This window comes from Mytilus californianus, unplaced genomic scaffold (genome assembly GCF_021869535.1).
Source record: "Mytilus californianus isolate M0D057914Y unplaced genomic scaffold, xbMytCali1.0.p SCAF_1, whole genome shotgun sequence".
Classification (NCBI taxonomy): Eukaryota; Metazoa; Mollusca; class Bivalvia; order Mytilida; family Mytilidae; genus Mytilus; species Mytilus californianus.
The window spans coordinates 28600697-28672785 of record NW_026262581.1 but is presented as its reverse complement, the minus strand read 5'-3'; the positions used below and the strand labels follow the sequence as shown (position 1 = coordinate 28672785).

The 72089-nt window shown below is 32.1% G+C and overlaps 3 protein-coding genes across 3 annotated transcripts in view; all 3 read right to left on the bottom strand.

The window, feature by feature from the left end:
• LOC127701338 (inhibitor of apoptosis protein-like) overlaps positions 1–12534 on the bottom strand; it is a 72105-nt gene extending 59571 nt beyond the window's left edge. The window contains exon 1 of the mRNA XM_052205232.1: positions 12507–12534. The gene's annotated coding sequence lies outside the window, so the exon portion shown is untranslated. The remainder of the gene's footprint in view (positions 1–12506) is intronic.
• Positions 3420–10205, bottom strand: LOC127701155 (baculoviral IAP repeat-containing protein 3-like). Its single transcript, XM_052204975.1, has 5 exons — positions 8911–10205; positions 7487–7674; positions 6782–6917; positions 5416–5595; positions 3420–4359 (listed from the first exon to the last, which is right to left on the bottom strand). The coding sequence occupies exons 1-5, from the start codon at positions 9917–9919 to the stop codon at positions 4160–4162; spliced, it is 1713 nt and encodes a 570-aa protein (XP_052060935.1). The 5' UTR covers positions 9920–10205; the 3' UTR covers positions 3420–4159.
• A 25973-nt stretch (positions 12535–38507) lies between the features above and the next one.
• On the bottom strand, positions 38508–58157 carry LOC127701209 (baculoviral IAP repeat-containing protein 7-B-like). The gene is made up of 6 exons (XM_052205031.1): positions 58057–58157; positions 49453–50772; positions 48739–48923; positions 46925–47060; positions 41960–42133; positions 38508–38934 (listed from the first exon to the last, which is right to left on the bottom strand). The coding sequence occupies exons 2-6, from the start codon at positions 50396–50398 to the stop codon at positions 38735–38737; spliced, it is 1641 nt and encodes a 546-aa protein (XP_052060991.1). The 5' UTR covers positions 50399–50772; positions 58057–58157; the 3' UTR covers positions 38508–38734.
• Between the last annotated feature and the right edge of the window lie 13932 nt (positions 58158–72089).

The following is a 72089-nucleotide window of genomic DNA, read 5'->3' as shown; positions in this document are numbered from 1 at the left end:
TAGTGACCTGTACTTTCAGCGTGTCATCATTAAAGTTAGCACAAGATGTTTATATTTTAACTCAAAATGAATATTTTAAAAGAAGTTTGCAGTAATGGTAATGATAATGTACTGTACTGTTCCCCTAGTTTATTATAATTAACAGTTTAGGTAGTTAGTCAAAACATTCACTAACATTTTATCATCGGTAAAAGGACATCATTCGTAAATATAAGTCAACATGCAGACATCTTATATGTTCAGGTATTTCACATCAAATCTGTTATGGTAAAATTCTATACAAAGAACAGAAATGTCATCATTCACCTCAAAAGCTAACCAAACCTTCAAACAGACTTATCCAGAAGGGATATAGTTGCGATACTGTTGTCAGGTCATTGAAGATGGCATATTTTGGAAATAATATTGATTCGATCACCCATAGGGTGTTTCCATCGGAAATAAACGCATTTATTCTAAAACCAGTTGTTGGCATGATACAGGTTATGTTCTTCTCATATATTTTATGATGAAATGATACTAAATCCCTTACGGGAGGGATTGTGCTGCATTTTCAATTGAAGAAGACATAATCTATCAATCAGTTCAATTGAGGTCTGGAGCTGGCATGTCAGTAACTGTTTTGTTAATTTATGTATCATTGTCATTTTGCTTAGTTTCTTCTGTTATCTATTCTGGCATCGGATTCGGACTTCTTTAAAAATGAGTTTTACTGTTCGTATTGCTGCGTGTTTGTTTATTTTACATTGGCTAGAGGTAAAGATGGAGTGTTGAGATCTCACAAAACATGTTTTACTACATGTATGCGTGTTGCATTTTTGCGCCTGTCCCTAGTCAGGAGCCTCTGGCCTTTGTTAGTCTTGTATAATTTTCTTTTATTTTAGTTCATTTATATGTTTCGGAATTTAGTGTGACGTTCATTTTTACTGAACTAGTACATATTTTTGTTAAGAGTCCAGCTGAAGCCTGCCTCCGGTTGCGAGACGTCTTGCTGTTTTGAAGACCAATTGTGGCCTTGGTCTGTTTTATGCTCTTTGGTTGGGTTGTTGTCTCTTTGACACATTCCTCATTTCCATTCTCAATTTTATCTTGAATAAATTATCAAAATGACAATAATAAAATTAGGAAATGTAATTATTACGTTGAATTTCCTGTTTATAGTAACTTTAGACATAATTGTTAATCTACAAAACAGGAAATAACATACTTTTTTTTTTAAATTTGTCAACTAACGTCTTTTTAAAAAACTTAAAAAAAGAAAAACAAGAAAACGTGTTTGCTAAAATGCTAAAACTTACTGAAATCAAATTGCATATTTTTCAGTTTTGTTAAATTGTATAGCAAGTATTTAAGTCCTACATGTATATGTATTAATATCTGTTTAGTAATTGGTAAAAATTTCACTGTTACAAAGGGTGGAAAATATGTCCTCTGTCTAAAGTTTTGTATATTACTAAGATTACATATTCAATGTTTATGTACCAGCATCCTTCCTTAAATCTTGATCCATTTCGGTTTCTATCTTAAGGTGGTACCCAACACCTTGACTAATATTAATTTGGCTCGTTTAATTTTCATAAAATTTTGACAAAATGTTTACTTTGACCCTTTGACAAAAATATAAAAATTTAAAAAAATTTGAACCAACCACTTTATCAGAAAAATTTCATTGGTTATATAGCAGTTTGACAAACACTAATTTTGATCATTGAGAAGCTTAATATTTCCTTTACAATACAACGTTATTAAAACGTTTACCTGATTTTTACAGAGTTATCTCTGTAGTGTTAGGTACCACCTTAAAATGTATTTATTTGTAGAAAATCTGTCCGCTTTTCAAGTTTTGTACATTACTAAGATTACATATTCAATGTTTATGTATCAACATCCGTCCTTAGACATTGAAATGTTTCGGTTTCTACTTTTTAAAATTTCCTTATAGACATTACGTTTTGCCTCTACTGCTGCTCTATATTTGTCTTTTAAATCTTACTGTTTATCAATTCCTTAATTAGTTTTCAGTGTGTTTATATTTTTTTTAACACGGAAAAGTAGCTCTACATAGCAACACACGAAATGATCACTGCCGGATTGAAATACTTCTAGAAAGATAAGGTAATTGTCGATATTCCTTATGGTAGAAACGATGACGGGAAGCAACAATGAAGATGGTATAAACGACGAACGACAACCATTTTGATGATGGTTGTTGGGATGTATAGACACACATGGTTCCGTGTGATATGGTTTTATATTGAAGTGTACAAAAGAGGTTAAAATGCATAATTCAACGCGTGTTTTCAATATTTACTTTGTTGCCTGTAAACATCCTGTATTTGAAATTAACATGCGTATCTGAATAGCTATCTGAAAATTCCCACCAAAGTTTTGGAATATTAAGGTCACATCATGGAAGTATTATATTGACGTCAATATAATACTTCCATGGTCAAATGTACATGCATGCATCTATGGAAGTCGTTGTCTATGGAGAAATCAATCATCACTATGTACTTATATACTGTCCATATTTGCCTATTCTTTATTCATATTTTGAATTTTTTATATTGTATCATGTTTTGTTTTGCAAATCTTAGCAACAATCGTGATTTTAAAGTTCATGAAATCCATTTCGAGCACTTTGTTTATAATAAATGATAGGATGAATGAAAGATTAACTTGTATTGTTAATTTATATAATAAAATAATTTGTATCAAAAACATATATTAATCAAATAAAGAAGAAAAAAAGAAACGAAAAACAAACAAACAAACAAAATGTTTTAAAAGACAACATTACGCCAACAAAAATAGATTTTTATTAGTTTTTTTGAAATCATCAGATTCCAAATTTAGAATTTTAAACTCATTCTTTATTAATAATTATTCTAACAGACGTTGAGATCTATAATTGTTTGCAAAATCAGTCGACAGTAGTGTGAAATCGTAAGATAAATAATACGGATTTTCCGTCGTGCTTGTCAGATGTTAATTCGGAATGCTCTGTTTTTCAAATTCTGTCCTCTTAACCTTGATTTCTCTACATAATTTTAGAACATATATTTTAAAACGCCATATTGGAAATCTAGTTAAAATCCTTTGTTTTCATAGTTTTTGAAAGAAAAAAGGTTCCAATGTTAAATTTATAAAAATATAGAGAGAATCATTTCAAGCAACATTTTCAAAAGCTTATATCTCAAAAACAAGACGCGGACATTTCGTCATTCTGTGTTTCATGAAATGAGTTGTTATTGGTAAAAAAAACCAAGGCGTTTTCTTGGGTTTTTTTGGATAAACGTTCTGAAAATAACCTATAGTCTAAGATCATTCGATTTTTGGTTTGGAAACTATCACAAACTAAATAATCGTTCGATGTATCTTGTTGGAAATGGTCATTAAAAATAAGCAAACAATTGTAATTAGTAATAAGCAATATTCAATCTTTTCGTTTCAAATAGACAATTTTAAAATAAATACAATGTACATGATATATTAGTTTATTTTTGTCATAATATTTATGTATGTAGTCAACAATGATATCAAATAGAGGTATATTTAAATCTATTTCGGTTACTCTTATACCGAATATATATACAAACACATTCTACCAAAACTCATAAGGAATTCGATCTTTCGTGTTGAAATTGTCCTTTAATCAAATATAAAACAAGCTTCTGTTCTGAATTTTGGTTAGAGAAAATAATATATTCGGATTATACAAAACGACAACTCACTCAATGTCGATCTCAGCCGATGAAAAAACAATGACGGTCCAGACATTCACGTTTTATTCACCAAACAGTTTGGTTGATGCCCTTTATAATCACAAAATTTGGAAGTTGTATTTAACAAAATAGTGTCGAAAAAAGTATTATTGATTATAGTACTGGAACGACACGCGTGTTATTACCAGTAAACTAATATAGTATGCATCTCTCGTACGTTGCTTTGTATCGATCCATACTGCATAGCCAAACGGAAAATGCTCACCACACAGTCAAGTCGTTGCATCATATAGTCTAAGCGTCACGAAGAACTCGCAGAACTGGTCTTAAATTTGTTTACGTCGTGATCTTGCTAACTGTATAACTTACAGTATACATGTATATTGTAAGATTTATTTTGTGAATTTTTGTCATTTCTATACATTTTAAAGACATTAGCACATTATGGCTTTTACTGATCCTTTGATGAATGCTCTACATATTGGACATCTTCTCAGCGCAGGCGCACATCTACCACAAGCAGCTAAATGACCACAAGGAAGAAACACAATTGCAATTGGTTCGTCCAAGCATATTTTACAAGTCTGCTGATCTTTCAAGTTCTGATTTTCTTCTTCAAGACTTCTCACTGACACTGGAATTAATAAAATTTAATTTAAAATGTATTCATTCCATTTGTTTAAGCAACCCATTAAGTATCCTCTCGAAAAAAATACTTTAAATTTGAAACAAAACAGTTTTCGGTATGTTTGATTGTTGGAAAGTGGCTAAGCATTAAGTTATCATTTCGAGTTTTAGTTCGAGTGTTCAGTTTGAATTGAAGTTCGAATATAATATCGAGAATATTTCAAGTTAGTATACAAAAATCGTGTTTAAATATTCGAGTTCAGAGTTTAAGTTTATAGTCGGATTTGAAATTAGAGCGTGGTGAGAGTTACTAGTATAAATATTAAACAAACGTCAACGTTTAACTCGATATTAAACTGTAGATTGAACTTCAACTCGAACACAAGCTCGAACTCGAACTCAAACTTGTCTGTTAGTTCCAAATTTATAGCTCAAACTCGAATATGAACTCAAAAGTTTCACTTCAAAACTACCTTTCCCTCGAACTTCAACTTGCATATTAACGTGCACTCGAGTCTAACTCGATGATAAACGACATCGTTATTCCCGAATCAGTTTGGCCATATATGGGCAATACATTTATAATACTGTAATATCATACTTTGTTGATTGGTTCTGCTGCCGATTCCATACATAACATTTATATGAATCTAAAGGCCAGTTATACAACAAGTCTATATCACAAAACAAAACAAAACAAATTCTAAAGGAAAACACACGATCATTAATGTCTGAAATGGGTTAAAATTATCCATACAATATACATACGTGTATGGACATTTGTTTTTGTCTTTTGATTTATACATAAATCAGGACGTAGGTTTTCTCGTTTGAATTTTTACACAGTATTACATTTGTCAGTTCTAGGCTATTATAGCTTGCTATACGGAATGGGTTTGGTCATTGCTGAAGGCCGTACTGTGACCTAAAGTTGTTAACCTCTTTTGTCATTTGGTCGCTGGTGGAGAGTCGTCTCATTAACAATCATTAAACATCTTCTTAATTTTACATTGCAATTTTTCCATTAAAACAAATATTTGCATATAATAGTGGAAATACATACATTCTGGCTCTGAATCGCTTGTTGTTTCGTTTGTAATTTGCTTTGCTATACTTTTAGCAGATTCTATTGCTGATTGCGAGTTTTCCATTTGCTGTTGGTTATAATTTGAATTTTCTTGGGTATGTTTCGAATTTTCCTCTAAATTGAAAACAGCTTCAAGGAGCCCGGTAATCGTGATATCTACAAGACAGGTCATTAAAACATAGATTTGAGACTGGAATTATATTCATTATTATTATCAAAAAAAATAATGTTATCATCATTCAGTTAATCTGAATAAACGTGACACAGATCCACCATAGGACCCGGATAGGTGTATGCAGATTTTGGTGTAGAAAACTTATGAACATATAATACATAGAAACGATAAAGATAAGAATGAAACGATATACTTGTGTATTCGCTAAAGATGTTTGTAAATAAAATATAAAAAAGTTAGCTTTTTCGGAATCTAAAGTGCAACTGGTATTTCAATGCCCGTACCCCATTGTTTAGGGCACTGTAAATTGAATACTTGTTCGTTGGACTTTAATATATATTATATATAATATAAATTTCCGAAATTGAAGACAGCAGTTTTGTAAAAAAAACCTATGAATCGATTTGGAGTGGCCATATCACGTTTTTAACTAATCAAAACAGTTTGGTGTACGTTTTAGAATATTTTGTTACCCTAAATGCATTAGATTTTTGGAAAAGCGAAATGTTTTAAGTATACATCAACCCTTTGTCAATGACCGAGCTAACTGAAAATTAAATAAGACACTTAAAAAAGCTATTTATATACTTTTTAAGAGGCACACCGTTTGTGTATTTATAAATTTTGAAGTTGTGTTTTGCAATAACCTATAGCTACTTTACTCCCAATGACAACTTATTGAATGACAGTCAGTATGATCTATAACAATACAAACCTCAACATTCTAAGACTTTGACCATACTAACATTCGTACGAGATTAGCGTTTTCCGCGTTTATCAGTAAATTTTAGACTTTGTGACACTAGAACATTGTACCTTAAAGAATAGAACTGTACTTCCGAAACATGAAAAAAAATAAAAAAACAAACATTGACATTGATAACTAAACTTGTTCGTATTGAATTGATTATTTTGACCACTGAATCCATACTCTTTTAGAAGACTGCAATTAATTCCATGAGAAAGTATCACTTACAAACTAGCAGAGTAATTTTTGTGCCATCATGAACATATATATGAGAAAAAACTTGAGGAATAACAAATATTTCTTTACTCTGTATTCCTGCATTTTAATCTATTTTCTTATGATAACAAAACCGGAACTATATGAATTGAACATGTCAGTAAAACTGTCCTCTTTAAATTTCTATCAGTAGTAATACATACCTGATTTTCCTGCTTTTTGAAGGGTTTCGTAAGCTTCTTTAACTAACTTTTCATCATATCCAAACTCTGTTACAGATCTAACTGCAGGAATGTTCTTAAATTCACCCAATGGCCTTTTTGAACTTGGAAGCTTACTCTGTAATTTTACAAATAAATGTGGTACACATTGGTCAAATATCACAATGCACAATTATTAACTTGACTTGCCTACACTTGATTAAAGTGCTGTCTGTACCCGCTTGTGTAAAGTTGTATCTAATGTACTGCACATGTATTTGTGTGTGTTCTGTATAACCTGTCACAGCTTGAATAAAGTTGAACGTACAAATAAAACGCACCTCATCCTATAATTTTGATTTGCAGACATACAAAGTAGTATCATTGATATTGTAGTTTTCTTATGTCCAGTGGCAAATATTTCACGGATGTTCAGGACGAAAACAAGTCAACAATAAAAAACAATAGGTAGATTCTGTAATAAGGGCCGTCCGGGATGAAGGACGGGAAATTTGTATGTATACATCCCACACAGCCAAACGGACGCTTCACTTTGGCAAGGGTTTACTGCTGTTCGGAACAAGACGACACATGACCATATTGTATATTCTCCAGCGATATTTAGGGTACAGACATATACATTAATACTTTAAGAGAGTCGCTTAATTTACTTATTTGCGTTGTAACAAATAAAATTTGTAAAATTACCTTTTTCACAATTTCAGTCGGCATATATTTGTTTGTTTGAACATCTCCTATAAAACTATCGCCTTTACATTGTCGAACAAAATCACACTTCTGGTACCAGCGAGCATGTTCTACCCAAGGCTCATCTCCTGGTTCCCAGTTTTTTAATCCTCCTCCACAGAAAAAGCAGCGACAATGATCATCATTACCTTGAACATACAAATGTCAATGATATGAAAAAGAGAGGCGAAAGGTACCAATGGGACATTCAAACTCATTAGTCGAAAGTAAACTGACAACGCTAAATTCGTAACTTACTATGAATCCTGATTGTTTTATCATATGTGTTACAATTTATTCTTAAATTTCGATTGTGTGAGTTTTTTTCTCTTTTATAATCGCAAGCGACCCATTAATTTTTACCAACGGATTTTCCAGCTTTAATATAAATTACTTTATCTAGCGGTTAACGGAGACATAGTCCCTAGTGTTGACAGTGTATTACTTGGCATTTTTTTTTCATATCCTTTGCAAATTTATTTCTTTATGTTCAGTAATGTTCGAGGCCAAAATATTTGAAAATCAAAAGCTTATTAAAAAGAAGAAGAGCTAAAAAAGGTACAAAAAGTATAGCCAAAGCCGGACAAGGAATCCGAGCTTTGCATGAATCGAAGGAGATACATTCCTTAATTTAAAATAATTTCTAACATTTTGTAACAGAAATTTGTTTTAATGAAAACAATCGTATTTTCATGCCAGTACCGAAGTATTGAATACTGGGCTGGTATATACCCACGGGGACTAACAATCCAACAGCAGAGGCATCGACCAATCGGTAGTAACAGCATTCATGGTGTCAATTTTTCTGCACCAGATGCGCATTTCGACAATAAATGTCTCTTCAGTAATGGTCGAGGCCAAAATATTTGAAAATCAAAAGCTTATTAAAAAGATGAGAAGCTATAATCTAAAAAGATACACAAGGTATAGCCAAAGCCGGACAAGGAACCAGAGCTTTGCATGAGGGAGATACATTTCTTAATTTAAAATAATTTCTAATATTTTGTAACAGCAATAATAACAAACAAAATCCGTATTTTCCCCTAGCCAGTACTGGACTGAAGAAAGAATTCAAGACCCCTTAACATAAAATTGTACATATCTTGAGTTAGAACTGATAACATTGTCTATAATTTTGATATAATTTGTCCCAAAAGCAGTACACCACACTTTAAAATTATTATTGAAATCGCAGGTGTGTTTTTTTTTTTTTTTTTTATTATAGTTTTCATTTGTTGTCTTAAAGAAATGCAATACGAAATAACTGTGTTCTCGGGTCAAGATACTGTTAATTTTTTTAATCCATTTTGATATTCTATATTTATAAAACTCGAAAATGATACCGACATATTTTACTATTTTATTTAAAAAAAGAAGAGTTCTACCTGTGAAAAAGAATCCAGCGGTTGCCATTTCGTCTGGTGACTGTGTCAAATATGTTGGCCAATATTTAAACGAGTCCAGTCTAGATCCTCTGATCGCGTATTTTGGATACTTTGGGTTATCAACACATATCCCCATCATCGGTTGTTTAACTGGTGCTTTGCTAGATCTATCAGTGGTAGTTATTTGACCTGAATATTGGTTGTTTGGTGTGCTTGCATTTCTATTTAAAGTCTCTAAATCAGTGTGTGAAATTGGAATCAAGCTGTTAGTATCATTAGTTGAGTAATTGTTGGATATTTGGTAAGATTCTGTCCTGGTAATATCAGTGTTAGAAACATTGTCTGTAGTATTGTTTAGACTTTGATTTACAAGACAAGGATTAGTTGGAACACGTCCACCATAAGTATTTGGAACATTCCATCTGAAGTTATTTGAATTTTGATTAATTGAGTTTGCCTGAATTCTTTGAGAAACTGTTCCACCATTGAGTATATGTAAGCTCTGTTGAGGATTGTTACTATTAACCGGCAGTTTATTTTTGTCGTGCGATGTTTGATCACATTCAGTTCTTACGTAAGAAATATCACATGTACCATTGTTTGCTATACTTTCTGATATATGTTGTGAATGTTCAATGTATTTAGAGGCGACATGTTTGATAAAATCACAAAGCGGAGAAATTTGTTGGTGAATCTTTATAGGCGAATCATGCGGGTTCCAATTTTTATATGTAATTCTGCATTTAAAGCAGCAAACCTCGTCGTCTTTTTGTAAAAAATAGAAACCAGCTCCTGCAAGTTTGGTTGCATAAAGACCAGGAATATCTGGAAATGTTGCGAAAGTTGACAATCTTTTGCCTTCATATTCCATTGGATCTCTTAATGATTTTGTGTCATTTTTGCAAACTGAGCTGTCGTCTGGGGGAAAGAATGTACATTCCTGGAAGCCATGCTGTTGTAACATTCTTATAAATGGATAAGCAACGTCTTTAAAAGTCCAGATTTCCATATAATTTTGTTTTTGACATATCTTGACATTTAAATTTTGAATGCTTTAAAATCACTTCCAACCAATAATACGCCAAAAAGACTACAAATTGAGCACTTCTGAAGCAGCGTTATAAAGAATTGTACATGTACGTAGTGTTCGTCATTCCCATTCACTTCATCTTTCACGATCAGTCAAAAATAAACTTTTCCCATTGAGAAAAACATATATTTGCATTTTCATCCGTATACGGTGTATTCAAAAACATTCTACAATATACTCGATTTTCTTTAAAAGTAAACATGTTAAATTTAACTTACACAACGACAGCAACATATTTTATAGCGAAAAGGGAAATGAGTGACATCATACAAATGTAAAATATACTTTGACAAAAAGAAATACAATGTATGTTGACGTTTTTAATAATTGATTCACAAGATGTGAGAATCCCCTGTAAACTTATGCACGTGATACATTCTTAATAAAATACAAATTGGATACATTTGTTACTGATGCAATAGGTAAAAAAAAAACATTTGGAATCAGGGTTTATAACAATATAAAATGTATAAAAAAATACGATGGTATAATATTTTAAAGTGTCTGTAAGATGATCAAAAGTTATTCAGGACAACCTTCAGACAAGGTTAAATCATCATTGACAGTATCATATGAAAGTCATATATATCAAGAACAGTATTTTCCAACATTTAACTTTGTAAAATTGATCTTACTAAATTTTGTAGTTGGGAAAATAAAAAAATCACCTCTAATAATAAAAACAAGTAAATCTTATTTTTTTCTTTTTTTTTTTATTTAAATATAGTTGATTACAAGTTTCCATTGAGTGTTTATCACAAGCGATAGGGCATGTGTATTGTTCATATTTTGTATTTGTCACAAGTTACTGTATTAATTGTGTCCAATTATAAAATTATGACAATAAAAAAAACAATAATTTTTATCATTATTGAATGACTTAACTTTATATGTTTATACCACTAGAACTGATATTCCCTAATACAATTGAACTTTTTATTGTGTTAACAGTATACATGTATTATGAAATACATAGATGTTTAAGGTGCTGATAACACAGAAATATATTAACAATTGTCCTAGATTTGTGTATTGCAGTGGCGGATCCAAAAAGGGGGGGGGCGGGTTCCGGGTGTTGGAACCCCCTTTTTTGAACGATCAATGCATTTGAATGGGGACTTCTTTTGATTCCTTGCGTTGCGTGTTGCAAAATATTCATTTTCATCCTATCTTGTGTAAAGTTATTTATTTTCAGTTGTTTTCCTATTCACGTTATTAATTTTCAAAATCTTTCTCCCCCTTTTTTCCCAGCATATCAAAAGGTTGTTTCCTTAGTTCAGTTGTCATTTGATTTAATTATAGTTTGGTCATAAAGTTAAACACAAAAAAGTCATGTTGTAATTATTATATTTCCTTGCCTTTCAAATTTTTGGCCTTGAGCGATCCTGATAAAGGTAGATCTAGAAAAGCGCTTTTGATGCATACAATTTATAGTTTTTTTTTAATTATCAAGTACTGGGTCGATATTTAAGCTGCTGGACTATAACCTTTCAAAGTATCATCAGCTCATTATAGTCACTGATCCGGCACTGACATAATTTATAACATAAACCTTCCTTTAATTCCGTCGATAAATTTAGAACATAATTATAAACAACTACAGCCCTCATTGACGTTCGTTTGGTTATATCGGTTAAGGAGGTTTGTTGACCGATGACAACGGATAAGCTCCACTTGTCGCAACCACAATCTCTAAGACTTCCTCTTTTCCTCGATTGTAATATTACTGAATGAGACTTAACACCAGATATTTACTCGCATGTCATGAACAACCCTTCCGGAATACCTGAGTTCACGACTGATATATATACTTAATGGGATTCATAATGCTCAATCTTTACTTTTCTGTGTATTGTTTTGTTATTGTTGTCTTTATGCCATGGTGTTGTCATTTTCATGGGACTTAAAACTTTTGATTGCCCCCTTTGTGTCTTCTGTCTTAACCTTATACGTGGGAGGTAAATAAAAACACTACCATTTTAGCTATGATTAGATGCATCAAAGAAATGAAACGGGAGTGTTCAAGTCATTTTTATTTACAGTTTGTAAAGTCGTTCCAACCCAATAATGTAACAAAATCAGGCTTGTGACAATCAGTTGCATAAATATTTTATACGTCGTAAATTCTCTAAACAGATGGTAGTATGAGAACATTGATTTTGTTGAAAAATACCTTAGACTTCTTACATGATAGTTCATATCAAAGATATCCGACAAAAGATTAGTATGCATATCATTTTTGGCCATAATGCATAATAAGTTGAGTCATTCTAAATATCACAGAAATACGGAAATCATAATGTTATGCTCGGATTACGAATAAATACATGAACACCACGCATATATTTCAATTCAAATGTCATGTATGTATTCAAACTAAGTTACGGCAGATATATTAACAAATATATGAACAACCATACTAATGAAAAACCTAACCTCACTTTAAATATTTCCGATAGAAACGAATTTTAAAAAAGATAAATTGTTATTTAAAAAGGTAACTTACCTTGCTATGACAAATGAAAATATCCCTCTACAAAATTCATGAGATATTTAAAAGTCGCGCTCTGTTACATGACTGTAACGATTTAAATTAAATTTTAAATATAACTCGTCATATGATAAATATGCAAGGACGACAATTCTTTTGGAAATCGACTCTCGAGCTGCTACTTTGAAGATACAAATTAAATGCCCACTGCCAAAAAAAACTGCAAGTTTTGTCGAAATAGCCATTAGTTGAAAATACGTATGTCAATGTTCCAAATTAAGGAATCAAATATTAATTAAGTTCAAGATTGATTTCTTGTATACTCAAGTAGGATAGTTTTGATAGGCTTAGAGAATAGAAAAAAATATGATACCATGTCCGCAATATTTTTAATCATATATCAAAGTACAAAAAAGTCATGTACTATAAGATATATAATATATACATTTTCAAAATATTTTCCTTAGTTTTAATTGAAATTGATTACTCCCATCAAAATTGTCCTATGCCGGATGAAAACAATAATGTTGCTCTTACTCGGAAATGATATGGTTATGTATGTTATTAAATATAAAAGTAATCTGTTGGATTCCATTTACATTCAAAAGATATCAAACAAGGGAAACTCCCTATATGGGAACCATAATGCACTTTCATAAAGCTGTCCACGGAATTAAACAAATGACAAACAAACGAAAGGCGGAAAATATAAATCCTGATATAAAATTTTGATTTAGAATTCAGACTGAACATCCTCGCAGATAAAATTTATAAACATAGTTTTTTTAACATAAAGGAAGGTGAATTAGAGTTTTTATTTTCCTTTCGCGTTGTTATTTTGTCTTAATATTTTTATTTCCGTTAGAGGTATAAGACATATTGGATGCAAGTCCTTTTTTCAAAAATATTTTTTTGCCCCTGCCTCTAGGCGAAGAGGGCATTACGTGTTACACTTGTCCGTCCGGCCGTCCCTTGTCCCTTACTTTAACTTAAATTTGCTTCATCCAAATTTTGTGAAACTCACACACAATGCTTAGAAACAAAACACACAGACAGAGTTCAAATTTGGATAGTGAGTAACTTACTGTTCTAGAGCTATGTCTCTTTCCAACTTGGAAAATTGTAATTGTTTTCGTTAATACATTCTTAACTTTAGTTTGCCTCGTGCAACTTTTTATAAAACTCATGCACAATGATTAAAACCAAAACTCGCTCTACGAATTCGGATTTGGGTAGTGAGTCAATCACCGTTCTATACTTTTGCACCTTTAGATCTTGCAAATATTTTCGTTTCCGCATTGTAAACTCACAGACAGAGCTTGAATTTTGACTCTTCAAACTATTTTCAAGTATTTCAAGCAAGATTGAACATTTCTATTTTTTGATTGATCAATATATAACTTACAGTTTTAATTTTTGTATTTCAGCAAAATGAATATTTCGTACAGATGTATTGCAGTGTAATATGTCTGCCATGGATGGTTCAAGTACTATTAAAGATACTAAATGACTTCTGGATTTAATACATTTATACACGTAATGCCCCTCCATGTGATGGACTCCCTTTCCAATTTTCAACAACCGTTGTCTATTATAAGTCTAACTACTCACTTTGTCTTTTAGCCCATTTAGATCATTTCCAGCAGGCGAAGCAAGGAAAAACAAATGCATGACCACAAGTATTAATCCGTGATTCCTATTGACCTTTTCCAAGTGGTTTTTGCATTTAGGTTTCAAGCATTTTATGAAGTTTTTGTATTCAAAAGTGAAAACGCGGAAATAAACAGCTCGCCACTTATACAAATAAGGAAGCAAAGGCAAGGTCTATCTTATTTGTTGTCAGTAACCTAAAGTTTATCAACTTCCGTAAATCAAAAGAAAACAAATATAATGTACTTATTTTGTACACAATCTTGAACAATTTCTTCTTATTGTTATTTTGGTGACATTTTGTGTAGTATATCAGCTTGAAACGGCAATGCAAATAATAATTTTAAAATAGAAGTAACATAACCTGACAAAAAATATTCACGAATAGGATAGATGGCAATAATTAAGTAAAATAAGACAAATATTGAATACAAATGAGAAATGTTCTCTGTAAGAAATTGAAGGAGCCAAAGAAACATTATCCATAACCATAAAGAAAAAGAAAAGCAACAATAAGGAAGAAGGAATTCTCAATAATTTTGGGTCGGAGATTACCATAAAAAGTTGTAATATCTTTATCACTAAAAGGATTGGTGGATGGATTGCTGGCTGCTTAAAGTCCAATGGCAAATTAAAATGCGTATTCAGGACGAAAACATGTTAATGTAATATGAATATTTACCTTGCTTTGTACTAGACCGACACGCTTAGCCGGATTTTGAACGTGCTAGATCAAAAAGTAAAATTAACAAAAATACATGTTACCTACCCGGACACGTTATTCTGACTACCAGCCGACAAGTCTTTGCCTTTACTCCCTAATGCCGGATGCTTGGCGGAGAAGCAGCAAATACCAATTTTAAAGTCTCTGGTTTGACCCGGCCGGGTTTGAAACACCGACCTCCAGCACTCGGGGGGAACGCTACCATGAGACCACCGAGGCCGTTACATCTCTAAAAGGAACACATATATCATCAAGCATTTTAAAACTAATGGCTTACATCAGAATATGTTGTACGTATACATATAAACCATTGTTGAAGGCCGTACGGTGACGTATAGTTGTTAATATATATTTGTCATTTGGTCACTCGTGGAGAGTTGTCTCATTGACATTTGAATCACGACCTCTATTTATATATACTAGAAGATGCCCTCTAAATCGCGGTACAATTGGGCAAGTGTTGAAACAGAGAGTTTTTTTTTAATTTCGCGGGCTGTACGTCGACTGAGTATGCCCGAAAGCTTATAAGAAACGGATCGATAACGGTCTCCGAATTGAGTTATTTCTAAAAAAAAATCGCGTTTTCTGTGGAAAATAGATTGTTTCACAGACAAATTAAGGAAGTACAAAACACTACATTTATACGTCATATCACAAATATTTCCGACTTTGTATGGTTTCAGAGGAGATGCGGCTCAATGAAATCGGGGACTTCCTTTAGTAGTATAGAGGACATGGACATATTAATTTATTCTGATTATAATTCTATCAGTTTTAACTCTTATTTAAACATATCACGTGCTTAGCTGACAAATAGCAAACAGGCGGTTTGCTTGAAGTCATAACACCTATGTAACCTGAGCGCCATGCAAGCAAGCACAATGTTACACGAATTTCCCGATATCAAGAAATTTAAAGGGATATGAGATCCTTTTCGTTTCGATAATTGTCCGTACTGTTTTCCGAATGGTACATGTATGTAACGCCAGGGCAAATACACAGAAAATTAGAAGATATCTTACCTTCTACATCTGTTATATCATATATGCTTTTCAGAATCATGGGACTGATGTACTGTCAATATAACTGACTGAAGATCTTAGATATTGTAGAATAAATGGGTGTTTCTTAAACTTAGTTTACTAGTGACTAATTCACAAATTGAAAGTTTATGAGTTATGATTTTATATATTGCTTGGGTGTTCCTTTACAAGTAGTTGCAAAACTTCCTACGTCTTTGTTAAGTTGATTTGTTTGATTCAAAAATGATAAAGCGATTATATAGAAATAGTTTAGAAATTTCTTTCAAGTATAATATCATTTGCATATTGAAATACTTTAAAAAGAACATTGCTCGATTTCGTTACAGTATCATCAACTAGTGTGTATAACACCAATAAGATGGAATGCTTTATGAAACTCTAATTAATGTTAATTGTTTGACCACTATAATTGCGATTTAAGATCTCAGAAACACGTTTTGATATTTCGATTTGTTGATCATTGATCTAGATTGTAATTGACTCCGTGTATGTTCCTTTTGACATAGTGATCCATTATAGTCAACGAAATCATAATGGCATCCATACATAAAACTTTACAAGGGATGACTTTAACTTTACTATTGTAACCCTTCATGCAAAAGCTTCCTTGTAAACAAGTTCAACTATCATCGTTCATAGGAATCATGATAAATTCAATTTCGTATCAACTGGGAGATAAATACAAAAATAAGAGGATGTAGTATGATTGATCGTCTATGAGACAACTTTCAACAAGAGACCAAATGACACAGAAATTAACATTTATAGGTCACTGTACGGCCTTCAACAATGAGCAAAACCCATACCGCATATATAAAAAGAAAGAGAGAAAGCTAACGGGCTAATTAGATATAAGAAGATGCGGTATGAGTGCCAATGAGACAGCTCTCCATCAAAGTCACAATTTGTAAAAGTAAACCATTATACTATTAATAATATTGCAGGAATGCTGCTGCACAGAATGGAAACTCAAATACTCTTTTGTCTAGATTTTTCTCGATGTAAGTCAAAATACGAGGAACATTTAACAGTATATGTGATATCCTTAAGTTTATTTAAAGTTCATCTGGACAGATGCAGCTAGTCTATATAGTCATTATAATACCAGGCTGTTTCATTATTTCTAGAAGCTTCTTGTGACGTTTGCCTCATTAGTATAAAAGATACAAGTCGGCATAGCAGAGGGTCACAGTTGGTCTCCATATGAATGTCGGTTTTATGCTTATTTAAACGTCCTGAAACATAACACATATGTGGTCAATAAAAAATCCTGCATTTCTATGATGTCACTAATTTAAAGTTTGCTTTAATCAGAATGTTTTGTTTTACAAAGTATGATTTGCCCCCTCCAAAAATGAGATATTGTTTCTGCGTTGGTCATTTTCTTGTAACAATACAAAAAAGTACGACCAAATCGTTCAATCTGTCTCTAAGTTTAAAATGATAATACAAGTTTAGACAGAGAAGTCAAATGTTTTTTTTACACTTTTGCATACTAAATATATGGAGAGGGAATTTGTATAAAATCAATGTACAATAGATCTAAAAATAAAATTAATACGTTTCATAAACATTTTCCTTCGTATACTCAAATTTCATATGAATAAATATATATATATATAAGAATGTAAAAAACACTTATCGGTTTTGTATTGATAATCTCCACCAAGTAAGAAGATGTGAAATCAACCTACCACTCATCAAAATACATCTTTGACATACTGAATATGCCTGAAATATTTGCCACTAAACGTTTAACTTACAACGACAATTTTAAAATCATTGACAAATGATACAGATTTTTAATGAAGCAGAACCGTTTCTATTTAGAAAGGATCGAAAAATGATATATTCGATATATATATACAAATTATGAAATATATACTTATATATATGTCAGAGACAGCAACCAGAACACATCTTTCTATTCTCGAAAAACACGCTTTGCTATACAATTTTTGAATGTTTCCTTTGCATTGATTAACAGTTACTACTAAAGCATTGTAGATTCTATTGAAGATATTTTTTCAAACGATATAGCCATACAATCAATTATTACGTAATGACGGGGGAGTTATGGATGTGTTTGATAATAGACAGAGTGAATTATGACACAATCGTAACATGGGTGGGTAAAGTGCAATTGTACTTTTAGATAAATGACTGACGTACACATGAGAGCATTGTATTGACTTAAATTACAAAATATTGTTAAAAATGTAAAGGTTATATTAGATAAAATATGTACATTACATGTAAATATATTACACAGGGTGCGCAATAATTCATTGATAAATAGTTGATTTGATGATTAAGCAAGTAAACATTATGTGTACTCAAAATATATAATGAACATATACCTAATGACATGGGATAAAATATATTCTAAGAATTTTTATTTTTGTCCGACTAATCAATTCATAGTTATATTACTAGGGATGCTTTCTTTTATGTGATAAATTGAAGACACGATTCCTGTTTTTATGGCAAGCCGTTGTGGAATTTATTCCCTATTTATTAATATTAAAAAATCATTTATTAATATTAAATATTATTTTCTAATATTAATAAATCGATTTTTTAATATTAATAAATATTTTTTAATATTAATAAATATTTTTTAATATTAATAAATAGGTATTTTTTAATATTAATAAATCGATTTTTTAATATTAATAAATATTTTTTAATATTAATAAATATTTTTTAATATTAATAAATAGGTAATTTTTAATATTTATAAATGGGTTTTATTTATTAATATTAAATATTCAATTTTTAATATTAAATATTCGATTTATTAATATTAAAAAATAATTTGTAATATTAAAAAATAGATCCTATTTACCAAAAATTAAAAAATTATTTTTTAATATTAATAAATCATTTTTTTAATATTAAAAATTCATTTTCTAATATTAATAAATGGTCTTATTTTTTAATATTAAAAAATGAATATTTAATATTAAATATTCAGCTTGATTTTTTAATATTAAAAAATCGTTTTCTAATATTAATAAATACGCCGCCTATATATAAGAGTTGTTTGAACGCTTTTATATACGATGATCATACGTTACTGCAAGCATGTAGCTGAATTAGATCAGTGAAAAATATGAATAACAAAAATATCTACGAAACACCGGCTTTTATCCTGCTATCAACTAATTGTTGCATAAATAACAAGTTCAAAAATAATGTTTTGTTTATTTTTACTTGTACAAATAAAGCCTCTTGTACTCCACCTCCATATTGAGCAAACGGTAATGAGAATATTTCTGTTTCTGACGTGACAGTTCAATTTCGATCAACTTCGCGGTCAGCGGTTAAAACTATGTAGATTTCTTTAAAAAATGTAAAAATTCAGACTTGGATTTAAAAACTAACCATTAAAGCGTCAGTTATAAATTGTAGGATATAAACAATAAATGTACATTGTCGGAAATACTAAATGTATGTGTACTCGCTACTAAGAAAGAAGAGAAAACCTGGAAAAGAGTTGCTTTTCGTTCTTGAACAAAATAAGTTTGATTTTAACAGGTAAATGTAATTACAGGTGACAAGATTATCAAAGCTTTACCTGTTATATTCATGATATTGTTAATATTTGACATACGTTTAATTTCAATAACAACTACACCCAATAAGTGGCAAGCTGACATAACAGGAAAAAAGTAATAAAAGTTATTTTTATGACTATTCAAAACAATAAATTAATTCGGTTGCTGTTTTTTTTTTTTTTTTTATCTTTTTCTCTAATGTTTTATTCTAATAATCACTTTTTACATTGACTTGCATATTTTAACACACGACTAAAATCACAGTCCAGTGATAAGAAAACTGTTTTTTTTTATTAAATTTAAGAAAGGACTTATCTTTTTAGACAATCAGTTGGGTTTTTTTATTACAGAAATCTATAAAACATTTTTTTTTATAATATTTTATGAAAATACAAGTTAAAAACATTACTAAACATAAACATATTAATAAAAAGCTGCCCATTTAATAGAAAAACATGGTAATAAAAAAAAGGTCCCAGAAAATAAGCCTTCTACAATAATTGTTGTATATTACCTCTATGTGGTTAGGTGACGTCCCATAATTAATTTAGAGCTCTTCAAACTAGACGAAGAACATTCAGAAAAGAAAGTTCAGTGAAAATGGACTTCACACTAAACTCCAAAACATATGAATAAACTAAAGTTAAAAAGCATACAAGACTAACAAAGGCCAGAGGCTCCTGACTTGGGACAGTAGCAAAAATGCGGCGGGGTTAAACATATATTGTAGAATAAAGAATACGATATATGCAAAATATACAAGTGTTCTAAGTCTAGACCACACTAGCGGCGACCAAAGACACCGGTCATCGTTAATTGATGTAAAAAAGGGAGAAATAGAAACCATTTCATCCAAAAGGTATAAAATAAGAGAGTTTATCATAAATACATTTTTCAAGGCCATACATTTCACGGCATGATGATACACTTTTATTGCAATTACTTATCTGGGTTATCTAGACGGCAACAGGTATATTTTCATTTTCATCAAACAGCCCAACGAAACATATTCCCTGAAGACAGCTGTACAGTCCTTTTTTACTGCACCTTTTTTATTGCACCATGTGCACTTTTTGTTCCTCATAGCAATTCAAGATTCGTATAAAGTAAGAACATTTCTGTAGATGCTTTGTTTTTGTCCAAAATAAAATTTGATAAAGCAAAGCATATATTGACATTTCTGAAATAGAGATTTAAAAAAATATTATTTCCTTACAAAAAAATAATTTAAGGTCCTTTGTGGTCCTATGTGCTACATTGTGCTATTTTTGTGCTCAAAGGAGGTCCTTTGTGGTGTTTAAGAGACAACAAAAAACATGCTGTCATAGTGAATTGGAATGTAGAAAAATAAGTCTCAGGAAAAATAACTGTGTAAGATATTTTTTAATAAATTTGGTTTATAATTTTTAAATGTATAAATGATTTGGTCCATAATAGAGGTCATGCATAACCCGACCTCTACCTCTATAACATGGCCCATGTGGTGAATCACTTACTTTGGCCAGCAGGTGATAGTTCATGTGGTCTTTGTGACAAACCAGACACCTCCTACCATATGCTTCAAAACTTTTACAGGTCTAGTGCTATGGGTAATTTTAGAGACCATGCCTACCTCTACTTCTGGTAACCGTGGGCCACATGGAAAATATCTTAGTTTGGCCAGTGGGGAATAGGAAAGTTGGCATATTTGCCATACCAGGATACCCAAACTCCCATTCTTTGCTGACACACACGTATGGGTCTAAGCTTTAATTGCTTTGAGACATGCCAACCTCTACATCTATTCCCATGGCCCACGTAGAAAATCTCTTAGTTTGGTCAGCAGGCAATATAAAAGTTGGACTATGTAACATTCCGGGTCCCCATTAACCTTTGCTGACAAACTCGTTCAGTTGTAGGGTTTTAAATGCTATATTCCATTTTAGAGACCATTACCATTTTCAAGTACCATGGCCCCAATGGAGAATCTCTTAGTTTTCCCAGCGGGCAATAGTAGAGATAAAACAAGAATATGTCCATAGTACACGGATGCCCAACTCGCACTATCATTTCTATGTTCAGTGGACCGTGAAATTGGGGTAAAATCTCTAATTTGGCATTACAATTATAGATCATATCATAGGGAACATGTGTACTGAGTTTCAAGTTGATTGGACTTCACCTTCATCAAAAACTACCTTGACCAAAAACTTTAACCTGAAGCGGGACGGACGAACGGACGGACAAACGGACGAACGGACGCACAGACCAGAAAACATAATGCCCCAATACTATCGTAGGTGGGGCATAAAAATAAATTGAGGATGGAAATGGGGAAAATGTCAAAGAGACAACAGCCCGACCATACAGCAGAAAACAGACGAAGGCCACCAATGGGTCTTCAACACAGCGAGAAAATCCCCCTTCAGCTATGTGCCATACCAGAATACCCCAATCCCCTTCTCTTTCCTGACACACTCCTAAGGGTATAAGTGCTATGGAACATTTTAGAGGCCATACCTACCTTTATTTCTGGTACCTGCTATAACTATAGGACATTCAACAAGTACCTGCCATGACTATATGATATTCAACAATTACCTGCTATAACTTTAGGACATTCAATAAATACCTGCTATAACTATAGGACATTCAACAAGTACCTGCTATGACTATAAGACATTCAACAAGTACCTGCTATAGCAATAGGATATCCAACAAGTAACTGCTATAACTATAGGACATTCAACAAGTACCTGCCATGACTATATGATATTCAACAAGTACCCGCTATAACTTTAGGACATTCAATAAGTACCTGCTATAACTATAGGACATTCCACAAGCACCTGATATGACTATAAGACATTCAACAAGTACCTGCTATATATATAGGATATTCAACACGTAACTCCTAAATATATAGGCTATTCAACAACTACCTACTATATCAATATGATTTTCAACAAGTACTTGCTATAAATATAGGATATTCAACAAGTACCTTTTATAACTATAGGACATTCAACAAGTTCATACTATAAAAAAGCATATTCAACACGTAACTGATATATGTCTAGGACATTCAACAAGAGCCTACTATACCGATAGGATATTCAAAAAGTACCTACTATAGATATTGGAAATTCATCGAGTACCTGCTATAACTATAAGACATTCAACAAGTACCTGCTATATGTACAGGACATTCAAAAGGTTCCTACTATAACAATAAGAAATTCAACACGTACCTGCTATATCTATATGAAATTCAACAAGTATCTGCTATAGCTATAGTATAATGAACAGGTACCTGCTATATGTAAAGAAAATTCATCAACTACCTAGTAATAATATTAGACATTCATCAACTACCTAGTAATAATATTGGACATTCATCAATTACCGGCTTGAACTATGATATACAACAAGTTCCTACTATAACAAAAACAAATTCAACACGTACCTGCTATATCTATATGAAATTCAACAAGTACCTGCTATAGCTATAGTATAATCAACAGGTACCTGCTATATGTAAAGAACATTCATCAACTACCTAGTAATAATATTGGACATTCATCAACTACTTAGTAATAATATTGGACATTCATCAATTACCGGCTTGAACTATGATATACAACAAGTTCCTACTATAACAAAAAAAAAATTCAACACGTACCTGCTATATCTATATGAAATTCAACAAGTACCTGCTATAGCTATAGTATAATCAACAGGTACCTGCTATATGTAAAGAACATTCATCAACTACCTAGTAATAATATTGGACATTCAACAACTACCTAGTAATAATATTGGTTATTCATCAATTACCAGCTTGAACTATGATATACAACAAGTTCCTACTATAACAAAAGGAAATTCAACACGTACATGCTATATCTATATGAAATTCAACAAGTACCTGCTACAGCTATAGTATAATCAACAGGTACCTGCTATATGTAAAGAACATAAATCAACTACCTAGTAATAATATTGGATATTCATCAACTACCTAGTAATAATATTGGACATTCATCAATTACCGGCTTAAACTATGATATTCAACAAGTTCCTACTATAACAAAAGGAAATTCAACACGTACCTCTTATATAAATAGGACATTCTATGAGTACCTACTTTACCAATAGGATATTCAACAGGTACATGCTAAAGCTATAGGACATCCAACAAGTACCTGCTATAGCAATATGACATTCAACAAGTACCTGTTATAACTATAGGACATTCAACAAATACCTTCTACAACTGTAGGACATTCAACAAGAAGCTGCTATAACTATAAGACATTCAACAAGTACCTGCTATATCTATAGGATGTTCAACTACAACATACTATACCAAAAGGATATTCAACACGCCTATTATAGCTATTGAAAATTCAACAAGTATGTGCTATATCTATAGGACATTCAACAAGTACCTGCTATATTTATAGGACATTCAAATAGAACCTACTTTACCAATAGGATATTCAACAAGTACCTGTTATTAATACAGGACATTCAACAAATACCTGATATAACTATAGGGCATTCAACAAGTACCTACTATGTCTGTTGGACATTCAATAAGAACCTTCTATACCAATAGGATATTCAACAAGTACCTGCTATAGCAAAAGGACATCAAACAAGTTTTCATACTATAAAAAAGCAAATTTAACACGTAACTGCTATATGTCTAGGACATTCAACAAGAGCCTACTATACCGATAGGATATTCAAAAAGTCACTGCTATAGATATAGGAAATTCATCGAGTACCTGCTATAACTTTAGGACATTCAACAAGTAACTGCTATAACTATAGGACATTCAACAAGTACCTGCTATAACTATAGGACATTCAAAAAGTACCTGATATGACTATAAGACATTCAACAAGTACCTGCTAAAGCTATAGGATATTCAACACATAACTCCTAAATATATAGGCCATTCAACAAGAACCTACTATACCAATATGATTTTCATAAAGTTCCTACTATAACAATAAGAAATTCAACACGTACCTGCTATATATATAGGAAATTCAACAAGTACCTGCTATAGCTATAGTATAATCAACAGGTACCTGCTATAGCTATAGTATAATCAACAGATACCTGCTATATGTAAAGAACATTCATCAACTACCTAGTATTAATATTGGACATTCATCAACTACCTAGTAATAATATTGGACATTCATCAACTACCTAGTAATAATATTGGACATTCATCAACTACCTAGTAATAATATTAGACATTCATCAATTACCGACTAGAACTATGATATTCAACAAGTTCCTACTATAACAAAAGGAAATTCAACACGTACCTGCTAAATATATAGGATATTCTATGAGTACCTTCTTTACCAATAGGATATTCAACAGGTACCTGCTAAAGCTATATGATATTCAACAAGTACCTGCTATAGCAATATGACATCCAACAAGTACCTGTTTTAACTATTAGACATTCAACAAGTACCTTCTACAATTATAGGACATTCAACAAGTACCTGCTATATTTATAGGATATTAAACTACAACATACTATACCAATAGGATATTCAACATTTGCCTATTATAGCTATTGAAAATTCAATAAGTATGTGCTATATCTATAGGATATTCAACAAGTACTTGCTATATTTATAGGACATTCAACTAGAACCTACTTTACCAGTAGGATATCCAACAATTACCTGCTATTAATACAGGACATTCAACAAATACCTGATATAACTATAGGACATTCAACAAGTACCTACTACATTGTATATCTGTAGGACATTCAATAAGAACCTTCTATACCAATAGGATATTCAACAAGTACCTGATATAGCAATAGGACATGAAACAAAATACCTGCTTGAACTATAGGACATTCAACAAGTACCTGCCATGACTATATGATATTCAACAAGTACCTGCTATAACTATAGGACATTCAACAAGTACCTGCTATAACTATAGGACATTCAACAAGTACCTGCTATGACTATAAGACAAGACATTAAACAAGTAACTGCTATATCTATAGGATATTCAACACGTGACTCCTAAATCTATATGCCATTCAACAAGAACCTACTATTTCAATAGGATTTTCAACAAGTACTTGCTATAAATATAGGACATTCAACAAGTACCTTTTATAACTAAATGACATTCATGAAGTTCATATTATAAAAAGCAAATTCAACACGTAACTACTATATGTCTATGACATTCAACAAAAGCCTACTATACCGATAGGATATTCAAAAAGTACCTGCTATAGATATAGGAAATTCATCGAGTACCTGCTATAACTTTAGGACATTCAACAAGTAACTGCTATAACTAAAGGACATTCAACAAGTACCTGCTATAACTATAGGACATTCCAAAAGTACTTGCTATGACTATAAGACATTCAACAAGTACCTGCTATATCTATAGGATATTCAACACGTAACTCCTAAATCTATAGGCCATTCAACAAGAACCTTCTATACCAATAGGATTTTCAACAAGTACTTGCTATAAATATAGGACATTCAACAAGTGACTGTTATAACTAAATGACATACAACAAGTTCATACTATAAAAAAGCAAATTCAACACGTAACTGCTATGTGTCTAAGACATTCAACAAGAGCCTACTAAACCGATAGGATATTCAAAAAGTACCTGCTATAGATATAGGTAATTCATCGAGTACCTACTATAACTTTAGGACATTCAACAAGTAACTGCTATAATTATATGACATTCAGCAAGTACCTGCTATAACTATAGGACATTCAAAAAGTACCTGCTATGACTACAAGACATTCAACAAGTACCTGCTTTATCTATAGGATATTCAACACGTAACTCCTTAATCTATAGGCCATTCAACAAGAACCTACTATACCAATAGGATTCTCAACAAGTACTTGCTATAAATATAGGACATTCAAGAAGTACCTGTTATAACTAAATGACATTCAACAAGTTCATACTATAAAAAAGCAAATTCAACACGTAACTGCTATATGTTTAAGACTGTGAACAAGAGCCTACTATACCGATATTTAAAAAGTACCTGCTATAGATATAGGAAATTCAACAAGTACCTGCTACAGCTATAGTATAATCAACAGGTACCTGCTATACGTTAAGAACATTCATCAACTACCTAGTAATTATATTGGACATTCATCAACTACCGGCTATAACTATGATATTCAACAAGTTCCTACTGTAAAAAGGGAAATTCAACACGTACCTGCTATATATATAGGACATTCAATGAGTACCTACTTTACCGATAGGATATTCAACAGGTACCTGCTAAAGCTATAGGATATTCAACAAGTACCTGCTATAGCAATAGGACATTCAATGAGTACCTGTTATGACTATAGGACATTCAACAAGTACCTTCTACAACTATAGGACATTCAACGTGAACCTTCTATACCAATAGGATATTCATCAATTACCTATTATAGCTATAGAACATTCAACAAGTACCTGCTTTATCTGTAGGACATTCAACAAGAACCTACAATACCAATAAGATATTCAACAAATACCTGCTATTACTATAGGACATTCAAGAAATACCTGATATAACTATAGGACATTCAACAAGTACCAACTATATCTGTAGGACATTCAATAAGAACCTAGTATACCGATAGAATATTCAACAAGTACCTGCTATAGCTATAAGACATTCAACAAGTACCTGCTTTAACTATAGGACATTCAACAAGTACCTGCTATAACTACAGGACATTCAACAAGTACCTGCTATGACTATAAGACAAGACATTAAACAAGTACCTGCTATATCTATAAGATATTCAACACGTTACTCCTAAATCTATAGGTCATTCAACAAGAACCTACTATACCAATATGATTTTCAACAAGAACTTGCTATAAATATAGGACATTCAACAAGTACCTTTTATAACTAAATAACATTAAACAAGTTCATACTATAAAAAAGCAAAGTCAACACGTAACTGCTATATGTCTAGGACATTCAACAAGAGCCTACCATACCGATAGGATATTCAAAAAGTACCTGCTATACATAAAGGAAATTCATCGAGTACCTGCTATAACTTTAAAGCATTCAACAAGTAACTGCTATAACTATAGGACATTCAACAAGTACCTGCTATAACTATAGGACATTCAAAAAGTACCTGCTATGACTATAAGACATTCAACAAGTAGCTGCTATATCTATAGGATATTCAACACGTAACTCCTAAATCTATAGGCCATTCAACAAGAACGTACTACACCAATAGGATTTTCATCAAGTACTTGATTTAAATATAGGACATTCAACAAGTACTTGTTATAACTAAATGACATTCAACAAGTTCATACTACAAAAAAGCAAATTCAAGACGTAACTGTTATATGTCTAGGACATTCAACAAGAGCCTACTCTACCGATAGGATATTCAAAAAGTACCTGCTATAGATATAGGAAATTCATCGAGTACCTGCTATATCTATAGGAAATTCAACAAGTACCTGCTATAGCTATACTATAATCAACAGGTACCTCCTATACGTAAAGAACATTCATCAACTACCTAGTAATTATATTGGACATTCATCAACTACCAGCTAGAACTATGATAATCAACAAGTTCCTACTGTAACAAAAGGAAATTCAACACGTACCTGATATATATATAGGACATTCAATAAGTACCTACCTACTTTACCAATAGGATATTCAACAGGTACCTGCTAAAGCTATAGGATATTCAAAAAGTACCTGCTATAGCAATAGGACATTCAACGAGTACCTGTTATAACTATAGGACATTCAACCAGTACCTTCTACAACTATAGGACATTCAACAAGAACCTTCTATACCAATAGGATATTCATCAATTACCTATTATAGCTATAGATCATTCAACAAGTACCTGCTTTATCTGTAAGACATTCAACAAGAACCTACTATACCAATAGGATATTCAACAAATACCTGCTATAACTAAAGGACATTCAACAAATACCTGATATAACTAGATGACAATCAACAAGTTCCTACTATTATTACTGTAGGAATTCAACAAGAACATATTTTACCAAAAGGACATTCAACAAGTACCTGCTTTAACTATAGGACATCCAACAAGTACCTGCTTTAACTATAAGACATTCAACAAGTACCTGCTGTATCTATATGATATTCCACTAGAACATACTATACCAATAGAATATTCAACACTTACCTATTATAGCTATATAACATTCAACAAGTATTTGTTATATCTATAGGACATTCAACAAGTACCTGCTATATTTAAAGGATATTCAACTAGAACCTACTTTACCAATAGGATATTCAATAAGTACCTGCTATAACTATAGGACATTCAACAAATACCTGATATAACTATAGGACATTCAACAAGTACCTACTATATCTGTAGGACATTCAATAAGAACCTAGTATACCGATAGGATATTCAACAAGTACCTGCTATAGCTATAGGACATTCAACAAGTACCTGCTATAACTATAGGACATTCATCAAGGACCTGCTACAAATATTGGACAATTATCGAGTACCTTCTTTTAATTGAGGACATTTAACAAGTACCTCATTTGACTATAAGACATTTAACAAGTACCTAAACTTTATATACACTGGTATAGGTGGTTATAATAGACCCCGCCATGAAAAATGAAACAACGTTACTTAGAAAACTAACGGCTTTTTACGAAATAAAATATCATGACAGACAGGAACCAACGACAACCACTGAACTACGGCTCATGACTTAGACAATGCACTGGAGTAAAACATTAAACATGTATGTGAGAACCCATTAACCCATTAACCTTTGACAGTGGTATAACGGCACAACATAAGAACAAACTATATAAACTCCTGTTTAATCAATCATTATTATATTTGTTTATGATGATAACGCTGTGTATCACACACTATAATCAGCATCCACTTCACAAGGTTTTTTTTCTGGGTATGAATTAAGTTTTATGATAAACTTGATGAAATTTGGATACTACGGAATCATATTTGGGACAAACTAGAATTAAAATTGGCATTGAACTTTTGTTTCAAATTCGAAATTTTGACAAATCAAATCTTATTGAAACATCGAATTTTCAACTTTTCAAATCTCGAAATTTTGACTTTAATTTGAAATTTTAGCTATTGGAAATTTTGAAATTTTGGCTTTTAGAAAGTTGAAAGTTTTGACTTTTTGAAAAGTTGAAATTTCAGCTTTATAAAGTCAAAAATTAGACTTTAAACTCAAAATTTCAAGTTTTAGAATCTGGAAATTTCAACTTCTCAGTATTTATGTTTATATGTTCTAAAACTAGAAAACTGAGGAGCTCATGAGTCGTCCTGAATATGCATGGCATATTTTGCCACTTGATTTAACATTGTTTCAACAAGGCAAAGTCGTTGACCTGCTTTTGGGATACCGAACAGGACTTTTAACCCAATCATAAAACATAGGATGCAAAATGTCCTTAGATGTGACGACCCTATGACAGAGTCGTGGACACTAAAACATGGAATATGGGAAAATAACATTTTTTTTTCTGTCAACACGCATGCTTCTTCCGAATTAAACTCTTCAATCTTAAATGTTAATCCATATCATTATTAAAGAGAACAAAACTATTTCTGAATATAAATTGACAAAATATTTGGATGACGCTTTATTTATTTATTTGCGTCCATGTCATCTCCTTCTAAAATTGTAATAGCTGTGTTTGAATATACTTATTAAAGTTGTAATACTTTTTAAAAAAGTCGATATTTCAAGATTTCAAAAGTCAAAATTTCAGATCAAAATTTTGAGATTTGAAAAGTCAAGAATTTGAGTTGAAGTCGAAATTTTTAGATTTGACATGTCAAAAGTTCGACTTCGAAACAAATGTGCCCATTTTATTTTTTACTATGTCCCTATATTTTTCTTATTGTTGATGGACGAACAGTTGTCTATAATTGCTTACACCTAATTCATTTGAACTTTGGTGGAATAGTTGTCTTATTGGCAATCATATATTACCACATAACACCTCCTTATTCTTTATATTGCTATAAAGAAATATCGTGTCACTGTACTACTAGTTTAACCTAAACACGTTTCAAATTTTTGACAGAAAAAACAAGGTAACTGTATGCATGAGACTAATAGTTTGTATGTTTGCTTAGTCCAGACTCCAGGTTACGGAAATCGTATTACAGATATTTGAAATGTAAAAAATGGAAGGGTTGAAATTCCGTGTCCTATTTGACTAACAAAAAAATACCTACAAATCGCTTATGTTGGCCCAAGTAAATAAATCGATCGAGAATTTAGTCAGTGGTAAACATGAATGTGACACTATGTTTTGATTTTTTCACGAACTTAAATATTGATATGAATAGATCTTTTCAAAGCTCTGATAGGGAAAATGCAGAATATTTAACCACGTGGCTATCATCAGAAGAGTAAAAAATTTACATTCAGAGTGGTACACTGAATAAATTCCACAACGGCTTGCCATACGAAACAGTTGCTTAGTCTATATGTTTGCCAAATATTGGTCAATGCTAATTTGTTTTCTTCCTAATACGCTTCCGTAGGATTGAGTTCATTCACATGGATCAAATTATAATTTGAAATTATTTTGGTAAATTTAATGCACGATTTTAAAAGAAAATTTAATTCAAAATTCAATATTTAATGGTTTATAATCATTAAATAGTTCGAACTTTCCTTAATTACTTGTCTGGGTCGATATAAGATGGTCCGAGTTGACTTAACATAGTCGGTCCAAAATTTCTCCGGACCGACTTGTCCAATAATCATCATTAAAGCGTTTGACAGATAAATGATTGGTTTGCCTTATATTAAACGCTAAGGTAACATTGATGTTGATTTTTTAATATTAAAAAAATCAGCGTATTATTAAATATTAAAAATTCATTTATTAATATTAAAATATCAGACTGAATATTTAATATTAAAAAATGATTTTTTAATATTAATAAATGATTTTTTAATATTAATAAATGATTTTTTAATATTAAATATTCATTTATTAATATTAAAAAATGACAGTATTTTTTAATATTAAAAAATCGATTTATTAATATTAAAAATGATTTTGTAATATTAAAAAATCATTTTTTAATATTAATAAATTATTTATTAATATTAATAAATAGGGAATAAATTCCACAACGGCTTGCCATATGTTTTACAAATGTTGTTTAGGAAGAGGACAACAGAACGTTGACTGGAAGTCGTCAATTTTTAGGTCCTGCTACACGCGTTTGTAGAACTTTGATAATTTTAGTCGCAAAAGTTGTGGTATACGTATTAGATATGATTGAAACAGACTTAATAATATCTTTAAAGTAGGGAGGTATTCTTGATTGACTTGATGTTTGATAAGGCAGACATTTTTACTCGGCTTGCAACATGCCACATATGGATCATGTCTCAGAGAGTTGATGCAAGGGTTGAACTTCTTTAACGTACAGAGAGCGTGACACTTGCCATTCATGAGGCATTAGATGTAGCACCTTGATTCCGAAATGACGTACGTTGCTTCGATATAATACATCTCGTATAGTCATTTGCAATAACTCTTTGAGTGGCCATGCTGCATGACAAAATTTCTACCTCTATCTAGCATAAAATTGTTTTCCTTTGCCAGTCCAAATTGTCCGACCTTCATCCCGCTTTACCTCTATTACATGAATTACCTTCTATATTTTTTCCTTCCTGAATATGCATGAACTATTTTCCACTGGATGCAAAGCAAACAATATTCAATCAATCAATTAACGACGACGATGATGACTAAGAAAACGACAATGATGACGACAACGATAATAATGAAGACGGCGACGATAATGACGACTGTAAGGATGTATGTTTCATATTTGAATTTTTTTATTCTGTATTATGTTTGTTTTGTTTATCTTAGCAACGATGTGATGTTTAAGGAAGTTCATTTCGATCGCTTTGTTTATATCTGTTTAATTCTATAAGATGTGAACTTAGATCACTGGTGTCAACGTGATGATCGTAACTGCAATTACGATCATCCCAATATGGCGGACATAAGGCCGACTTCTCCATTTTAACAGCTTATTTTCAGATTCGCATTATGTCAAGAAACAAATTTATAAGTATTGCCATCAAAGGTTTTTTCCTTCATGATGCAAAAGCAACAAGAAGAACGAAAATATAAACGAGATATAAAAAAACACGATATGATGATCGCAACTTTTATTTATTTTTATCAACGATGATCGTAATGCTTACTTATGATGATCGTAACTGTCTGTTCCAACGAAGCATTTTCTAATAAATAGAGCTGTATGGTATGCGAAAAAGTGTACATAATCAGCTTCTATTGTGATAATAATGAGAGACGATTACTGTAGGGGAGGGCAACATCCTATTGATTGGTATACGTGTAAGTGCACAATAATGGTTATGATTTTGCGTGATTTCGTACTTTTTTTTTTATCTAGTTCTATATTAAATTGCATTGGGGTAAATAACTTTATAATGATTTCATATATCTTATAAAAATAAGGTATTGGAGATTTCATATTAATGACCAGTTTGGTAAAATTTAAGATTTTTTTTCAATGGAACACTTTGTAGGAATAATATTACCTTTCGAGAACCTGATATTTTTAGGGGAATTCCGGACAGATATAGGATTAAGAAGTGTAACCATATCTGTTGAATGAAAAAAAAGATTGAAAGCATCAATAAAATAGAGGTTGGAAAATATAGCATTAAGAAGTGTAACCATACTGTTGAATGAAAAAGAAATTGAAACCTTCGATAAAATAATTCATTGATATTTTTGGCTAAAACAACTTCTTTCGACTTACTACAATAACACGTTTCATATAACAGTAAGTGTAAGGATTTAAAGTTTGAAAAACCTGGAAACTAATATGAACGTATATACCATTTATTTCAGCTTTTCTTTCATTACATAAATAGCCTACCCGTGATAAATATAGGCAACAGTGGCGGATCCAGAAATGTTCATAAAGGAGGGGGCACTGACTGCCTAAGAGGGCACTGACTGCCTAAGAGGGCCCCGCCCCAGTCATGCTTTAGTGATTCCCTATATAATCATCCAAGTGTTTCCCACACAAGGGCGGGGACCCTGGCTCTCCATCTAAATCCGCCTCTGTAGTCTACCAATGTTTAATAGTCATAGTTTGATTAAGAAAATACAAAACCAGGCAACAAGCTAAAACCGAGGTGAACACATCAAAATAATGTAGCTTCATGCCTAACATTACTTATTTCTAAAATATTCAGTGAAAGTTTTGGCCTGCAATCTTAAACTGTATCATGAGGATGAAATGTATATTTACTTCATACAAACGTATTCCATTTTGAATTTTAACTAAATTACTCATAAGAAAAAAATATTGATGACATTTGCAAATAAGCCTGTCAATTCCCCCTTATGTCATTTCGTTTTGACAAATTGCAGTGCTCATTTTGTTCAGTTTCAAAATCATACTGTTTTCAGTTATATCAATATATCGTGACTTCTAAATAGAATGCTCATTTAAAGAAGAAACACATCGTAAATTGTGAGTTACGATCATCTTTATATAATAACAAGTCTGAGTTACGATCATCCATAGCCGAAGTTACGATCATCATCGTGTTTTTTTTTGTATAGCGATTTTCCTTCTTCTGGTTGTTTTTCCATCATTTTAGAAAAATACATTCAATGGCAATGCTTATAAAGATTTTTATTGACATAAAACATATCTAAATACAAGCTGTTAAAGCGGAGAAATCGGCCATATAAAATTTCCCTAAATGTTTGACCGCCATATTGGGATGATTGTAATTGCAGTTACGATCATCACGTTGACACCAGTGTTAGATGATCAAAACCATTTAATTAATTGATCAAAGAAAATACAATTAACAAAATCATTTGAGACGGCAAAACGCCAATATATTTCAACAATTTAAATGTATCAGATTCCAAATTTAGAATTCATAAATATGATTGTATAGGGGTTGTGTTTCTTATCAAAGTTGACTTCCTTAATGAAGAATTGTTACTTGCAACGATCTCAAGGGTTCTAAATGGGAATGTTATAGACGCTATCATGATATAAAGGACCTTTATGGGAAATGAGTGTCAATGAAGGTCACGGATATGTTTCATTTATAAAAGCCACATCGCCGTAATCTTTTCCTCGTTTCTGACATTACCGAATGTATCTTATCAATGTATGTTTACTTAACGGGCATGATCAACATGACAGGCGCTGTGGTGAGACATGAACTACTTAAAATACCATTCCGAAGCACCTCACTCCATGTCTGTTATGTAATAGGTTACGCGTTGCTCGAAATTCAGTTTTCTTTGTAGTGTTTTGTGGGAGATTGGTTGCCTCTGTATTTCTGTATTTTCTGCTTCTGTTTTTTTTTTTTTTTTGGTTGGGGGGGGGGGGGGGGGGGGGGCGGGGGGGGGGGGGGGCACGGTGTTAACAGTCTCTCTTCAACCATTTTAAAGCAAACGAATTATAAATAATAGCAGTAGTTTTATAAATGCTGGTCTAGCTTTTACAGTATATTGGCTTTTATGCCAACTAGTCGTACGGGAAATTGTTTTAAAAAATGTGATAAAGTAAATGACGAAATAGGAATTTTTAAAGTATTATATACAAGTACATGCTTGTACTCAATTTAGTGGAAACATTGCAAGTAAGACAACTATCAACCAGAGTTCAAACGAAGTGGATGTAAGCAAATAGTCATTCGTCGGCCTTCAACAAAAACCCAAATCTTATAGTCGGCTATAAAAGGCACCGACATGAAAGATGTGAGGTAATTCAGACGAGAAAACCAACATCCTTATTTATAACAAAAGAATTTATGAAGAAAAAATTTGACAGAAATTAACCAATGACAACCACTGCACTATTGGCTCCTGACTTGATACAGACCCATAAAGAACGTGGCAGGGTTAAACATGTTTGATATAGCGCTCAGCAATACCCCTAACCTATGACAGTGGTGTTACAGCACAACTTAACAGACATAGGCAAAATCTCTTTGTTCTAACTGTACTATAATATGAATAATGCATAGCTAATATGTTTAGGGGTGGATCCATGATTTTTCAAAGGCAATTTTTTGAAACATTTTAGAATATCCAAACAATTGAAATCTGAATTGAAATAGTTTTGCGCTAAATGGAATTAATTACGACTTCTTTATTATTAATTCCTTTATTGTGACTATTTTGGGATCGAATTTAATGAGGTTTTTCTAATTATGTGCCAAAACTGAAAAATACATACATGTATACTAGAAAGTCGAAAATCAATCAGACTTGGTATTAATAGTTGCCACATTTCTTCAAAATCAGCACAGTGCCAGTGTGTTGAAGATTAAAAATTGATGTGTACTTTGCACTATAACTTTAAGTACATCTCTCTTAGATGAATATTCATCTGAACATTTTCTTGAGGGAAAGAAAAACAATTAATCCATACTCAACAACACTTTCAGATATCATACACTGTATATGTGAGATAAGACAGCAATCAAACGACAAAAACCACATAAGTACATCTACAGGGAAACATGTAGTGTTCAACATTAGACTGGTGTCTACACAATGTGTCAAGATATAATAAATCGTCACTTCAGGGGAACGACGGAAAATCATAAATACAGTCATTTTCATAACTGCAAACTACATGTACGTTGAAAGCCGATTTTTGAAATTAACTAAACTAAGCAGAAGATGACACGTTCAAAGTACAGGGGCCTGTTTATCGAAGCGCTCTTAGAACTAAGACATGTCCTAAGATCATATTTGCTTGTTCAATAACTATAACATAGAAATTAAAATGCAAAAAAAAAAAAGGAAAAGGGGGGTCCATTCCTCAAGCGGTAGTGCTATGGACGTGATAATCTATAACTGCGTATAATAAATAGATATTCGGAATGCTCTGGTTTTATTCATGTAGTGCCAAAAATGTTTGCCTGCTAACCCTTATTTCTCTTCTGAATATTCTTACAAATGGTTTGTAAAGACCGTTTTTATTAATTTTAATTTTTAATTTTTTACAGTTTTTACTAGAAAAAGGTTACAATATCTAAAATGTATGAAAAATCTAAAAAAAAATTATTTCTCGGCGAATTTGCAATAGCTTATATATATTTCCGAACAAGGACACGGACCTTTCATTTTTTTCTGATATTTAAGCTAAGTTATTTATATACACTATCAATTTATAAAAGTCTTTTAAGAAGCTTGGGATTTTGAAACAGACAGCGATTATCCTTAATGCGAGTGTTTGTCTCGTACTCTTATATGGTGTTATACATGTAGCAGATAGTCGTCTTAAGAAATGTTTTATTCCTGAAAAATCTTTCATCAAAATCTTACTTTATTAATATGGATCAGTGGGATTGTGATGTATCCTTGTCGTCTGAAGAAATGTTTTGTTAGTACTTAAGGTTTATTGCAGAAATGGCCGTACATTGAAAACTGGCATTTGTACAACAAAATAATGAAATAATAACTGCAAATGTCCTTAACTCCAAGAAAATTAATATACAGATTCACTGCCAACAATAAAATGCAAAACTTAAATGCAATAGTTGAAACTAAACGTTAATTTTCCATAACAGAACAACACTATTGTTTGTATATATACTATCGTCAACGAAAGAACTAAAAAGGAAACGATACTTAAGGAATGACTGTAATATTTTTTCTGTCTATGAAGAAATAACATAAAAAATGTGGTGCACACTGAATAACCCGCTACACATTTTTTATGTTATTTCGAATAGACAGAAAAGATATTACAGTCATTTCTTATAATTTAATTCTAAATTCCATTTTAAACCGGAGTAATTTATGACAAAACGTTGATGACGTCACGGTCATATGACAAAATTATGTCTATGAGCTGATAAACAATACAACGCCAGCCAATCAGAAGACGCGTTACATCCAAAATTAAATTATTGTAAATTACATAATTGAGAATTATGTTTTGATGTATATTATGAATGATGTATCCTAGTTGATAAGAGGCAAAGGGCGTTACTTATTATTTTGTGATAAAAATTCTGAAAATAACCTAGCCTAAGATCATACGATTTTTGTTTTGGAGACTATCAAAATTAATACCCGTTCGATCGTTCGATGTAGGCTATCCTGTTGGAAACGGTCCATTAGTGTTATCAAACAATTTGAAATTAGTAATATGCAAAATCAAATCTTTTCTTTCGAAATACGTTATTAATAAGTTTATGATAAGTCAATGTAAACAAAGATAAACATGCATTATTTTTTCATTTTATTTGTCGTCAAATTGATCTCAACGGTATATTTAAATCTATTTAAGTTACACTATACCAAATAAAAATACGATAAACGCACTGTATCGGAAACACATATAATGATTTTTTCTAAGTTCATTCATTCATGTTGCATTGGTCTTGAATCATTTAGAACATAAGCTTCCGTTTTGAATTTTGTTTGAGATAAAAGAAATTATTCCTAAATATTACATGTAATATTACAATAGTCTCGATATTTGTTTCAGCTGATGGAAATAATTTTTTTTTTTCACTATTAAAATGGAAAGAAGTAATGCTACTCGATAGAAATGACATTTGACAGAGCTCAACAATCGATTAAACTAGGAAACAAACGGCAATAACGTTATTGAAAAGACATTAATAACTGCATCTAACATTCGTCATTTTTCGGGCTTGGTTCTGTTTACGTTGTGAATCGTTTTGAAAAACATATATCATTTTAAAGCTCACATGTATGTCACGAAGATATTAGTCAATCCGTAAAATTCGAGTTCAAACAAATTTAACCTATTCAATCACATTGTCTATGAACAGGGGAACCACCAGATGCGGATCCAGGATTTTGAAAAAGGGGCCCTGCAAATTAAACAAAGTTTGGACTAGAACAGGTAAAAAGTCTGCATTAACACAAATTTAGCCTTATGAGGGGACCCAAGCACCCTGCTCCTACTAAATCCGCCTCTGTCTACATGTGCGTATCAACTCATAGGTCTATTTTGAGCATGATAAGGAATTTGCATGTTTTTATTAAAAACTTATTTCCTCCTGATTTTGCTATGTAAAACTATATTACTTAGCATGCTCACTATAAATATTTCAAAATTTGTTTTATATTTTTTTTTATTAATTTTATACATTTTAAATACATCAGCACATTATAGCTTTTACTGTCCCTTTGATAAAAGTTCTACATATTGGACATCTTCTAAGCGCAGGCGCACAGGTGATACAGGCAGCTAAATGGCCACAGGGTAGAAAAACTATTGCAATTGGTTCATCTAAGCATATTTTACAAGTCTGCTGATCTTTCAGGTTTTGATTTTCTTCTTCGAGACTTCTAACCGACACTGAAAGTAAAAATGATTCGATGTTATGTATATGCATATGCATTACGTTTTATAACGAAGCATTCAGTAAACTTCCTTAGTCAGGAACCTGATTACAGTAGTTGTCGTCTGTTTATGTAGTTTATACGTGTTTCTCGTTTCTCGTTTTTATATAGATTAGACCGTTGGTTTTTCCGTTTGAATGGTTTTACACTAGTAATTCAGTTTTGGGGCCCTTTATAGCTTGCTGTTCGGTGTGAGCCAAGGCTCCGTGTTGAAGGCCGTACCTTGACCTATAATGGTTTACTTTTATAAATTGTAACTTGGATGGAGAGTTGTCTCATTGGCACTCATACCACATCTTCCTATATCTATTTGACGCCGTAAACAACTAGAATCTGATACAAAACAGTGATGGTAATCATTATGTTAGGAGTGTGACCAACCATCGGGTTAAAAAATGAAAACAACACTTTATAAATGTCATGCGTCCGAAGCGTTTATCTGGATTTGTCTTCGTCAGGAACGCTCGAAGTAGAATATTTGAAAACTAAGGGTGTATAAGAACCGAAACAAATATGACTCGAAAATTGTTCGTTCAAAGTTCACTTTGTATATTTTTATAATTCATGTTTTTTTACCAGCATTTTATATCCTTAACCAAGTTATCATAATATTTTAGATCAGTATGTTGAGATTTTATTTACTTCCAAATATATATTTTTAACTTTAAAATCAATATTATCAACAATGTTCCATACAATGCCTTTTCAAGTATAGAAATGATCTACACTTTGCGTTTTTGTTGAAATAGATATCGAGTATAAGCGACATTTTGATAAATGGTCACATTCAAATAGATGTATCCAATGTGAAAGGACAAAGATGTGTACATAAATATCTATATAGTGATACAGAGATAGTTTGGTCAAATGTTCCTGAAATTTAAAATATGTAGTAACAGAGTTCAAATTGGAGAGAATCTCCGTGATATTCTTGATATTCATTCCAGGTGGAAATAGAGCTGTGATGAAAACAGATTTATTTGACAGAACAATGATTTTATGCTATGACAATGTTTTAATGATTTTTTTTATATTTCTATATTATAGATTCGAATATCACATTTCTGTGAGAAAGACAGTGTTCATTCGTTATTTGCTTGGTGGCAAATATTACATACCTGCATATAGACAAATTGTTCGTTTTATACATATTGCTTCGTGAAATAGTTGTGTTGGTATTTAGACACACTTGGTTCAATTACATGTACTTTTAAGAAATTTCGAGAGAGAGAAAAATTAGACGACAAATGTTCGTAATAGCGCGCTTGTAAATAAGATGTACATATAATCGTTCGTTTATATTTTTCCTTTATGCATTTCGAAATATTATTCGTTGATAATTTATACATGCTGAAACGGGAGTATCAGATAGCGAGCGACGGGGTAATATGACCCGAAAATTGTTCGTTCAAAGTTCACTTTTAGGATTTTGTATACTTTTATAATTCATGATTTTTATTATCATTCCGAGTCGTCATTGGTTTTTAATAATTTAATAGTTCATTGTATGTTACACTATTCAAAAGTTACTTGTATTTTACACTTAACTATTATCCTTTCATTTAAATTAATTATCAAAGATTCATATCCGTCTTTATGATAAAAGATTTTGTAACAAAGAATATAGATTAATGGACACTAAGTGATAACTGCCGAAAATCATTGTTGACAAACTTATACGATACATGTTGTAATCCGTAATCCCCGCTTTCGATAAAACGCGAATTTATACTACTTGATAAAAAGATATTTTGATTGGTTCATTTTTCTGCATGTCAATTAGGCTTTTGAATTTGTATTTTATATATGTTTTTATGTTGTAAGACAGTTATGTTTTGGATGATTGAAATATATGGATGCGAAATAAATATGTAAACTTTCCAGCGACTTGGACTTTATCTAAGATACCGCTAGTTTCCCCCCGAAACTAAATGATATGACAGAGGTGACCAATAACCTGGTCATACAGATGAAGAGCTACACGACTAAAAAGGACCTCAAATAATAGCCAAATCCATCTAAGGTTATCTTTGCCTGAGGGAGTTGAAATTTTTATTTTTTTAATAATTCCTGATAGGTTTGTTATAAATATATAATTAATCATGTCAGTGACGAATTGCTGACTATAGAGCTGGTGATACCATCAGGGACTGATAGTCTACCAGCAGTGGTATCGACCCTGCGTTGTAAAAAATAAAACAACACTCGATACCTCCGAACGATTTTCTGGATTTACCTTCATCGGGAACGCTCATTGCCGAATATTTGAAAGACAAGGATGTGTACAAATAAATGCAGTTGGAGTTGAATTAGAGTTGATAGTCGATTTTTGGTTAATGTTTTAAAAAGAGTTAGTTTGAAAAATGCCAAGTGTTGAACATATAGGTTTGTGCGAATACTAAGTCAAAATTTGGTGAAATTCCGAGTTGGATTTTTATGCACTAGAAATTTTTAGACAGCAATACGTCTTAAATATCGATCAATAATTATAAACACGTTACTTGTTTAAAAGCTAATCAATAAGTATACAAGTCGATATGAAACAACTGTAGGTCGAACTGCAACTCGAACACTAGCTGACATTTATCTCAAACTTGGTCTTTACTTCGAAACTTATATAAAATGAATATGCACTGGAAGTTTAACTCGAAAACTAACTATAATTCTTACTCCAAAGTCTTATTCGAAGGTAAGCCACATTCTTATTTTCGGACCAATGTAATATTTTAAGAGGGACGTAAATATCAGTAAAGTGCAACATATAAATTTGTTTTTGCTACCGGTTTAAGATTTAGCATGCATTGGCTTAAAGGTCGCCCTCGGGGTAAAAACAATGAGACATAAATTTAGTATACAGCACAATTAAAGTCTTAGAGGTAAATATACGGTCTTCAATTACAGACAAGTATCAATACACTATTTTCTTTGATAATTAAATATATAATATCAACAATAATACGATTTGAATTAAAAATACCTACATTCAAGCCCAGGATCACGTGCAGGTTCGTTATTTACTTGTGTTGTAGCTGCAGGTCCGATTGCTGATTGCGACTCTTCCATTCCAGGTTTGGTTTTATTTGAATTTTCCTGGGTTTGCGTCGATTTTACCTCTAAATTGAAAATAGTTTCAAGAAGTGCGGTACTTGTGATATCTAAAAACACAATGTATGAGTAGGTCGTTAAAGATTTCTATTGAGACTGCAATCATATTCATAATACTTTACATGTTAATACCTTAACATAAATATATGTGCCACAGATCTACCAAAAGTCGCAAATGGTACTGTGCTTTTTAGATTTTGGTCAAGAACTTATGCAACATTTTAAATACTATTTAAAAGATGAAAAATTATGTGTATTCGACAAAGACGTTTGGTCATATTTCTGATATGAACCTCATTTTAGTGGTGAATAAACAATTAAACATAACTGTTGACGTGCAATTGTAGAACAACAGCTGAGAATTGAATGAGAAAACCACGGCTGTCATTCGGTATATCGAGAAAAATGATCGTGAAAGAATACCTAATGGAGGTCAAGCATTGCGATCGCATCTTGAATAAAATTAATTGTATTTTACTTCAAAATTTGTGAAAAATCTGCTGTATTTTCAAAAAAACAAAGGTGGAAAAAAAATATGTGTCTGTCAAAATAATTCAACTTTCTCAATAATACTGTGTAATAATATAAAGAAAATATGCAGTAATTTATGAGAAAACAAAAAAAGATGCAACACAAGTCTATGGATTCATTTAAAAAAAACACACATTTTGTACCTACAATGGTCACATTCTAATATATAATTATATATTTGAAACTGAATCTTTGGTGTGTCAGATAGTACAATAAAATAAAAGTTTTTTCCCCCTTGAAACCGTTCATTTTGATTTTGAAAACATTGAATTTTGTTGATTTTTCATCAAAATTGATCGTGAAAGATCGGGAAACGCATTTTCTTGATCGTGAAAGATAAGGTGTGACCAGACTTGCGCTGGGCGTTTACGCCTTTTTACCTGTACCACTAAAGGACATTTGCGATTTAAACTTAGATACACCTGTACAAAATTGACAAGACATTTGCACTTTTTACCTATAACAGTGTACCTGTAATCTTAGAAAATTTACCAAAGTCATGGAAAGATGTAAATGTTTTCTTTGAAAGTTTTTCCGAATAAATGACAAAATCAGAAAAAAAAATATTCGGGTAAACTAGACATAACTGTCATATTATAAAAAAAGATATAGTAAACGTTTCTAGGTAGACGATAGAGAAAACGAACTTTTCATCGATGGAACAATTAAAATTTGACCGAATTCAATTAGCATTTTTATTAAAGCGGCACTAGCTGCGAGATATGAAAAAAAATAGAATATGATTTTGTTTGTTTCAATCATCAACAAAAGTGAAACAATGAAATAAAATTAGCATTTAACCCCGCCACATTATGTATGTATGTATGTACCTGTCCCAAGTCAGGAGCCTGTAATTCAGTGGTTGTCGTTTGTTGCTGTGTTACATATTTGTTTTTCGTTCATTTTTTGTACATTAATTAGGCCGTTAGTATTCTCGTTTGAATTGTTTTACATTTTTCATTTCGGGGCCTTTTATAGCTGACTATGCAGTATGGGCTTTGTTCATTGTTGAAGGCCGTACGGTGACCTAAAGCTGTTAATTTCTGTGTCATTCGATCTCTTGTATACGATACATGTTGTAATCCGTAATCCCCGCTTTCGATAAAACGCGAATTTATACTACTTGACAAAAAGATATTTTGATTGGTTCATTTTTCTGCATGTCAATTAGGCTTTTGAGTTTGTATTTTATATATGTTTTTATGTTGTAAGACAGTTATGTTTTGGATGATTGAAATATATGGATAAATATGTAATCACACCACATCTTCTTTTTTTATATTTGTTTCAATTTGTGAAGACCGAAACTTTATTTTTTTTTAATTCACGTAAACGTCCCCCGCCGGACCAGGATTAATAATTAGAAAACAATATTTCTTTTACCAATTGATATACTTGCAACTAGTTGAAGCGCATAATTATTTCAATAAGAACGAACATTAATGCTTTAATTTTTTTTCACTTTGTTTTATTTCAATATTTTTCTTAAAAGTTATTAAAATAACTAAAAAAACGAGTCTATATTATATAAGTAGATATACAAGATAAAAGGACCTCCAGGAGCGTAAATGTTCGTAAAGTAAAAGTATATATGTATCTATAATGCTTAATGCATCCGCCCTTAAAATATATGCATGACTTTTTTTGTGTACACACTTTCGTTTGTTTTATGTGTAAGGGTTGCTACTTTCTTATATGGAATGTCGTTCATGCGTACACACATTGTAGTATGACAATATTGGCTAATCTATTGTTTATTTTGTGGCTGCGCTGACATAAACCAAAAGGTACCAAGATAACATTATCTTACTTGATTGTTTGATCAGTCTGATCACTATAGCTATACCTTATTGTACCCAACTTAGTGGGCGAATTTACCAATCAACGTACCTCGATTGTGCATGATGCCCAACTTAAACTGTTATTTAGCCGTTTAAGTTCTATTTTTAATCTTAAATTTGTATTAGAAATCAAAACTTATGAAGAACGGACAAATAGAGTGTTTTTGCTTTAAGGTACCTGGTCGGTGTGGTATTATACAAATTAAGATAATTAGATCCGATGGCATAAAACGATTATAGCCCCAATATCCAACAAAAAGAGAACCGGAGTGAGTCATGCAAATTTAGTATTTACTATACCAATTAAAAAAATAATTATCTTATAATTAAATAATGATTTGAACGTTTTCGTAGCATCAGATCTTTCACGATCCTTTTCACGATCTTCAAACAGCGGTACGCAATCTTTCACGATCCGAAAAATCAATATGTTGTAAATATTTAATTTTCTGCAAAATTTCTGGTTATGCTCACACAAATTAACTTTAAGAACCATTTGAATCTCGATAAGATTTCATTCACCATCCTATACCAGAGCTTTTACTATCCAATCGCAATACTTGACACCGTTAGGTATTCTTTCACGATCATTCTTCTCGATAAACCGAATGACACCCGTGAAGACACTCTAACGAAGGAATTAAATTTTAATTCCATGTGTAAAGGACAAGGTACGATAAGCCCCCGTTTTGGCCCCCCTATTTTCTCATTTTTCAAATTTTGTTTTGGAAAGCTACTTATCATGTTAAAATATTCCCTGAGGTTTGAAGTTTGTTTAGATGAACTTCAAAACCATTAATTTCAGCAACTGGGTGAGGTGAGGGGGGTAAACTTTCCGTTATCATTCAGATATTGTAATTTTTATTCACTTTGAAGGTGTTTCGTACAACGAGTTTTTAGTTTTTAAGTGCCTGAGCCAACGTGACCCAGGATTTTTTTTTATTACAATGTCATTATCACTGTTTTTGCTGTCTAGATCGCCATAATTTTCTCCGGGTCACGTAGGCGCAGGCTATTAAATTTTAAGAAACACAGGTCAAAAATCGTAATTTTTCCTACTTTTGGCGTTTTTGATGCCCTTTCACCCTCCTCACCTCACCCATTTGCTGAAATTAATGGTTTTGAAGTTCATCCAAACAAACTTCAAACCTAAGGGAATATTTCAACATAAAAAGTAGCTTTCCAAAACAAAATTTGAAAAATAAAAATAATAGGGGGGCCAAAACGGGGCTTATCGTACCTTGTCCATTAAAGCCTGGACTTCATTCCCAAGAATTAATAACCAAATGACTCAAAATATAAAGTTCAACATGACGTTTGTCATACCACCACGAATTCAGTAATTTCCTGCGACTCTTTTCACTAAAAAAACTTACGATTAAAATTGATCCTAAGTTATACTGAAATGTGAATGACTTGCGACTATTTTTACTCTTACGATTTTTTGTGAAAAGAGCCGCAGTTTCGTCTGTGACTTTAGACTTTGTACAAATACATCAGAGTTAGGAACTTTACATTACAATAAAGAACAATACATACAAGATCATATTTGACTCAACAATCAGGTGATATGAAAATAAAAAAAAATCTGGTGATAAATTTGGAATAAAACAAATAATCTAGATACTATCTCACTAGCGAAAATACCAAAATGATTTCATATAAGAAACAACTGACGGTGCACAATGAAGTGGTGTAGATATCAAGTCAAGCGCTGTAGACTTCTTCTTCCAAATACTGCCCACATTCAACGTGATGAATATTCTGGCTTACAAAAAGCGCTGTAGATATCAAGTAAAGCATTTGAAATGTTAAGTCAAGCGCTAGAGATATAGTCCGGCGCTAGAGGTTTAAGTTCAGCCTGTTGGAAAGCATTACATACTTATTTACCCCAAGATGTCATTAAATGAAATTGGATACCGTGCATTTATCATGTCTTTCAATAACATATAATCAAATAGCTGAATGCACCCTCCCCTCCCCTGATCATGCCTTTCAATAACATATAATCAAATGGCTGAATGCACCCTCCCCTCCCCTGATCATGCCTTTCAATAACATATAATCAAATAGCTGAATGCACCCTCCCCTCCCCTGATCATGCCTTTCAGTAACATATAATCAAATAGCTGAATGCACCCTCCCCTCCCCTGATCATGCCTTTCAATAACATATAATCAAATAGCTGAATGCACCCTCCCCTCCCCTGATCATGCCTGTCAATAACATATAATCAAATAGCTAAATGCACCCTCCCTTTCCCTGATCATGCCTTTCAATAACATATAATCAAATAGATGAATGCACCCTTCCCTCCCCTGATAAATTATTGAAAACTATCATTCTGCATTGACAATAATATCTTGGTATAATTAGATACACCTATTCGGGTTAACGCCCTCAAGATGTATCTAATACATATGTCTCACTCTTATCTAGTTTACTTTTCATCTTAAGTATAAACTATACCTGCTGTTTCAGCTTTCTTAAGAGTATCGTAGGCTTCTTTGACTAACTTTTCGTCGTATCCAAACTGAGATACAGATCTTACTGCAGGAATGTTTCTAAAGTCATCTAGTGGCGTTATAGTGTTCGGTAGCTCATTCTGTAATTTACAATTTTGATCAATTAATGATTTATTAAACTATTATGATTGAAATAATTCACATTAAAAGACCATACAACATATCGATGCAAACTGAAAAAAAAATATACTCGTGACACTAAAACTTCTTGTGTGAAATTGAGACCGTCAGTAATACGATTTGTACGATGTTCGCCAGATAGCTTAAAATTTTTTCTTTAGGTCATGTAAAATATTATAGTAAAATTATTTCTGCAACACGTATTTTTGGAATAACCTTTGTCACGTACACACGTGAACACTATCTTGAAAAGACAAAATATTTAAATGTACGATTTCATATAACCAGATATATTTATCACAGGCACTTGTCTCTGAACAAAAATTAAAGTATAGGTAACTTTTTTCAGAAACAAGTGCCTGTGATATTTATACAGCGACCATTCGTCTTTAAATAGGTGGCATGATGTGTTTGTCTCTAGACACACATCATTGTTTCACTTTCCTTCAGAAATATTTTGTTTCAAGAAATTTAGAATCAAACAATTTGTAATAATAAACATGCATCCCCCCCCCCCCAAAAAAAAAAATAATAATGTTAGTATTAGGTGCCTTAAAAATAAATAGAGCTGCCAATATAAAAAAGAAGAAGTGGTATGATTGCCAATGAGACAACTCTCCACAAGAGACCAAATGACACAGAAATAAACAACTTTAGGTCACCGTACGGCCTTCAACAATGAGCAAAGCCTATACCGCACAGTCAGCTATAAGAGGCCCCGAAATGACAATGTAAAATAATTCAAACGAGAAAACTAACAGCCTACTTTATGTACAAAAATGAACGAATAACAAATATGTAACACAGAAACAAACGACAACCACTGAATTACAGGCTCCTGACTTGGGACAGGCACATACATACAGAATGTGGCGGGGTTAACATGTTAGCGGGATCCCAACCTCTTCTAACCTTGGACAGTGGTGTAACAGTACAACATAAGAACGAACTATAAAAATCAGTTGAAAGAGGCTTAACTCATCAGATGGATAAAAATACAAATACTACAAATACAAGTGGACGTGGCCGGGTACTTGGACATCCAAACAACAAAAAGACACTAAGTTCAGATCTGAGAGTACTCGCAGTTACTGACAGCTAGTTCAAAGCCACTAACAACTAATACAAAAAAATCATGCATCTAAGACTAAATTATCAATCCATTTCTGTCATTATACTAGTCAACTTATAGAACCTTAGTTTTAGCATATTACATACTTAATTTATGAATTTGAAATTTACAAACACAATATTTCTCTTTCTGTCTCTGTTTCTGTCGGGGTAATAGCCTCCCCCAACAAATTGAAAATTCTGCTACATTGTATATATATATGTATCACATGAATCGTGCCAATACTGTAACACTGGCTACTGATCATGAATGACACCGTAGATTAGAACAAAATTAATTTCTTCTTCTTTTCAGTATGATCCGCTCTATAATTTCAAACACTAGTATGAATTTATATTTGTTATTTTGATTTCATTCAGAAGATGCATAAATATATTCAAAACCAAGTGAAGTAACACATTAAAAGAGGGTGTAATTGTAATGTGCAGACATAACTTAAGCTTGTAAAGTACTGCACTTTTTTCACATTTGTATGTATTTATAACAAAGCATTCTCTTTAACTTACCGTTTCGACTATTTCAGTTTGCAAGTTGTTTGTTTGAACATCTCGTATAAATCTTTCGCCTTTACAATTTTTAACAAAAGCACAGTTCTGGTACCAGCGTGCATGTTCTATCCAAGGCTGGTCACCTGGTTCCCAGTTTCTTAAGCCACCGCCACAGAAAAAGCAGCGACAGTGATCCCCGGTACCTTTAATATAAGACAATCAATGATGTAAAATGTTGAGATAAATAGAAATGCTTATTTTTATAACATGTTTTACAACACTACAGTTACTGTTATAAACTTAAATTACGTATATAACTGTTCATCTCAAACATAGACCAAAATTATACACGTGTTACATGATCATGATGATAAAAAAAAATAGTGTTCATTTTTATACATTTTTTTAAAACTTTTAGAGTTGAGACATTGCTTCTTTAAATGTGCTTAAAAGAAAACGCCAATGTTTTTTAAACAAGGCAAACCGGGTGGACAGTTAATACTTTTTTCATCTATTTATTTTTAGGTTTGTATAAAATCCTGTACATGCATTTTAGTTCGGTCAATGATAATCAGTCAGTTACAAGTTAACATGGCGATTTTTTTTAATTTGAATTGTGTGATATAAAGGATGACATTTGGTCATATCTTACTTGCTATTTTAAAGTTGACTTCAATAGAAATTTGATTAACAGACCTCTTACTTGTTTTTGATAAATAATGATTTATATACCTGTAAAAAAGAATCCTGCTGAAACCATTTCATCTGGAGAATGTGTCAAATATGTTGGCCAATGTTTGAAAGAGTCTAGTCTAGATATTTTGGTTGCATATTTTGGATACTTTGGGTTATCAATGCAAATCCCCATCGCACTCGGTTCCAGTGGAGCTTTACTAGCTATCGTGCTATCGTTAGGAGTTGTTTGACTCAATGTCCGACTGTTTGATGCGCTAGTACTGCAATTCGTATTCGATATATTTGTTTGTGAAATTCTAATCAAGCTGTCAGTATTATTAGTCGAGTAACTATGATTAGCAATTTTGTAAGCTTCTGTTCTTTTTATATCAGTATTCGTGTTGTTCATTAAACTTTGATTTATTCCACAAGGACTACTTTGTATCCCTACACCATGAGTATGCGAAATTTCGTATTTGAAGTTGTTTGAATTTTGATTCATTGTGTCAGTATTCTCAATTCCATTAGTATGCACATTTAAGCTCTGTTGAGCAACAGTGCTTTTAATCGGCTGTTTAGTTTTGTCGCATACCAAATGTGTGCATGCAGTTCCTTCGGTCGGACTATAATGTGCACCACTGCTAACAGCGTCTTCTGTAATATTTTGGGAATATTCCATGAATTTAGTTTGTTTGATAAAATCACAAAGTGGCGAAATTTGCTTGTGAATTTCTGATGGAGAATCATGTCGTTTCCAGTTTTTATGTGTAATTTTGCATTTAAAGCAAACAACCTCATCAACTTTTCCTAGATAATAGAATCCAGCTCTTGCAAGTTTTGTTGCATAAATACCAGGGATATCTGGGAATGTTGCAAAAGTTGACAATCTTGGACCTTCATACTCCATAACATCATTTAAGGGTTGTTTTGTACTATTTTGACATATTAGGCTTTCGTTCGGTGGCAGAAATGGAGAACTCTGGTAGATAGGCTTTTGTAACATACTTATGACGGGTTGATTGATTAATTGATTGATTGATTATTTGATTGGCATTTTCGATTTGAAATATTCAGGTTCTCCTATATACGTGTAATGATTTTTGCTTCTCCTGAATGATAGAAATTACTAACAATCAATAAATACTACTATGAAATTTTGTTACTGATCTTTTTGATTTCTGAATAATGCTTTATAGAACTACATGTATGATGAAAGAGCGCGTTATGAAGAATTTTGTGTTAAATCTGCGTTCGCCTTGAATTCATTGTTCGCTTCCTCCTTCTGTGTACTCACGATTCGTGAGAAATAAACTTTCATTGTTGAGAGTACAATACAAACATATTATTTTTCCCGTATATAGTCTTGTCACATTCGTTCTACAACAAAACAAACCTTTTCACAATCGTCATTATAACATTATACTTAACAATGAAAAGGAAACAAATATTAATCTTTGCCAAAATAAAATAAAAACATGTTAAGCTTCAAGTTATGTTGAATGACAAAATAAGTATCTATTGAATTAAATGTATTTGTCAGACCGAACCGGTGACTGTGTATTAATATAATACATCCGACACAGTAACGGTCTCGAAGGCGGATTTAAAGGGGGGGGGGGGGGGGGGGTTGACAGGTGGCCAGTCACCCTTAAGTAGTTTCTTTTATGACAAATCCATAGATTTTATACTAGTTATAATCCGAAACGTTGAATTGTCAGCCACCCCTCCCCCCTTTTTTTCGAAATCCTGGATTTAATTGTATTGCCGAATGCTTATATGTGTTATGTTGTGATATGGGACGTTTTAAATAAAGTGATACATGTGCACATGTATATGGTTTTTGTCATTGTATCTGGCATACACCATATCTGACTGTAGTTGTTGTCGTTTGTTGATGTAGTTCTTAAGTGTTTCTCGTTTTTTTTATAGATTAGACCGGTGGTTCTATTGGGGTCCTTTATAGCTTACTGTTCGGTGTGATCAAAGGCTCCATGTAGACCTATAATGGTAAACTTTTTATACATTGTAACTTCGATGAAGAGTTGTCTCATTGGTGCCCATACCACATCTTCTTATATCTATTAAAACACTGCTTTGTCGTCAATAAGGGCCCTTCTTTTCTCATCAATTTACGAAGAGAAAATGAAGCCACTATGTGAACATGGATAAACTTTAAAGTCTATAGATTCAAACATTCAAAGATATTGTATGATCAATACCAGTGAGGCTATTATCCACCAGAGACCTGTAGAAATCGGTGTATAAGCATCACCGCACGATCTTTAAAAAGGAGCAAAGCCATATCAGTGTGACCGGAAAGCCAATTCGAACCATATTGATAGCTGATTAATTATATCAATATCTATATGTGACACAGTCAGCAGCTGACCTACTTTATTCCTTATACATGTTACATATTAGTTACTTTTAAACATACCATACCCCCAAAATACGGAAAAAATATATGTAAACAATTATTCTAAAAAAACCATGTATGAACTGAAGTCAAAGTAAAAGGTATTTGAACTAATTTAAGTTGATGTAGAAATGTTAAAGAGTTAGTTCACACCAATAAAGAATAAAAACACAGGCTGGGGTATATAATATCAAGGATTTTTGATAGTTGGGCGTACTTCAGTGGCGGATCCAAAGGCGGGGGGGGGGGGGGGGGGGGGGGTGTTGTATCCATTTTTTTTGGACGATGAATGCATTTCAATGGGGACATATGTAGTTATAACACCCCCCACCACGTACCCTTTGAAAATGGCTGGATCCGCCCCTGTACTAAGCTTCTATAAAACAGTATTACCCGCGATGAAGAAAACAAATGCTTTTGGATGATTGTATGGTTAAAAATATATATAGTTTACAATCAAAATGGGAGTAAGCCCTCCACGCTAGCCACCCTCTGCCCATCCCCATTAATCCATAACTGAAATATTTTCATCTTCCTTTTTTAAACTATTTCTGATAAAAATAAATGTTAAAGACAAGTTTAGCACATAGTTGCATCTTCTTTGTATATGAAAAATAAAACTGACCTTGCTATGACAAAATTCCGTTTTAAAATGATTTGAGCGGGTTTAAAATAAGCGCTAAGCGTTGTTATTGGTTGTTTAAGGTCTACTAAATGCATTGTAATGGATCTGTTTAAAAATTCTATGTTACTTCCTTGTTGTCAAGGGGTGACAATCCAATATAAAAATAAGTAGATGTTGTATGGTTGTCAATGAGAAAACTATTCACCAGTCCAAATAAGTGGAGCAATTATTGGTCACCTAAAGTTTATTTTAAATGTTAATACTATGAAAGGGGAATTTATTGGTAAATATTTTCCGTAAAGTCTCTAATTAATAATCACCACATGTAATTAATATTTCCAAAATTATTGTTTTAAAATCTATTTGGCATGTGCCGGAAAAGAATTCATCTTGTATCGTGATTTGAAATAATTGAAATCACGATCGGAATTTGGTTTTTATAAAATTTTATGACATATAGGATCTGGAGGTCCTGGGTGGGCGGTCCTTCAATTCCTAAAAATATCCTTTTAATTTCTTTCAATTCTGTTTCCCTTTAATGTCAATTCTGTATCCTTTTAATTTGTCAATTCTGTATCCTTTTAATTTGTCAATTCTGTATCCTTTTAATTTGTCAATTCTGTATCCTTTTAATTTGTCAATTCTGTATCCTTTTACTGTTGTAAACACTTTTTCTCTATTCTTCATAAATTTTGACCATAATAATTTTATTCTCTATTCTCTATATTTTAGCACTTCATTATTTTATTCGTCCATTTTTGTGTAGTATACGACCCGTATGCTCTATCCTGTAAACCTCACACAGACCCTCATATAGATGTACATGTGTGGCATACATTTACATTCAGCAGTAAATAGAAGTATTGAGAATTAAATCTTTGAATATCGAAAATAAAACTAACATAGAACACGTAAGAGTAAATGCAGAAACTAATATTAGAAATATAGTAACCACGTTGGATGAGTTGCTCTTAAAACCAAATATATTATTGTCTGAAATTGATACAGTTGTGAATAATTTGTGTGATATGTTTAAGAAATCATCTGCTTACATATTTGGTATGACATGAAAAAATTCTATATATAGGAAATTTAATAACAAACCTTGGTATAATACACAATGTGCATCTTAAAGAAAGATTTCACAGAGCCAAAAGAAAATGTGGGTATTCAAAAAGTCAGCTAAAGCCTAAATAAAACTTCTTGAAGAAGGCAAGTAGAGAGTACAAAAGAGGGATGAACAAGCATTTTCAACCAGTTGGTTGCTCGTGCAAGTCAGTATTGTATTTGACTTACAATGGTGCACTGACACACGTGCAGATTGTAACAAGCAGATGCGAATTCAAGATTTTGGAAAAAGGAGGAGGCTAATAAGGCAACATTAGGAGTGGAACATGTAAAAAGTCTTTGCATTAACCATTATTCATAAAGGGGGTCTAGGGCCCCTTGCCCCCTCTAAATCAGAATCTGACAAGGATATTAAACATTATTCTTATTATTCTAATGACGGTAAGTTTTGTTTTATTTATAATTTTCAAGATATTGTACAAATACTTTTATTTTGCAGGTTGTTCATTCCATTTTACCTTTTAGCTTTTTGTACAAAAACTTCGTTATTTAGCAGGCCTTTAAGTGAACATGAAATAAAGAAAAAACAAAACTACATTTATGTTTATATTGATATGTTGTTTTTAATCCTTATTTTTTTTAGGGTTTGGTAATGGTTCTCATTTAAAATCATATTTATTAAAATTCTTGAGAAGCGATCACACTAATTATTACCAAACACCTTAAGACAACGCTTATGTTTTTTTTTCTCGCACATTTAATCTTTGTTTAGTTTCCTGAATACTCGAGAGGCGAATATATTTAAGAAGGATGAGATGAAGCTTCAGCCATGGAATAACATCAAGATAAACTTGTTGTACCATAGCCAGAGCTAAGCTTCGCCTACTTTATTTTAAGATTCTAGATGGATTCGTGCTTAGTTATCAAAGTATGGTACAACATCAAATTGAAGATAGTAGACCATGGTTTTTCATCAACACACTTTAAAGTAAATTATTACATTAAAACATCAAAAGAACATGCGCTCATTAAAAACACCAACAGTATTTTTATTGCGGTTCTTCATCAGAATTTCTCAATGTTTAAGAATCTTAAACAATTCAAACAGCCATGGTGCATATAACGATATATGTTACAGATTGACGATATGTAGAAAAAGAATAAGTTATATAGCCATATTAAAAAGTAAAATATTAACTGAAACATTTGCTGGTGCATATGTGTATTATAGTCATATCCAGTTTATGATAATTTGAAATATAGCCCATACAGAAGTAGTTAGACTAATATAGTTCAGCCTTGCTATATATGTTACACATTACAGCATCGACATATGTATGCTATATGAATAATATATATATGACTACAATAATTTTCATAACTACAAGTATATCTTATTCCTAAGCGTTAACTTTACCCATGTGTTGTCCATTATTATGTTTTCGTTTCAGCATCTTGATCAGGAAAAGGAAATGAAGTATACATTATATATGAAAGACTAAAGTTTTCACGATAACTATTTATAGGTTTTGTTTTCCCCCAATTCGTTATACCTATATTTAATGTTTCAGATATACACAATGTATGTGTATAAAGGTATAGTATTCAATCAAACTATACAAAGGTTATTTCAAATTCTTGAAAATCAAAAGCAAAAATACAACCGTAAAAAAAAAAACGAAAATGAAATAAAACATTAGGGATCTGCTTTTTCTGTATTTGTTTAACTTAACTCGGCGAGTCAAATTTGGAAATTTTAACGTAACATGGTAGATTTTTTATTTATATTAAACAGTAAAAACAATATATATCTTATCAAGATATTCCACTATTGTTTTTTTTTAAACAATGATAACATTTTGATGTTATTCAGTACTATGTATATATTGTCATTGATCAAAATTTTCATACATTTTTAAAAATTGAATTAGTTTATTTCTGAAGTAATAATTACCTTTATACTTCTAATATATTTCTATTCATGTTTGGAATCAATATTTGATTTGTCGAAAAGTACTCAAAGTTTATCAAAAAAAATTATTTAATCAATTTTCATTTCAATTGGTTCATGTTAAAACAAATACGACATTGAGATAACATACAGAAAATTTCAATATCGGGGATTTCATTTTTTTTTATCAAAAGATTTTTTTGAAAATGAGCATCATGTAAAATAAATGAATGCAAAACGGCGATACATTTTTTTTATTATAATAATATTGATTAATTTATTGTTGGTTGCTTAATGTCCAGTCAGGACGAGAACAAAAAAAAAAACCAAATAAATACAATAGGTACATATAAACTATTCACATAAGTAAAACGACGTGAATAAATGTTCACATTTACTTGACAATGTTATCATATAGCCTTCAATACAGAACAAAATCCATGATATGAGGTAAAGCTTTATTAAGTGAAATAAGGGTACAGTACACAAAATACAGTGCAGCCGTTAGTGTCCCTCTCTCTTTTACTTATATTTGTTTTGGAACAACTATTAAGGTAATTGATTCGGTTTTTACAAACAAGTCCACCAATGACAAAAGGTTTATTTTTCATTTTTTGTTATTAGATAAATATAAATTAAGCACTGAAGTCAAATGGAAACGCTACTATGGTCTGAACCAAGTGTAACGGAAGAAAGTAGTGTCCTCGTGCTTCATAGCAAATGTACACATTATGATTAAATGTATTATTGTTAAACCAGAAATCCTTTTCAGAACACACTTCTTTTGAAACATTTTTATGCATAGATAATTGTTAACATAATTATAAAATAATGTGGCCGAAACAAGTATGGCCGAATTGGCACCGTGACTTTCACGTCTCGAAAGCCATTGTACAGTCATGTAATTGCGATTTCATGTATAATTATAGTTATAGAATAGAATAGAAAAGAATATATTTTATTCAAAATTAAAGGGCCCACAAGGGGTAACATGAGATAATAACATTACAAATCTGATTTGTTGTTTCGTCCATATACATCCAGAGTCCGACCCATGCAAAGCAAATGGGTATACACCCGTTTCATAATAATGAATGATAAGACTGTAACGAAAAATTTCAAAATTCAAAGTATCATCAAACAGAAAGTAATTGCTCTGCAGATCTGAAAATCGTAGGGTACAACTAAATATCATTAAGGTGTCAGACCACTAATTCACTTTCTACAATTTAGAACGTATGCAAAAGTAGCCCTACTCTGACACAATATAGTGCTTTTGATGTCATTGTTTACTCTAACTAAACTTTTGGTGAAAGAGAAATATATTTAGACCATTTTGAGCCAAAATTTAATTGTCTATGAGTTTGCATAAAAAATGATTATTAATGCGCTCCACAGTATACTAATTTAAGATTTCCAGAAACCAGGGGTTATGTTTAGTAGTACTTGTCTTCCGAAAGGCAGTTCTTTCGTAGAATACTTTAAACATGGGGTGAAAATTGTCATGTAGAAAGGTGATACATGTACAATTAAGGATATACCTGCTTTCTACGAAGTTAAACTAAAGGTAAATTTAAATATTAAAAACGCTGTGAAAATTACCAAATTTGGTTGAATAGATAGGGATCTTTAACTGGTGGACTGACACCTTTGGTTTGGACTATAAATAATAATTGCACCTTATATAATAATGCCGGATTTTGATTGGTTGTTAACCAGTGTATTTTTCGCATATTCGAACATTTTTTTCCTCATTTCAAACGAGTTTGCCTGTTTTTTCACCACTGCCGGTGTATTTGCCTCAAATTCCCCTCTCTGCCGTGGTATTTGCCATTTTGGATATTCCTTTTTTACCCTCGCGAGTCTGTTCCCGCCAAAATTAATCGGAACCTTTCTCAATTTATCCCGACAACATGGTTAAGCACTATTGATTGAGTTAAACCGAAAACTGTCAGAAATATACATATAAAGAGGGGAAAAATGTCTAAACAAATGAACGTTTTAATGATGGAATAACAATGACGTTTACACATATAGATACCATGACGTTACAAAAAGACAACACTAATGCATATAAGTACATGTATAATTCCCGCGGTACTACGATTTCTCTTCACATGTACAGACAGTTTCAATCAAAATCTGTTCGGCCTAGCGGCTTGGGAAATTTCACCGTCCTTTGACTGGTATTTTCGCAAATACCCCTCCATAAAATGATATATCTGTTCACCATTCATTTCTTAACACAGCTATGTACTTTATAATTGCCAACAAATCATCATCTAAACAACGTAAACAGGAGGTGACTGTCTAACAGATATGAAGTTTATACCAAACATAAATCATTTTTTAAAACCATGGAGAAGCTGAATAATAATTCACTTACGAGCGGACAGATAAGCCTATGCAGAGATACATATTATATACAATGTAAAATATATATTATATATTAGTCTGTGGTTTAAGGTTATTGCAGTATAACATATGCTTTCCATATTATCTTTAATTATAAATAATTTTTAAGTCTTATGATTATTTCTCAGATGTTACAGCCATATTGGTATTACCTTCAACATGAAATAATTATATTAAAGGACTTACTTGGAATGGGATGACGATTTTACTAACACTGGGTTGTGTGAACGTTATATGATCTATAATATATCGAACAAGCACTAAAGATACACGTATTTTTCATTCCATATTTAGCCATGATTTGCCCCCAAGATGATAGAAGATATATAAATGTATACAATCATCGTGCCCACACACATTCAAAAGTATATTATTTTCATTCTAGTATGATCGAGTAGATTTAAAGGTTCACAAAAAAGTATATAAATGTGGAATACACCTACTTTTTGAACTGTACATATTAAGCGTTTAACTTATCTAGAGTTCATAGCTTTTTGTCTAGAATTTAGGTCATTTCCCTACATTTTTATATACTTTTATCGGCTGTTATAATTAGAAAATAATATTATCTGTCAGTGATTAATTTTTCGATCGTAGTCGTCTTAAATTTTTAAACAGTTTTTTATTCATTCATCGTAATAATTTCCCTCAAAATTCATAGTATACCACGCATATTTTTTGGACTGCCAGGTAGATATACTTTTAATTTAACCACTATGAATTGAACTTTTTAATATATAATGAAGTTGGGTCTCACTGATATTATTAAGCATATGATACTGACAGATTAACGTATCCATCGAATGCTACAGAAATATTTAGATTACGGAACCTCAGTCTCGTTTCCATTCGTGAAAAAGCTAAACACGCCAGTTTTAAAATCAAACTTTTTTAATTGCAGGATATTAGCCAAGAATTTTAAATATGATTTTACAAATTCAATATCTAACAATTTACATCTTTGCAAAAAATAAGCGGAAGATATCAAGAGAACATGTAAAACTTATCAAACTGATTTTTATAAATAGTTCTTATGTCGTACTGCTACACCACTGTCCCAGGTTTAGGGGAGGGTTTGTACCAGTAAGAGTGTTAAACCCCTTCATCATTCTGCCTGTCCTCAGTCAGGAGCCTGTAATTCAGTGATTGTTGTTTGTTGCTGTATATCATATTTGTTTTGTACATAAATCAGGCCGTTAGTTGTCTTGTTGGAATTGTTTTTACATTTGTCATTTTGGGGCCGTTTATAGCTTACTATACAGTATGGGTTTTGCTCCTTGTTGAAGGCCATACTGTAACCTATAGCTGTTATAATTTATGTCATTTGGTCTGTGGTGGAGAGTTGTTTCATTGGCAATCATACCACAATTTCTTATTTTTATAAATCAATAAATTACTAGCAGGATCGGCTTCCTTTCCTTAGCACATGAGATCAACTTCGGCTTTTGATGAGGTTTGTGTAACTCTGTCTTTAGTTTTCTATGTTGTGTTTTGTGCATTCATGTCAATCTTTTGGTCGTTTTTTTTTTTGCCTTGGCGTTGTCAGTTTATTTTTGACTTATGAGTTTGAATGTCCCTATGGTATCTTTTGCCTCTCTCTAAATTCTTTTACTACGAACCCCACAGAAAACTGGGTTGACCTTAATTGCACTGGGGAATGTTGGGGAGGGGGTAAGTGACAAATTAGTACAATATCAAACTGTCAAAGCGGACATAAATAATTATTTATGCAAAGAAATGTAAAAAAAAACACCTTGAAAATTCAACGTTTTCCAAAAGAAGCCCTCCAGTTTCACATGTTCTGTTAATGAAGGGTTGGAAATTGTATTTCTTTTTGTCTATGAGAAATGACATGGGTTAATCTTTCCAGTCTTACTTTAATTTATAGTTTAGATCCAAAATTGCCGTACTATAGACATTAAAGTAAAAGCTCAATTCACTACTCATTTCATTTTATAGAAAGTTTAAGTTTTATTCAACTGACCATGTGATACTAGAGTCAAGTCATCCAGCAATTCTCGTCAACTGTTCCTTTAATATTGAACATTATCTTGTGCGAGTTTCAACAAACTATAGAACGATGATTTGATATTCAGGGGGTAGGGGGAGGATGTTTTTTTTTTTGCGAAATTCATCTGTTACTACGCATGCTTATATTTTTTTTCCGCGGATAAGCCAGGATATTAATTTTCCACATCCTCCCCGGCCCTGAAAATTAAATTTTCTTCCTCTCAGTAGACGTTATGTATTTGTACTGATTTTTATTATTTTATGACAATTTGTTAAATTTGAAATTCGTAAAAAACAGGAACAAATCTGACAAGGAAGGTAAGTGACAAATTGAAGACGTTGTAGTAAAAAGACGCCACTTTATTGACTGGTAAGGTACATGCATACCTATTTTACAAATTACGGACAATTGGAACGGTTTTTTTTTTTATCATAATTGTACATTTGCAGGGGCGGACAAGGGGGTCAATGATTTCTTATTCCCTACCCCCTACTCTCACTTCCCTTTCCCTTACTCCCAGATGAAAATCAGTCAAAATGTATTTCCCAGAATATCCCTCTTTTTATTCCCTTTCTTCCTCCGGTTCCCATCACTCTGACTCCTGCTTTATGCCCCTCATTCCCATGTCCCCCTACCCCTGTCCACCCCCCATTTGTTGAAGTTTTAAATGACCAAATATTCTTTCCTTTGTTTATTTTTATTTTTTCAACACAAGATAATAAAGTTATGGCACTCAAGCTGTTAACAATGACTTTACTGCTACAGCTTAAACAGTAAGGTACTCTGATAATGTTAATGTCTATAAGAACAGGGTTTTATATACTTTTAGATAATATAAATATAAGAAGATATGGTATGATTGCCAAAGAGACAACTCTCAACCAGTATTCTTTTCTTCAATTTTATTTATGCTTCGAGATACTGTGTGTCTGGATAAGAAACCCCCGACGCCTTATTTAGACACACCTATCCCTCAGTTTATAACTATTACGTTTAAGTAAAAAGAATGATGTGTTTCTAACTTTTTTTTGTGTATACTATTCTAGTAGTATCTGTACTTAATCAGTTATAATTCTATTGAATAGCATAACAAGAGAATTACCACCTTACAGACAGTATCTATTGGCACCTATTTTTGTTTTGTTTATGAATAAATTTTGAATTATTCCCCTTAACTTATGCTGCGTTCACACGTAATTCGAATTCGATTCGCATTAACTAATTCGAATTAGTTTAATTCGCATTCGAAACGTTTAACGTCCAAACGTAAATTCTAATTCGAATTGCAATGCGCGTCAAATTCGCTTTACTGTCCTAACGACGTTAACTTTGAATTCGTATTAACAAAAACGCATTTCTAATGCGAATTGGATAATGCGATTTAGCCAATTCGAATCAATTCGAATTAAAAAAAAAAGAGTGTGTGAACGCGATTAGCGAATTCGATTCGCATTCGATTCGAATTCAATTCGAATTAAATGTACGTGTGAACGAGGCATCAGATATCCGGTGATGATATGCGATAATTAAATGTTCCTTTATTCATAATTCTCATACGAAAAAAAAATACTGATTTCATTTTGGGCTTGCTTTTTTATGTCATAATAATTGATTCTACAATTCAAAATATTATGCATTTGTTATTAATGAAGGACGAACAAGTGAGTGAAAATGAACACCTTATTTGACAATGCACCACAAATCATTATAAAACAACATATGACTAATATCACAAATATTCGATTCTGAAGTCTTCAAATTCGTCACTCGATTTTTTTTTCAGAAAACTAAAATCCACGAATTTAAGAACCGACGAACATGTAACTTTTGCTGAAACCACGAAAATTGATACCCACGAATAAAAATACTTTCACAGTATATATTCTTTTGTGGCACCCTAGCTATAAACAACAACTAATACTGTGAAAACCGGACAATTTAAAGAGAGGTGTCGAAAAATTAATAATTTCATCGAAGAGTTACTGTTGAGAAAAAAATTGAAGAATTATAGAGTTGTGCTGCTTTTGTATGCAGGCGTCGAGACTTGTTTAGTTGATTTCATATGAAATAAATCTTATGAATGCGGTATTAGCTTTTCAATTCATCAACATTGTCCACTTTGAGATGGCCCCTATATAATAATCTGTAAATGTCATCATCAATGTAAATATAAAAGTTTTAAACAGTTTTCGAAAATGTCTAATAACCCGGACAATACGGACAATATGAGTATATACACATATGGTCATGACCATACGCGTATGGTACAAAATTAATACTCATATGGTCCGGAACATATACATTAGTATGTTTATGGTATCTATCTGTCTGTCTTAAAACTATGTACAATAACAGTATGCCAGATAACAAATATATAAATACGATCAAAACAATATATAAATCATATCAAAGAAGGTTCGCAGTTACTGAAAGTAAGAGGCAATCTAAATAAAAAATATCTAACTTAAAGGATAACCAAGCAGAGGTCTCTTTTAATAATGGTAGATATTTAAAGATAACCAAGCAGAGATCTCATATAATAATGGTAGATATTTAAGGATAACCAAGCAGAGATCTCATTTAATAATGGTAGATATATAAGGATAACAAAGCAGAGATCTATTTTAATAATGGTAAATATCTAAGGATAACCAAGCAGAGATCTCTTTTAATAATGGTAGTTATTTAAGGATAATCAAGCAGAGATCTCTTTTAATAATGGTAGATATTTAAGGATAACTAAGCAGATATCTCTTTTAATAATGATAGATATTTAAGTACAGCTCTTTATAAAAACCAAGCAGAGTATGATGTACATGTGATATATGAGGGATCTATAAATTGCCTGGTAGAATCAGTAATTGAATACTGATAAAAAATCATAATTGAGTTGGAAAATATGAGTGGTTGCCATGGTAACGGACACTTTATTTTTTGGTAGTTAGTACAATGTAAAACCTTTAAAAAATCAGCTAAATCACTATAATTCAGAGCCTGATTATGAATAAAATCAAACCTTTTTCCGAAATATTCATATGTAACATTGAAATAACTTGGTTTAAGCTTCACTTTAGTTAAGATTGCAGTTCGAACAAATTTGCCGATTTTTTGTTAAAATATATTAAAATATGCATATTTTCAACTTGTGCAAATGTGTACAGCATAGTGAGCACTGTAGTTATTCAGTTTGAATACTACTTTACCAAATTAGATAGAAAATGTGTGGAACTCTCTTTAATTTTATCACCATAGCAACCTATTTTTTCCTTGGAAACGGAGTTATTATTTGCAGGATTCTGCAGTTTAAGAACTTTAATGTCTTCAATTGTTTCCAAACCGTTAAGATAATTCAGAAAACCATACTCTAACTATATATTACCATCGTTAAGTGTTGTGACTACAATAGTTACCATGGAAACAAACATTATTCATAGCAACATCCATTCAAAAGATGTATAAATGGAACTTTATGTAAAAAAATACATAAGTGGATGGTGTTTAATTTTCGAATGGGTATATGACTGCATGCTTTTTTCACTCACAGTCTTGTCTGTGCTTTTTCAGAACGTTCCAAAAAAATTGAATATATAATGTAGCATTGGGGTTAAAGGGTTGGGAGGGAGGGGAGGGGTCAGATTTTGTTTTTAAATCTTTCGTAGATCCTTGTAAGGAAAATTACTGCAACGTTTGGTCGGACTTTGTTCAGAGTTCTCAATTTGATAATCAATTTATGAAAATTTAACAGATGAAGAACTTCAGGGGATTGTAATAGCCCATCATGGCTTATGGCAAGGCAAGATAATTATTGTCGTTTACCAGATGATAACAATTAAGAAATTTTGGCAAAATTCCTAATTTCCTAGGGCAATAACTCCCACACATGCCTGATATCTAATCCCATCAGCAAGAAACTCAAACTTGCCCTGTAACTTAGAATTATAAGCTTACATACCAAAAATACTTTTTTTTTAGAATCATTTGGTCAAAGCTTTCCAAACTGAAACTGAAGTTTGATGGACGGACGGATAGACGGACAGACCAAGTGAATACCTATTAAGTCGTTGGGGACTAAAAAAATGAATAGTCAACTGGGAATGGTTGATCATGTATATATTAGAAGTCCAGTAAGGGAATTCTGTTCATACCTATAAACATATCATTAACAACTCGTGTGTTGTACTACTATTCCGGAATTGGAATTTTTGAACTCCGAGATAAGACGATAAGAAAAATCTGCTAAGTTGGAATTGTGCTTATCCCGGAAAAATAATTATGCTATTGCCGGCACAATTATATCAAACAAATGAATTGTAATAATTATGCGTTATTCTTAACTATGCACAACATATATCTTATAATTTCATGATTCTGGCAACCTTAGATCTTTTTTGCAGGGTAGGAGGGGGTTTAGCTGAAGCATAAATTTAATCCCTCTGAAATTTTCACTGACCTGTTGTTTGCGTAGTGAAGGAAACATGTATACAGCAATATCCCTAAATCAGATATATTCCAGTGTTGCCCATCCCCCTTTCTCCCCCTTTTGATCGTAACAATGTATCAATTTTTAGGTTGAATCGTCAAAAAAATCGTTTTGCTACGCTCAACGATATTTTTACCTTTTCATGAATTACGACCCCTCTTTCCAACGACCCTAGATCAGTCTCTGTAACCTTTATAAAAGATTGTGATTTAATCCCCAGGATTTGGAATCAAACCATAAAGCTGAGAATGTGCATAACGGTTAATTTGAAGACAAATTACATACAAGGTTTTATTTCATTAACTGGAAAACTAGAAAGAACGCAGTACATACCAATCTTATTTTGCTTTGTAATTGTCAATGCTTTCTAGTCCCATCAATGTGTGATCGTTCATGAATATATCACTATAGTATCCCACGTGAAATAAAAGAACGGAGATCCGATGTCACCCGCGTTGCACATATTTTATCTATCAAAGGTAAAAGGGCAATAACTAAAATTAAACACTTTTTGGGTTCTTTAAATGAAGGCTTCACAGCAAATGCAATGCGATTTCAGTTATAATTTATATTTCCAAGGGGAATAACTTATTAGAAATATTTGACCAGCATGCACTTATTTTCGGAAGTGTCAAATACATTGCTGATATAAACCTATAATTTAAGTTTCATAAAATTCTGGCAAAAATTGTACACATGAGAGCGCTTAAAATGCAATTTTCCATCTAATTAATGTTTCCAAGGGGCATAACTCTTTTGAAAATAATTGATCGGCACTGATTTTCGAACTCTTCCAAGACATTGCTGATATAAACCATTGATGTAAGTTTCATAAAAATCTGACAAGAATTGTTTGCATGAGAGCGGTAACGATGCAATTTTCCATTTACTTACTGTTTCCAAGGAGCATAACTTTTTTTTAAATAATTGATCATCAATAATTGTACAACTTGTCCAAGACATTGCGGATATAAACCTATGATATAAGTTTCATAAAAATCTGATAAGATTGTACACGCGAGAGCGCTAATAAGACAAGAAGGACGGACGGATGGACGCCCGGTATTTCTATGGGGACAGAAACCATATCTAAAACGTGTAAATGGTATTTATATTTTGCCACCACTTAAGAGAGTAAGATCCGAATGTCTTAGTTGGACGCAGTTTTTGTAGAATTGTTGCCTCCATGATGTTCACTCTATAGATGGCACCAACATGGTCAAATCCGACCTGTGACATTAGGCGTTTGGAGGCCACTTTGCGACCTGACGTCTCATTTAAAAGTACCTTAACTGAGGAAATTTCTAAAGTTGACCATGTGATCTTATGTGTACCTTTCTGGAACCTTCACTTTTCCTTTAATTCATACCATATAATATGTTCGACTCTTCATGTTCTTCTTTATTTTTTTTAAAATAACCGGCAAAATCAAATATATCACCTTTTCTCCTTTAATATTTCATAGGACGAAAACGCGAAAACGCAAAGTCGAAAATGCGGAAATGGGAAGTCGAAAACGCACAAACACTAAGTTGAAAACACGAAAACGTGAAATCGAAAACATGAAAACGCGAAAACGTGAAATGGTTTCACTTCCTTATTTCGCTTTTTGACTTCGTGTTTTGGCCTTTTCATGTCAATTACTGCCCCCTTCTGTCAATCATTTCGTATCTTTATTATAGGCAATCGTATGGCCTTCAGCAATGAAAATAAAAACCCATAACATATATGAGATTTTTTATTTTATGAAAAATTCAAAGTTAATTCTATTACCGTATGGACAGTCCGAAGAAAAATTGACGAACGCGCAGACCGAAATCACAATGCCGCAAATAATCGTAAGCGAATCAAAATGACCAAAACCAAACTGCCAGGTTTACCTAATCAGACATGCAAACTGTTTGAATTCTGATGCAACAGCAAATAACGTAGTAATGGTCAATTTCAAGTTATTCATCATAAACATGTGACATCTGCTGATAAATTCAACATCTAACCAAAGAAACAATCATTTGTGTCCATGAAACAATAATATGTCCATATTCGTTTAATCCAGGTTAAAATAGTAATTTGACATCAACTTTATTTTACAGTATCACATTTATTTTTTCCAGTGAACCATATTTGTTATATAATTTTTAAAAGTACACACCATAATGAACATGTGTACTTAGTTTCAACTACATTGTACCTTAACAAAAAGCTTAAACCTGGTATTGGACAGAATAACGGACAGAGGCGCAGATCCGGAAACATAATGCCAGTATAGTCAGCTATAAAAGGACCCAATACGATAAAACGTGAAACAATTCAAACTCAAAAACTTTAAGCCTAATTTATAACAATACAATTTACGAAAAAATATACAAATAGGACAGACATGAACCAACGACAACCATTTAATTAATTTCATGCTCCTGATTTTGTACAGGCACATACAAAATACAGCGGGGGTTAAACATGTTTGTGAGCGCTCAACCCTCCCCTAACCTGATACAGTAGGTCTAGCTTAGCAATCATAGTATTCTAAAATAACCAACGGACACCCTGTTTCTGACAAAACCAGATGGAATTGAAATAACTAATGGATGAATAATATTTCGTGTTTGATACAGAACTCCCCTTTAGAAAGAGGAATGACCGAAATATTTTTTCTTAAGGTTGAATATGAACATGTATCATTGTTGTCTCAATGTTATATACTGCTGTGAAGAAGGGGCGGGGCAGCACTGGATTATATCTGATTTAAGAATCTTGCTATGTACATTTTTCTTTCACTACGCACACGACAGGTAAGAGAAAATTTCAGAGGGATTAAATTTGTGATTCAGCTTAACCCCTCCTCCCCCTAAACAAAAATCTAATGCTGCTGAAATCATGAAATTATACGATTCATGTAGTACGATGCATAGTTAAGAATAATGCATAATTAATACAATTTATTTGTTTGATATAATTTTGCCGATAATAGCGTAATTATTTTCCCAGGATAATCGGAATTCCAACTTTTATCTCCAAGATTGATCTCTTCGTCTATCTCGGAATTCCGAGATAAGTGCAATTGCGGAACAGTAGTACAACACATGATTTGTTTATGGTATTTTAATAGATATCAACAGAAGTCCATGAATGGACTTCTTATATCTACCATGCCCAATTTACTTCATTTCTTTTGGTTTTGTTTAGTCCTCACCGACTTTATTGGTTTGCATTTGGTCTGTCCGTCCATCCGTCCGTCAGTGTCACTTCAGTTTCAGTTTGGAAATGCTTTGACCAAATGTTTCTTTTTTTGGTTTGTAAGTTTATAATTATAAGTGACATTTCAAGTTTGAGTTTCTTGCTGATGGCATTACATTTGTGAGAGTTATTGGCCTAGGAAAGTGAGAATTTTGCCAATTATTGTATTATGTATATGTATTTGTATATATTCAATTTTGTTGAACCTTCTCAAAAAGCACAGACAGGACTGTGAGTGAAACAAAGCATATGTATTTTTTTACATAAAATTCCATTTATATATCTTTTGAATGGATGTTGTTATGGGAGATAATTGTTTCCATGGTAACTGTTGTTAACAATTCTTAACGATGGTAACTTAGAGTTAGAGTATGCATGCTTCTATGTATTTTCTTAAGGGTTTTGAAACAAAGAAGGACATTGAAGTTCTTAAACTGCAGAATTCGTCAAATAATAACTCCGTTTCCAAGGAAAAAATAGGTTGCTATGGTGATAAAATTAAAGGAATCCCACGCATTTTTCTATTTAATTTGGTAGAGCATTATTCAAATTTAATTAGTATAATGCTCACTATGCTGTACACGTTTGCACTTTACCGAAAAACACACGAGAAAATTTTATAATTTCACAAAAATCCATGATTCAGAAAAGTTGAAAATATGCGTTTTTCAATATATTAAAAAAAAAAATAATCTGCAAATTTGTTTGAACTGCAACTTAACTGAAGTGAAGCCTAAACCAAGTTATATCAATGTTATATATGAATATTTCTGAAAAAAGTTTGATTCTATTCATGATAAGGCTCTGAATTATAGTGATTTAGCTGATTTTTCAAAGGTTTTACTACGCTTAACTATCAAAAAATAGAGTGTCTGTTACAATAGCAACAACTCATATTTGCCCACTCAAATTTAATTTTTGATCAGTATTCAATTACTGTTTCTACCAGATAATTAATAGAAAATCTGAACCCTTATATATCGCGCATGGTTCTTATAAAGAGCTGAACTTGAATTTCAACTTAATAAGAATCAGTTTGACGTCTTCTACATGTTTCACAGAATATTGTCTTATATCTGAAAATAGGGAAGTATAATAATTGCTTCAATAGATAAATTAATTTCATTTTAATTTTTACGAGGAAACTTTATAAATTAAATATACTGCGTTATCAAGTTGTGTCTGTATCGTGCTTTCTCAAAAATATGTTTAAGGTATGAAGTTTTAGTACCATATTAACGTATGAAAATAAGTATCATTAGTTTTGATACACATTGGGGTCATTAACCCAAATGGATGTATCAACTTCATTCCAATATGTTATTGTCAATTCAGAATGATAGGTTTCAATAATTTAGGAGGGGTATTTCAGCGATTTGGTCACATGTTACTGAAAAGCATGATAAATGCAAGGTACAATGTATCTAATTTCATTTAACGACATATTCAATAATTGGTGTAAGTTACAACACATCTGGTTAATATACAATGCGTCATTCATTTCTACTGTATCTTATTTTGTATTTGCATTGTGTAGTCAAAAACGTTAGCGATCTTTGACAAATAATATTTTGAATGTCCATTTTTACAATTTTAAATTAAGGACAATCTAGACACGTTATCTATTATATGTGTCAAATGTCAAATATGACAGTTTAGATGTATATCATTTAATACTTCATTATTTTTTTATCTTTTAAGTACATTTGAAATTTATCTTATTTTTTTCCCGGTTAATCATATTTCTCAATAATGTTATCGATTAGACGATTGGCATATGTGTAACTAGTACTGTGCTGATATGAACGATAATGTCATGCACCTTAACGAGTCAATGAGTTGGCAAACAAAGCGTGAATACTTGTGTAATTTACTAATGTTACAGTGCCAATGATCCCAGTAGTTATAAAACATCTATGAATATTCTGTGTATGAGTATTCTTTCAGTTGGAAAAATAGAATCAAGCTACATGTAGCTACTTCTTGCTATATCGTTAATGTTTCCTTGTTAAATACTTCATAGCTGATCGCATTCATCCCATTTCATACGGAACAAAACAAACTACAATCATGGCCCTCATTTCTTGTTTATGATATTAACATACATGTAACATATGGATGTTGCCACATATGTTTGTCTTATTTTGTTTTGGACATGGTAATAACCATGTCATTGAAAGGAGACCCTTTTTAACCCCTTTAATTCGAAAATCAAAAAGTGCAATAAATCTTCCTTATAACATTCTTCAGATGTATACAAGTCATTAGTCTGTAGAACAACAGTATTTATTTTTTAATTTTGTCTTTGATATTCGCATTACGGCTTTAAACTTCTTACAGTAAGAGCAAAACAGCGAAAAACTGTCAAAATAGCCTGAATTTGAGATCTTGTTAATATTTAAATATGAGCAACCGGTTTCCCCAAAATTATGTATTTTTACAAAGATTGTTATTTGTGAGGTTGACAGATTAGATTTGATTGTTTGTCTATTGTACTATCGTAAGATTATATAAAGACTTTTTTTATCCCATTTTTGCCAAATGTGTCCATTTTTGTAATTTAAAAATTAATATGCCTTCCTGTTTCAATTTCATACATTTTTTTTCATCATTTCAATCAAAATTTAAATATTTCGGTATTGAATGGAAGCTTTAGGGCCTGAAATTACTATAAAACCCTCATTGAATGTTTGTTAAAAAATATTTTCTCGTCCTGAACATGCAAGAAATACTTTATCACGGGACGTTCAGCATACATCAAATTTATCATTAATCAATAATTTTCTGTTATATTTTCCGACTCATTTAAATTTATTTTTTCAAAGTCAATACTGGTAGAGGTGGAAACCATATGCAGGTGATGCTTGAATGTTGCTACATTCGTAGCTGACCATCAATGTCAATGTCTATGTTTCTAAATGCCAATGATACCTTATTGTATCTGTATCATTCTTTATTTCAGGTTCATTTGAAAAGATGCAATCAACGAAGTCTCAGAACGGTGAGTTGTCACAGGAGACAACGTTATTTAATTTTGATTTTTCAATTTCTTTGTAGCAACAGGTGGAGTATATATCTCCGAAATGATTTGATATTCAAGAGATTGCATTTTCTATGTCCAAATTGTCGTTACCACAATCCGTCCTTTTTTTCGTGGATTTGACATACCGAATTAGACTTATCCTCGGGTATATACGGACTCGATGAGTGCTAAATGTGGAACAGCATCAGCTTACACCTTAGAACACTCTCGGTTTTTAGTTGGGTTCGTGTTGATCAGTCTTTTATTTCTTAGCTTGTGTTTTTAATACTGTTGTTGGCCTTTTTGGTCGTTTTTCGGTTTTGCAATTGCATTGCTATTTGGTTTTCGACTGATATGTTTAAGCATCCCTTGCGAATCTTTTGCATCTCTTTTACACTAGCAGTTGGCGTACATACCGCCCCTGATGGTATCATCAGGACGGTAGTCGGCAGTTTTTGCTGACGTGAACAATCATTGACAAATTAATTTTTTCTGTCAATTAATTGTTTATTAAATGTTGAAATATTCAAAACACCAATTGAAAGTGTTTCCCCTAAATATATTTTGCCTATTTCATATTTGGCACAGTTTGGAATTTTCAGTAATTAATGCGACCAACTGTTTTGATTCGAGCGTCATTCATGAGTTTCCTGTTGACGAAATGTACGTCTTGGGTTCCTAATTTAAAGCCTGGTATCTTTGACGAGTTTATACATATGTGAAAGTATTTTATTTGCTCTAGCAATTGCTCTCTCAAAAGAATTTGAAGGCCAAATCAAATACAAAGCTATCAAACAAAAATTCCGAGCAGTACTACCAAATACTGGCCGGGGCAATCGATGCTGGATTGGTGATATTCCCGGGATGAAACGTCCAACATTAAAAATTAAAAATACCAGGATTACAATTAAGTAAGCTACAACCACGTTAAGCCTACACAAGACTCATCAGCGACTCCAATCTCGAATCGCATTCAAGGCAAATTAAATATGAAGTTGAAGAACACAAAAACTGACATTTCCGAACAGTTACTTGTGTGTCATATACGGCTAAGGTAACCTATATAATCCTGGGATATGAAAAACCTGCTTGTTTCGATTAATTACCAGTATGTTTATTTAAAATTAACATGTGCATGATATTTCATGCTTTGTTAGTAGTACATTTGTTCTGTACACTCAGTAAGAGTAAATGGGGTCGAATTATAAGCAATTTGTTGCGTTTTCTGTTCGTGAACAGACCTTTAATTTTTATCTATACAGTCCGCCAAAAGTTAAGCACCACCGAAATATAACTGGCAATATTTTTTTAACTATTGCGAATAAATTATTAATGTTTGGTGTTATGAACTGCCTTTAACATGCACTAAGAAAATGCATTACGACCAAAAAGATTGAACTCTGATAAACCCGACAAGGAACTTTTTATTAAAGGTCTTCTTCACTTTTACAAATACACAGTTTCGATAC

Excerpts from the sequence above, each read along its gene's own strand:
- LOC127701209 (XM_052205031.1), bottom strand. The coding sequence starts at position 50,398 with ATGTTACAAAAGCCTATCTACCAGAGTTCTCCATTTCTGCCACCGAAC. Across the intron at positions 47,061-48,738 it reads AAACTGAAATAGTCGAAACG|AATGAGCTACCGAACACTAT; the intron begins GTAAGTTAAAGA and ends TGTAAATTACAG. Across the intron at positions 38,935-41,959 it reads ACGTGATCCTGGGCTTGAAT|TGTCGGTTAGAAGTCTCGAA; the intron begins GTAGGTATTTTT and ends TTTTACTTTCAG.
- LOC127701155 (XM_052204975.1), bottom strand. The coding sequence starts at position 9,919 with ATGGAAATCTGGACTTTTAAAGACGTTGCTTATCCATTTATAAGAATG. Across the intron at positions 5,596-6,781 it reads TCAAAAAGCAGGAAAATCAG|ATATCACGATTACCGGGCTC; the intron begins GTATGTATTACT and ends CCTGTCTTGTAG. Across the intron at positions 4,360-5,415 it reads AAGCGATTCAGAGCCAGAAT|TGTCAGTGAGAAGTCTTGAA; the intron begins GTATGTATTTCC and ends TATTAATTCCAG.